Source organism: Bufo gargarizans, chromosome 2 (assembly GCF_014858855.1).
Source record: "Bufo gargarizans isolate SCDJY-AF-19 chromosome 2, ASM1485885v1, whole genome shotgun sequence".
Classification (NCBI taxonomy): domain Eukaryota; kingdom Metazoa; phylum Chordata; class Amphibia; order Anura; family Bufonidae; genus Bufo; species Bufo gargarizans.
Genome location: NC_058081.1, coordinates 227,524,046 through 227,584,993, shown reverse-complemented (window position 1 = coordinate 227,584,993; position 60,948 = coordinate 227,524,046). Strand labels below are relative to the sequence as shown.

Here is a 60,948-nt window from a genome sequence, read left to right as displayed (position 1 = left end):
TCTATGTTGTACTAATCCTCTATTTCTACTAGAAGTTATGAATGAATTGCTATTAGCCTTCAGTAAGGGTACAGAGGGGGTAACCAGGTTGGGGGGGGGGGGGGGGTTCCTGCACAGACTGACCCTATCCAATCAGTGCTGCCATTGTCAGACTGTGCAGGGACACCCCCCCCCCCCAACTGGTTACCTCCCCCCTGTACCCTTACTGAAGGCTACAGTAGAAATAATAGAGGAATGGCACAACAGTCATAAGGATAGATGCTCCAGAATTGTTACACGGGGAATGCATGAAGGTATTAAAACAGACATGTCAGGAATGGTGAAAGGTCCGCTTTAAATAAATATTTGCATGCTGCACCACGCCCTCTACTGCTCATTTAAATGAATCTGAATGTTAGAGCAAGGTTAAAATGAAAATTCGAAAGGGCTTTCTTTTTCATTTGACTTTTGGCAGGGAAAATGCCTACAAGAGATGAAATTGAAATCTCAATCTACCATTTTCAGCTTCTACATGGTGTTTTCATTTGATTTATAATTCTGACACGAAAAACCCACTATAGGAAGAGGAGAATTAATTGACAAAGTGAAAATTTTAAGTGAAAAAGGCCATTTATTTGTACATAAATTTTTTGGCACTAATGACCCACACTGGAGTTGGAAAAGAAAATTCAAAAATGGAAAAATTTTATTTTCTTTTAATTTTGGCATGCATTTTGCAGACACTAGATGAAATTAAAATGTTAAAACGTTATTTTAATTCAAATTTTCAATTTCATTTTGGCAGGTTTTACCTCCCATACTGTATGTAGCAGACAGAGTTACCTACAGTAGAAATAGTAAGTTGTCCAGCTCACCCAATTTCATCCTGTGACTCTGTGCACGGAGCAGACCCAAGCCAGTCCAGACATCATGAAGTGTAGAAAAATAGAGGCTCCAGCACTCGTGGTAAAGTTGTGTAGGTCCCGGTCTTTATTACACCAAAATTGTATAAGCATATACAGTGGCACCCCTCTTCACTTTCCCAGATTTACGCGTTTCGAACTATACAGTTCTTAGTCTTCTAAGAACTGTATAGTTCGAAACGCGTAAATCTGGGAGAATGAAGAGGGGTGCCACTGTATATGCTTATACAATTTTGGTCTAATAAAGACCGGGACCTACAAAACTTTACCACGAGTGCTGGAGCCTCTATTTTTCTACACTTCAGAGTTACTTACACTAGAGCTTTAGCAAACTCAGCTGAGAGAATAAGGGCTTTGCAATCCAAAAAACACGGATCTGCAAAAAATACGGATGACATCCGTGTGCATTATGCATTTAGAGGAACGGAACAGCTTTCCCATAATAGAACAGTCCTATCCTTGTCCGTTACATGGACAATAATAGGACATTTCCTATTTTTGTGCTGAACGGACATGCGGACATACGGAAACGGAATGCACACTGAGTAATTTCTGTATGAATGGTTCCGCATACTGGCCACAAAAAAAATGGAATGGACATGGAAACAAAATAGGTTCACGTGCATGAGCCCTAACGGTGCTGATGGAAGTAGCAGCGCTATACCAAATGATGAAATAGTGGCACACAGCCAAGCTCTGGGTATGATGTGCCAGGAGGTGCAGGATTGCCAAAAGGTCCCTATTGGAAGCAGAGATCTTTAAACTGGTGAACTTAAACACAAAGTATGCTACATAAGGCTGCAAAACGTAACGAATCAACAATGATTTAGCGGCATTTACACAAAACCCGCTGAGGAACTGTAAATGATTTGTTTCCAACCCTAGCTTGAGGATACATCAACACAAGACGTATTTTGGTATGGATTTTGCGTCAGACTTTGCAAAGGGTAAAAATCTGCTGTATATATCTGGAATATAAATTGACATGCTGGGGAAAATTATCTGCGGTTTTCTTTGCAGAAAATTTTCGCAGTATATGGTAGGTGATTTAAAAAAACAAACAAACACATCCACTCTGTTGCTTCTGCAGACTTGCCATGTATAATTCAGAAAATATCTGACCTGTGTGGCTATACCTTTAGATTACAAACTGCCATCTGTTCATCAATGAATTCTGTCTTATTGGCTGAAACAAGTCATGGTTTTATTCCAATTTCTAGTTAGGTACCAGATTTACTCAAATTCCTATCGTTGCAATGTCAATGATATGTAAGACTTTGGTGGAAGTTTTTTATTTTGTGCACTGCCAGCAGTCTATCTATATGCAGACCGCTGAACAAAAACTGGTGCATGCAAAAACCTGGTGCTCATGCCGGGAACCAGCCAAATCCTCAGTGAGTACTATTACAGTCAAAGGAGTCTGGCAGTAAACCACAGTATCTGGCACGGATATGGTCAACTCTGGCAGACAACTTTAGTGCAGGTGTTAAAACTAGCCTTACTTTTAAAATAATATGAAGTGAAAACCAACCTCCATGAAGATGTAATAGTACTGAAGATACAGAATTTCTGCAGTATGTATATTGTAATAGGCTGAACACATAGCAGTGACAAGCATCACGGTTAGGGCTCTTTCACACTTGCGTTCTTTTCTTCCAGCATAGAGTTCCGTCGTCGGTGCTCTATGCCGGAAGAATCCTGATCAGGATTATCCCCATGCATTCTGAATGGAGTGAAATCCGTTCAGGATGCATCAGGAGGTCTTCAGTTCAGGACCGGAACGTTTTTTGGCTGGAGAAAATACAGCAGCTCCGGCCAAAAATCCAGAACACTTGCCACAAGGCCGGATCCGGAATTAATGCCCATTGAAAGGCATTAATCCGGATCCGGCCTTAAGCTAAACGTTGTTTCGGCGCATTACCGGATCCGACGTTTAGCTTTTTCTGAATGGTTACCATGGCTGCCAAGTCCTGTTTGCCATGGTAAAGTGTAGTGGGGAGCAGTATACTTACCGTCCGTGTGGCTCCCAGGGCGCTTCATTCAGAGTGATGTCAGAGCGCCCCACGCGCATGGATCACGTGATCGCATGGCACGTCATCCATGCGCATGGGGCGCTCTGACGTCACTCTGGAGCGCCCCGGGAGCCGCACGGACTGTAAGTATACCGCTCCCCCGCTCCCCACTACTACTATGGCAACCAGGACTTTAATAGCGTCCTGGCTGCCACAGTAACACTGAACGAATTTTGAAGACTGATCCGTCTTCAAATGCTTTCAGTTCACTTGCGTTTTTCCGGATCCGGCGTGTAATTCCGGCAAATGGAGTACACGCCGGATCCGGACAACGCAAGTGTGAAAGAGCCCTTAGGTAGATTTGAAAGTGCAAAATTTGCATAAGATTATAAAACTGGAATTTACCTAACTATTTTTACACATATCCAACCATCAAAAGCAAATATTATCTTAGCATTGAAATGCCAAAACAATCAGCAGGTACTTTAGTAGCATGCCAGCAGCGTTTCATCATTCACCACCTGAAAGAGTGGTGGTAGATTATCCCTACATCAAGCCACCCTGCCAGAATAAATAGACATAATAGGAGCCATTTGGCACATTACCATTATAAGCAAAGACACAGCAAAGCACAGGATCACTAGCAACGTGATTATACAGAAGCTAAAAGCTAAACTTGACCGATTTCAATACTTGTGAAACATGCTCAAATGTGAGCAATTAACATCTCATTTCTTCAACGTAACGTGGAAAAGTGAAGAGGTTCCAATCTTATCTCAAGATATTACACAGTTTATGTAAAGCTCTGTTTACATTGGAAATAAAAGACATACTTGTTTTATGGAAATAAAACATATCAGGTTCCGTTTTACTACTATGTAGGTCATACACCAGTTCACTTTATTTCTGTCTTTACTCTGTGAGTTTTCTGATGAGAAATAAGATTGGAGTTCTGATTGAAATTCCGTCCACAAACGGGACACGTAAATGGTTTCTCTCCAGTGTGCGTTATTTGATGTCTAACAAGATTTGAACTGTTCGAGAAGCTTTTTCCACACTCGAAACATATAAATGGTTTCTCTCCCGTGTGTATGCTCTGGTGTCTAACCAGACTGGAGTTCTTTGTAAAACACTGCCCACATTCGGAGCATATATAAGACTCTCCTCCTGTATGAATCTTCTGGTGTTCAGCGAGACTTGAACTCCTGGAGAAGCCTTTTCCGCATTCAGAACACACAAATGACTTCTCTCCTGTATGTATTTTCTGGTGCTCCACTAAGTTTGAGCTTCGGGCAAAACTTTTTCCACATGTTGTGCAGCCAAAAGGTTTCTCTCCTGTGTGAGTCCTCTGATGGTCAATGAGATTGGAGTTCTTTGTGAAACTTTTTCCACAATCTGAGCAGACAAAAGGCTTCTCTCCTCTGTGAATTCGTTGATGGTCAACAAGAGTTGAGTTGCTGGTGAAGCGCTTTCCACAATCATGACAGGCATATGGTTTCTCTCCAGTGTGAACTCGACGATGTGTTACAAGATGTGACTTTTTTGTAAAGTTCTTCCCACAAAGGAGACATACATACGGCTTCCCTTGTGTAGGACTTGTGCAAAGTTCCGATTGTCTAATTTCACCATCTTCAGGGAAGCCTCTTATGTCCTCTTCTTTTACAATGGCTTTCATTACATCTTTTGTCTGTTTACTCTCATGAGATGAAAGGTCTGATAAAACATTGATGCATTTGTAGGAGTTATCAAAGTCAGTTGAACTTAAGTTTACGTCACTATCTTTCTGCATGCTACAGCCTATTTGCTTATCGTCATTGAGAAGAGATGGTTCATAACAAGGCTCCTGTTTTTTGCATGTATGAAAATGAACATTTTTCTCTTTCCGAGCATTAAATTCTGTATATAAAAGTCTCACAGGCTTACTCTTTCTCTTGCTTATTTTAGCTTGTGTTGGGAAATTAGCGTTAAGGTCAGATCTGATAGATGTGCTTTCTTCTTTAATACAATCTACACCTGTGGATTCGATGTGAAGTTCATCAAGACTGTTTTTGATGTTCGACTTATCTGTTTAAAATAACAAGAAAACAAACCACTAAAAACTAAAATCCACTGCAGTAACAACAGTAACTGTGGCATTTCACAGCTTTTAAATATACAAATTGTTCACTAATTTGAGTAAAATGTCTGTAATGAACACATCAATGTATCTCTAAAGAATAAAGATATCTTGTGGCTCAGGTTAAAGAGTGCTGTCCAGTGCACTTACAGATTATATATACATATATACAGTACAGACCAAAAGTTTGGACACACCTTCTCATTCAAAGAGTTTTCTTTATTTTCATGACTATGAAAATTGTAGATTCACACTGAAGGCATCAAAACTATGAATTAACACATGTGGAATTATATACATAACAAAAAAGTGTGAAACAACTGAAAATATGTCATATTCTAGGTTCTTCAAAGTAGCCACCTTTTGCTTTGATTACTGCTTTGCACACTCTTGGCATTCTCTTGATGAGCTTCAAGAGGTAGTCACCTGAAATGGTTTTGACTTCACAGGTGTGCCCTGTCAGGTTTAATAAGTGGGATTTCTTGCCTTATAAATGGGGTTGGGACCATCAGTTGCGTTGGGGAGAAGTCAGGTGGATACACAGCTGATAGTCCTACTAAATAGACTGTTAGAATTTGTATTATGGCAAGAGAAAAGCAGCTAAGTAAAGAAAAACGAGTGGCCATCATTACTTTAAGAAATGAAGGTCAGTCAGTCCGAAAAATTGGGAAAACTTTGAAAGTGTCCCCAAGTGCAGTCACAAAATCCATCAAGCACTACAAAGAAACTGGCTCACATGCGGACCGCCCCAGGAAAGGAAGACCAAGAGTCACCTCTGCTGCAGGGGATAAGTTCATCCGAGTCACCAGCCTCAGAAATCGCAGATTAACAGCAGCTCAGATTAGAGACCAGGTCAATACCACACAGAGTTCTAGCAGCAGACACATCTCTAGAACAACTGTTAAGAGGAGACTGTGTGAATCAGGTCCTTCATGGTAGAATATCTGCTAGGAAACCACTGCTAAGGACAGGCAACAAGCAGAAGAGACTTGTTTGGGCTAAAGAACACAAGGAATGGACATTAGACCAGTGGAAATCTGTGCTTTGGTCTGATGAGTCCAAATTTGAGATCTTTGGTTCCAACCACCGTGTCTTTGTGCGACGCAGAAAAGGTGAACGGATGGACTCTACATGCCTGGTTCCCACCGTGAAGCATGGAGGAGGAGGTGTGATGGTGTGGAGGTGCTTTGCTGGTGACACTGTTGGGGATTTTTTTCAAAATTGAAGGCATACTGAACCAGCATGGCTACCACAGCATCTTGCAGTGGCATGCTATTCCATCCAGTTTGTGTTTAGTTGGACCATCATTTATTTTTCAACAGGACAATGACCCCAAACACACCTCCAGGCTGTGTAAGGGCTATTTGACCATGAAGGAGAGTGATGTGGTGCTGCGCCAGATGACCTGGCCTCCACAGTCACCGGACCTGAACCCAATCGAGATGGTTTGGGGTGAGCTGGACCGCAGAGTGAAGGCAAAAGGGCCAACAAGTGGTAAGCATCTCTGGAAACTCCTTCAAGACTGTTGGAAGACCATTTCAGGTGACTACCTCTTAAAGCTCATCAAGAGAATGCCAAGAGTGTGCAAAGCAGTAATCAAAGCAAAAGGTGGCTACTTTGAAGAACCTAGACTATGACATATTTTCAGTTGTTTCACACTTTTTTTTTATGTATATAATTCCACATGTGTTAATTAATAGTTTTGATGCCTTCAGTGTGAATCATAAGAAGTCCTGTTTGCACAAGCCAAGTAGGGGACACAGCAAACATGTGGAAGAAGGTGCTCTGGTCAGATAAGAGCAAACAATTTTTTTGGTCTAAATGCAAAACGCTATGTGTGGCAGAAAACTAACACTGCACATAATCCTGAACACACCATCCCCACCGTGAAACATGGTGGTGGTAGCATCATGCTGTGGGGATGCTTTTCTTCAGCAGGGACAGGGAAACTGCTCACAGTAGATGCAAAGATGGATGAAGCTAAATACAGGGCAATCCTGGAGGAAAACCTATTAGAGGCTGCAAAAGACTTGAGAGAGGAGCAGGCCTCTACATAAGTTTGGCACTTCCTCCAGCAGGCTGCGAGACAGACTTAAATCTACACCAGCTCCCTTGCTGGCATAGATTTAAGACATTTTCCACGCCAAAAACTGGTGTGGAAAATGATAAGTGAGCTGGGCTTGCTGGCTGGCATGCTTCCCCACCCATGCCACATCCCCTTTTCTCAGGATCTGGAAAAGTGGTGTGAGGAGGAAAAAGTTGCACATTTTGCAACAAAAATGCTGTGCATTAAAATCTGCGACTTTAATATGGCAAAAAGTGGCATATAAGTTAATATGTTTTCTAGGCATGTTATGTTTTCTTTTCTGGTAGCACCCCATGTTCTTCATTCTTCTGGCCTACCTTCTGCATCAAAATCCAGCCCTATGATCCCATAGAGAGGCAGGTGAAGCGGCTCAGACATCTTTTGTTCATTCATTCATTCCTACTACTAAATCCAAATTGATATATAGCTATCTCTCTCTCGCTAGACAGTGGAGAAGGAAATTGTGGGGGCATAACATAACATATGTATCTCTGAGGATACATAGGAGGGACAATTTGTATGGGGAGGGGAGGAAGGGGTTTCTAACAGCTAACTGCAATGCATCCTGGGAGATGCAGGAGCTTGATGAGTTTCTGCTCACCCGTAGAAGCTCAAGCAAGCCCACCAGATAAGTGAGTAAAAGAGTTTTAAAAATTTGTTTTACATTTGTGGGAATAACTCTTTAACCTACACGTGCTTGAGGCAGCTGAGATAAAATGTCCTCTTACCAGGTGCCTGTGGGCTTTGATCATTGTCCAATATCACATCTTCAATAAACTCTCTATAGCCTTTTAAATACTCCTTCACGGTAGAATATACTTCAATATCTTCATGTTTTATAGGTATCTAAATGAAAAAAAATAAAAATATCATGAGATAAAAAAAAAAAAAGCAATTTGTCTGTAGGCAAATACTATTTGAATACAAATGTATGTTTTAAAATTATCTAAACATTTATGGAATTGCTTTCTTTAATGACTATGTACAATTTGGGGGGCAATCTTTTCTTTATTATTGCATTGTACTTATTTCAAGCTAAAAATCTTTTTTTCAATTGTTCTTTATTAAAAAATATGGAATCCTTTTTTGTGTACAGAGCTGACATGCTGTAGTAGCACCCTTTGGATTTTTTTGTCTTTTCCGTCATCTGAGGAGTAGACAGACTTCTTATCTCTGCTCTCTGACACTAATAAACACTCATTATAGTTCACTTGAATGGAGCGATTACTTGTAATTACACTATGCCAATGTTACAAGGCAGACGATACGCAGTGTAATGTAGAGGAAGCAGCACTCGCATGTAGTGCTACCTCCTCTTCACATTGGGGGTGCCAGGTTTTGGACCCCTGTTGATCAGATATTGATGACTTATCCTGAGGATAGGTAATCAATATAGACTGCCTGCACCACTCCTTTAATAACAGATCAGCTGTTCTGCCTAGCTCCAGTATCGGAACCAGGCACTGAGACTACATAGATTTGTCTACTGTGTAGTGGCCATGCCTGACTGCTGCTGCAATTAACTTATTCACCTGAATGGAAACAGCTTGGATACAGACAAATCTCCATACTTCTGTGCAACACAAGACTCCTACCTGCTCAGCTAGAATTTGTATTATCTTATTGGCGAGTACTAAGACCTTCTTTGCTTTGCTTCTTTCGCAGATCTTAGGATCTTCTTCAGACACAGTGGATGAACTTTTATCAGTTGAGGTATCATTATACTTTTTTACAACAATATACTCCTAAACAGGGGAGAAAAGTAATAACTCACTGGTATGAAAGAAAAAGTCACATAACAGCAGGAAGCATTTAATGGTTAGAGGCTATCCCTTTCTTTATGGGCTATAAAGCTCCCCAGCTAAGGACCCCCTAATACATGAACAGGTACATGAAATCACAGCGAATGATACATTTATGGCCTGATAGTTAACATACGGCTGTGGCTTTTCTTTCTTAGTAAGAGTATGAAAGTGTATGAAAACTTGAGGCAACCCTTGGCTTTTTTACTATTATAACATAAGACACTATAATAACTTCAAGCCATGTCCACTATACACATCACTAGAGGCACAACACGTTTGAAATTACATCGTCAGATCTGCAGCATTTTCTTGCATGACGTGGTCTGCAGTAGTACATACCTTCTTTCCCTATCTGCTCACCTCTCCAATCAGAAGGTAGATAAGTTCCAGAGTATGATTTGAGATCTTTCCAATCACCTGACTCTTGTCTTTGGTCATCTTGTTCACCAGATTTACTAAATTAGTCAAATGCTCTGAGATCTGACTGCTATCCTCTTGAAGGTTATTGCCTGCAGTAAAGAAACATAAGAGTATAGTGGTATTGAGTGTACGCCAGGAACCTTAGCTTCAAACATAGTATTCTGTGGCATAACACTCACCCTCACGGCCACCTTCTAAGAATCCTGAAGTTCCACAGAACTATTGAGAGAAAGAACAATTCCAGCCTCAAGAAACTCCCAGGAGTAAAAGACACACATGCAGAAATACATATACAAAAAATAAGAGTAAGGTTCCCTGCCCTTTTTCTTTTATTAAGGCTAGTTGCACACAAGCATTAAAACTATCCAGCAGGTTGTCCGGAGTAGTGCCAGACCCCATTGACTATAACCCCTGAATGCATAAAGCCGTACATGTACAGCATTATGCACCCACAATTGTATGGAGTGGGCTTCTGAGGTGAGCCCTCTCCATATGCGTCAGGTGCTGGCTGTATCATACAGCAGACACCCGGCTGCAATGACAGGGAACGGGCATTGTGCCGATCCCTGCCATTTAACCCCTTAGATGCTGATGAACACCAATTGCAGCAACTGTAAGGTAGAAGATTGTAGCTCGCGATTTCACTGAGAGGGCTCCGATCGGTTACCATGGCAGCCTGAACGCTGTTGAAGCGACACACAGCAGGGACAGTGTCAGAATCCTATTCACCCTAATAGATCTCTATTAGGGTGAATAGGACAAGGGATTAAAAGATCCCCGGTTTTAGCCTCCTAAAAAATAAAATAAAAACTATACAAGTTTGGTATTACCGTAATTGTATCGAGCTGGATATCATGTCATTTTTAGCACACAGTAAAACGCTGTGATGTTAAAACCCCAAAAACCTTGGCAGAATTGTGTTGTTGTTTTTTTTTTCAATTTTACCCCACAAATTTTTTTTCCCCATTTTCTAGTACAAAACATGGTAAAATAAATGGTGGCATTAAAAAAAATGCATCTTGCCCCGCAAAAAAATAAAAAAGTTATGGCTACTAGAATGTAAGGAGGAAAAATGAAAATAGGCCTGTTCTTTAAGGGATAATGGGACCCAGGGGGAATCTGGTCTGTTTCATGCATTCATGGAAGGATTTGGCTGGAAAAAAATGGTGCTTACTCCAGGGTATGTCCGGCAGAATCCCGGCACTCATGTTGGAAACATCTGGTCCCATTATAGTCAATGGGGAAAGGCAGTATCTGACTGTGCTGGAACGGTCGGCAGGATAGTTTTAACACTAGTGTAAAACTAGCCTTATGTGCACCAGTTACACACAAGTCAGCTTCAGCATACAGTAGTTCAGAAACACATACACAAAAAATTAACTGAAACCCAGTTTTTTTTTTATTACGTATGTGAAATTTTTTCATGCGATAACAAAATGATTATAGGTGGCCATACACATTGGAGGATTTATCAAAGGACCGACCAGTCATCTAAAGTACATGGAAGTGTCCTTACTTTTCCTGAAAGCAGTTAGGGCAAAGAAGGGTCAGGAAAGTCGGACTTCAACATGCCCAGTCCTTTGTTCTGATGGAAGAGAAGCTTGAGAACACATGGACACTCGGCCAAGCCAGGAGGGCATGTGTATGCGAAAGGTGGCAGGAAGAGCTGCCGGAAAAACTTGTACTCTAAAGTGTATGGCCACCTTGGCTATAAGTTGTGAAGGTATATAGCAACTTTTGTAAATATAGTAACGTCCTCACCTCTTCTTTAACTACTTGGATTATTTTGTTGGCTAAATGTAACATATTCTTCATCATCTGGTGGTCAAGGTTTATTTCTGGTATTACCACACTGGTAGAAGACATTTCTGATGCAGGAGGGTCACCTCCGGTAACTGAATCTCCATTTTTCTTCACAATTGTATAATCCTAAATGAAAAAGAAGCAATCACAAAAAAAAAACATTGAACCAAACTAGCAGAGTTCATGAACAATGACAGCTAAGTCACAAAAAACTGTCAGAAATACCGGCCTTGTAAGCTGGTCATGCACACAAGGTGTATGCTGGCCAAACACGACAATTTCTGTCAACAATCTATTGTGTATGGGGGCAGCTTAATGGCAGTTTTTAGGAGCGAGAAGGATTGAGCATGTTGGATTTCAACATATCCAATCCTTTAGTTCTCAAGTTGATAAGCCACACACAGTAGCTTTCTCCCCTCTCCCATTCACAACAAATACTTGCTAGGCAAAGCTGAGCCTGCATAAGTATGGGAGTAACTCAAGGGAGATAGTTTTTATGTGTTTGGCCAGTTTTAGTTGATAAATCAATTTGAATGACCCACTTATCACCATAAAGACTCACCTCTCCTGTAAGTAGACAGATAATCTCCAGGCTATAGGTTAAGAGCTCTCCATTCACTTGCACCAGGTCCTTGTTCATCGCACCTGCAATCAATTTGCTGGCCTGACAATAAGAACACAAAAAATCTCATTCAGATTTAAAGGGTGCAGTACTTCTACAATGTAATAATTCTGGAGCATCTATTCTTATGGCTCTATGTTGTGCCATCCCTTTATTATTTATACTAGAAGTTATGAATTAATTTCCAGCAGTCTGCAGTAAGGGTACAGAGGGGGTAACCAGTTGGGGTGTTACCTACACAGCGTGACAATGGCAGCACTGATTGGATAGAGTGAGTCGGTGCAGGTACACCCCCCCCCCCCAACTGGTTACCTCTCCTCTGTACCCTTACTGCAGACTGCTAGCAATTCATTCATAACTTCTAGTAGAAATAATAGAGGAATGGCACAACATAGAGCCATAAGAATAGATGCTCCAGAATTATTACACAGGGAATGCATGAAGCTTGTTGTGCCTTTTCATAGGTAAATACATCGATAGCCAATTCATTCTAGTCAAGATGAATGTGCATTGCCTTTAAGAGCCATGCTAGACTATAGTTACAATTTTGTATGTCTTGAGTAGGCCAAAGTAAGGTCGTACAAAGGTTTCTACTCTTCAGTGTTATTCTTCTCATGAATGTACCAGTCTGAGAAGAATCCTCCTTGTCTACTTTTAAATTTATGACGGGAGATAAAGATAAGCTCTATGCAGCTGGTGATAATTACCTATACAATTAGGCATTTATTAATGAAGAAAAATATATAATATGTATGTATTCATTTAATGAGCCTTAGTCCTTAGCATAAGTCTCTAATTGCTACAAGTGTCAGAATTAATCCCTATAGATTTGAATTAAAGCCTTTAAAGGTCAAAATGTATATAATACGATTATTCAGACTTACATAAGTTAACCCTTTATACTATGATGCAAATAGCTTACACGGCAGTGCCACCTAGGTATGAGTAGGTGACATTACAACAATAGCAAAAGTGCATTCTGGGTAAGGTTACGATGTCACATTTTTTATCAATGGTCACGCCCATCCGACTATGATTGGAAAGTTCCAAACTAGGAAGGTGTGTCTAACTGATAAGTTTGTGATCATAAACCATACACAGGGGGAAACAGAGACACACAAGAAAGAGGAGGAGAAAGAGAGGAAAGAGAAGTTAAGCTGTTTAGAGGGGTCTATCAAGATGAAAGCCATGGTGAGATGTGCTATGATGGACCACCCAACTTTCCTAGGAGCAGAAGTGAGATTTCTACTAGGACTTGGTAAGAGACACAGAAAATGATATTTCATTTCATTAAGACTAATTTAATAGTGTGGGTTAATTTATACCATCTAGATTGGCAAATAAATAAATAAATAATTAAATTAATTGATCATCTCCATATTAAGATGTAGTTTTAGGATATTGTGAGGCTTCATTCTACCTGCAGAAGAATCAAGACTCATAATCTAGCAAAGCATTAAATAATTGCATATATATATATATATATATATATATATATATATATATTTATTGATAGAACATTCTTCACCAAGCTAAATGATGGATTCCCACAGGAAAGACTTGTTTCAAGTCCTTCCCATTTAAGATATGAGCAAAGATCCTAGATCCCTGTTATTTGTCTTAATGGTCTTACCAAAGTTATATGTGTGAAAATAGTCCAGGATGGGGTGGAAGGATACAGTTATCTCTATTAAGTTATATCCTTGAATAGATTTGCCCATTCTGGGAGTCATGTGATGTGTAGTTGGTTAGAGGGGGGGCTGAATGTATTTAGCATTCTGTATTGATGTCTAGGATTAGACATGCCCGTCCTGATATCATGAGGTTTTCCCTGAACAGCAGTAATGTATATAGCTTATGTTCCTACTTTGATATCCGAACCTAATAATAGCTTAGTTATAAAGTGACAAGTTTTTTCCACTCACATGTATTGTTAAGCTTGTAATGCTTTATATCAATGCTATATATATTCATTTGCATGTATCATTGTGTTTATTTACTTATATGTTTATAACATTGTAACCAATAAATCTGCATATTTTTATAATACGTGTGTATTATTGTATAATACAAAACTACATGTTTTATCATTAACGTCATCTTACGTGAAAAATAACTTATTTATCTGAGGAAATAGTCGGACTCAGATGTGAATTGTATCAATTAAGTTGTCTACAATTCACCAGGTCATAATTTTAAGAATTTATGACAAATTTTATACATTTTATTTTTTTATGGTTAATTTTTTTTATGACCATAATTAATAATTCTTAATTGAATTATTACCCCCCGACAAGCTAATAAAACAGGCATATCAGGAGCAGTGACAGGTCCTCTTTAACTCAATGAATTCCATCTGATACTGACAATTACAAGTACTTCACATTGAAGATTTCCTTACATACAGGCCCAATGGACTGGCATTGTACTGGTTAGACAGTACAATCTTTGATTAGGGCCTGCACTGGCTAAAAGAAGATCTTCAATAAGTAGGCATCCTCCACTGTCTATACATGATCCAGAAGATGAACTAGCACTTTATCAATATCCACAGATGACAGAAAGCTATGATGTGTTATAGATACAGTACAGAATGTCCAGTCCCTAGTATAAAATGGCCAAAGTGTCAGAAAAAAGCAAATCAGGTTCATTGTTAATAAAGGTACAGTTATACATTTTGGGGTAAATGCCCACTTATATTTGAATGGGTCGCTACAGAGTATACAGTGGAGAAGTATTTGGGTGCAGATATTGATAATAAATCTAATTGAGCATGCAATTCCAGTCTGCTGCATCAAAACCAGGGGAGGATATGGCCAATTATTGACGAGGTCTGCACCTAGTCATAAATGAAGAGGATTCCCCAGCATAAAATACCCCCCCCCCCCTTGTATAATAACCCCTATTGTCTTGTATTAGGATAGGCATGACTTATAGAGAAGTAAGTAAAATGTAACCCCTTCATAAAACATTGGCGTTGCTCCAAACTGAATATGCAGTCCACTTTTGGGTACCGATCCATAAAAAAGGATATCAGAAATTTAAAGGAGTTGTCTAAAATGTTGATATGGATGACCTGTCCTCAGTACAGGGAGATCAATATCTGATCAGTGGGGTCTGACTACTGGCACCCCCTCCAAATAGCGGTTTGAAGAGGTCACAGCACTCCACTCAGCACTGCAGCCTCCTCACAGTTTACCCAGAACAGTGCTGTACATTGGATAGTGGCTGTGTTTGGTATTGCAGCCCAGACCCATTCACTTGAATAAGACTGAGCTGCACCTAAGCCATGTGACCATTGAATGTGACATCATTGGCCTATGAAGAGGTCGCAGCGCTGACCAGAGAGCAGCATCTTCTTCAAACTGCTGGCCAGCAGGGAGCTTGGACCCTCCCCAATAAAATACTGGTGATTTCCTCTGGGTGGGCTAGAATGTTGGATCAGCAATGTGGATTTTAAGAAATCTCATCCACACACTGAAGAAATATCTGCGGTGTAATTCGACTTGCGGTGGGGATTATAGATCTGCAGCATGTCAATTTATGTGCCACATTTCCTCTGCAATGTATAGGCTGAAATCTGCAAGTAAATATGCAGCAAAATCCAAAGCAGAATTTCTGCTGATAAATTCCCCCCCATGTAGCCATACCTATAGAATCCATGTGCGGTGGAATCTCCTCTAGGACACTGGTATAGCCATAATATGGGCTTGTCCAGATAGAACAATTGCTTAAAGGCTAGGTACACCTTTGGGGGGGAAAAAATGATGACTGCATATTACTCATTTTGGGCTAAAAATCTATTTTTCGATTGGTCTTTATTAAAAAATATTGAGCTGTTTTGTCACAAAGAGTTAACTGTTTTTCTAGCTGTGTGACTGGTACGTTCACTTTTCACCTGACATCTAATAACCCTTATCTCTAAGAATTGAGCTTTAATGAGCGTTTATAAGGTCAGAGAGCAAAGATAAGGAGCGGACAGAAAAGAGAGAAAATATAAATCCTGCAAGTAGATAAACTCAAAGCTGTGCAGGGAAAACGGCTCATCATTTTTAATAAAAAAACAATTGGAAAAATTATTTTTAGCTCAAAATAAGCACAATTCAATAATAAAAAAGCCACCAAAGTTGTACATAGCCTTTAAATGGGCATCAGTCATGACGATTATACTGAACTATCTGAGGACAGCATATAGGACTGATAGTGACCCTGATTATGGTTGTGGGGTGTAACTCACTTGTCCTATGTAGTTTTCATAGAACCAGTTTATCAGGCACAGAGTGAGCTGAATGCTGTATAAGGCCTCATGCACATGACTGTATCTGTTTGTGGTTCGCAAACCGCGGATCTGCATAACACAGATACCGGTCTTGTGCGCCCTGCACTATTATAAAAATACCTATTCTTGTCTGGAAAATGGAGAATAGGACATGTTCTACTTTTTTTTGTGCACGGACATACGGCTGCATAGATGCAGACAGCACACGGAAGACATCCATGCTCTGTCCGCATTTTTTTTAGGCCCCATAGAAATGAATGGGTCATGAGTCCTTGGTATTTGATGAACTGTGCGCTCACCCGCAGCTCATTGATAGCTTTCTCCTTATCAACACTAACGCTGGGTTCACACCTGAGCGTTTTACAGCGCGTTCCTACGCGCTGTAAAACGCACAACAGGCAAGAACCAATGATTCCCTATGGGAAGGGTTCACACCTGGGCGTTTTACAGCGCGTACGATCGCGCTGTAAAACGCCCGACGCTCAAACAAGTACAGGAGCTTTTTTTGGCGCGTTTGACGCGCGTTTGGGCCATAGACTCTTTGGACAACACTGCTGTCAATCACCCAAACGCGCGTCAAACGCGCGTTCACTATTAAAAAAACGTGCATAAAACGCGCGTTTGAGAAACGCCTAGGTGTGAACCCAGCGTAAAGGGGAGAAAGCTGACAATCAGCAGCACGGATATACTGAGGACCCCTGAGTTATACAGCTCTTGGCTCACACTGTCCATGATGTCAGCTGCATACTGCCATGTAAGTGCCATACTTCTATAATGGTTCCTTTATGCTGTCCCCAGATACGGCAGCTAAACCCGGTGATGGGTTCTCTATAAAAGATGATCTGTGAACGCTAGACTGACAACCAGAAGTGGGCACAGTTTATTGACCGCATATGAATACTTTCCAACATTCCGCAATTTAAGGCTGGGGCTCTAAGGAGATTGTGTTAGTGCCACGCGTTTGGCTGATCGGCTCTTTTATAGTGGCCCTAAAAATTCATGTTGTCGGTAGCACATCTCCCATGTAAACAGGAAATGTGCTGCTGGCAATAAAGTAAAGCAGGGACCAGCAACGTCCGGCACAACAACTCTCAGAATCCTCCTTCCACTTCAATGGGAGTTACAAGAACGGCTAAGCAAGTGTGGATGCTGGGAGTTGTAGTTTCACAGCAGTTGGAGTTCTAAGGGTTGCTAACCTCTGATGTAAAGGAATGGCAGCAAAAACAATACAATTGTTCATGTGGCTGTTGCGACGATTGACTTTCTCATAACTGGACAGAAATCTGCCCATTAAAAGGACCCTAAAACAGACCATACACATTAGAGCTACACTGGTCAAACATCTAACGTGTATAGCCTGTATTACACCTGACAATTTTTTGGCAGATGATTGCTCGTATGAACGCTCGTTAGCGATCATCTTGCAATGTAATACTGCTGCCGACTGCCCAAGGAACGTGCATTGAACAATCCAAATCTTTTGACATGTTAAAAAAACACTAGACAGCATGGGGACAAATGATGACATAGCGATCGCTCCTCCCCATGCTGTGCAGGAGACCGCTGTATGTAATAGCAGCGGTCTCCTCCGCTAGCGAGCAGGTGATTGCCGGGGAGGGAACACTTCCCTCCCGACAATCGTCTGCCACATCGGGCTATGTAATACAGCCCTAGGGCTCATGCACACAAACCTGTGCTGGCCGGGCCTGTGAAACTGCGGGTCCGCAATATATGGGTACCGGACGTTTTTGCACTGCAATCCGAACATATTCTATTTTTTGCGGTGCGGACAGATCATGGACTCATACCAGCCGAATGCCAGGGCACTGGGGACGGCAAATTGCCCTATTGATACTCCCCCTGAAGGCTGATGCTAGAATTGATGTTAACATTTCCAATGTCTGATTCTTTTGTTTTCAGGGAGATAGGCCACTACCAGAGATGTCTGGAGGTGGCTTTTACCGCTTCACGACATATGCATACTCGGCCGAGCCAGGCATGCATATGTATGGGAGGACTGAGAGATGCAGCAATGTGTAATTTTCCAGGAGGCTGCCATACTTCTAGATTTACTAGAGGTGCTGTACTGCAGAAGGACTACTACACCCAGAGAGGGGAAGGGCTGTCATTGTAGATTCTTTCCTTAGAATGAATAGTAAACACTCTGCCCCCTACTGGCGGGTCACCTAATGTGGATCGGTAATAAGTTGATATAGACACATGCAGAGTTTCTTACATGGCAGCCACTATGCGCTTATGTACTGCATGTGCGCCGGACAGAACGGGTCACTTCCCACGTACCTGGCTGCAGACCGGCTGTGAGCACAGATGACGCAGCTACGAGCCTCTAACTGGACACACTAACGCATTTCACCATGGAGAAGATACACAGCATAGCTGGAAGTGATGGGGAAAAACAAAGGCTACACAGGATGCAGAATACAGGGTTAAAGGACCTGGGATGAGGTCATGGTCATGTGATCAGTCACATGCATGTAGAAGGCAAGACAGATTCTAATGAGGCGTAGGACCTTGTATGACGTCACGACCATGTGACCAGTCACGTGCCCGGCAGACGTCAGGGTAATGAAAAGAGGGCTAAAGGACCTTTGGTGATATCATGACGATGTGGGAGGAGCCAATAAGAGGGCCTGGTTGCTTCTGTAGGAATTGTTTAGAAAAGCGTGCCCAACAGTTTACTGTGTGTGCACCTAAAGTGGCTGCAGCGTGTGTCTGTGTGTGTAGCAGAGCTGGGCCTGTGTGTAATGTGCATGCAGTAGAGATGTGTGTGCAGCAGAGCTGTGCCTGTGTGTAATGTGCATGCAGCAGAGCTGGGCCTGTGTGTAATGTGCATGCAGCAGAACTGTGCCTGTGTGTAATGTGCATGCAGCAGAGCTGGGCCTGTGTGTGATGTGCATGCAGCAGAGCTGTGCCTGTGTGTAATGTGCATGCAGCAGAGCTGTGCCTGTGTGTAATGTGCATGCAGCAGAACTGTGCCTGTGTGTAATGTGCATGCAGCAGAGCTGTGCCTGTGTGTAATGTGCATGCAGCAGAGCTGGGCCTGTGTGTAATGTGCATGCAGCAGAGCTGGGCCTGTGTGTAATGTGCATGCAGCAGAGCTGGGCCTGTGTGTGATGTGCATGCAGCAGAGCTGGGCCTGTGTGTAATGTGCATGCAGCAGAGCTGTGCCTGTGTGTAATGTGCATGCAGCAGAGCTGGGCCTGTGTGTAATGGGCGTGCAGCAGAGCTGGGCCTGTGTGTAATGTGCATGCAGCAGAGCTGGGCCTGTGTGTAATGTGCATGCAGCAGAGCTGGGCCTGTGTGTAATGTGCATGCAGCAGAGCTGGGCCTGTGTGTAATGTGCATGCAGCAGAGCTGGGCCTGTGTGTAATGTGCATGCAGCAGAGCTGGGCCTGTGTGTAATGTGCATGCAGCAGAGCTGGGCCTGTGTGTGATGTGCATGCAGCAGAGCTGGGCCTGTGTGTAATGTGCATGCAGCAGAGCTGGGCCTGTGTGTAATGTGCATGCAGCAGAGCTGGGCCTGTGTGTAATGTGCATGCAGCAGAGCTGGGCCTGTGTGTAATGTGCATGCAGCAGAGCTGGGCCTGTGTGTAATGTGCATGCAGCAGAGCTGGGCCTGTGTGTAATGTGCATGCAGCAGAGCTGGGCCTGTGTGTAATGTGCATGCAGCAGAGCTGGGCCTGTGTGTAATGTGCATGCAGCAGAGCTGGGCCTGTGTGTAATGTGCATGCAGTAGAGATGTGTGTGCAGCAGAGCTGTGCCTGTGTGAGATGTGCGTGCAGCAGAGCTGTGCCTGTGTGTAATGTGCATGCAGCAGAGCTGTGCCTGTGTGTAATGTGCATGCAGCAGAGCTGTGCCTGTGTGTAATGGGCATGCAGCAGAGCTGTGCCTGTGTGTAATGGGCATGCAGCAGAGCTGTGCCTGTGTGTAATGGGCATGCAGCAGAGCTGTGCCTGTGTGTAATGGGCATGCAGCAGAGCTGTGCCTGTGTGTAATGGGCATGCAGCAGAGCTGTGCCTGTGTGTAATGGGCATGCAGCAGAGCTGGGCCTGTGTGTAATGTGCATGCAGCAGAGCTGGGCCTGTGTGTAATGTGCCATTGCAGCAGAGCTGGGCCTGTGTGTAATGTGCATGCAGCAGAGCTGGGCCTGTGTGTAATGTGCGTGCAGCAGAGCTGGGCCTGTGTGTAATGTGCATGCAGCAGAGCTGGGCCTGTGTGTAATGTGCATGCAGCAGAGCTGTGGCCTGTGTGTAATGTGCATGCAGTAGAGATGTGTGGCGCAAGCTGTGCCTGTGTGTAATGTGCATGCAGCAGAGCTGGGCCTGTGTGTAATGTGTACATGCAGCAGAGCTGGGCCCTGTGTGTAATGTGCATGCAGCAGAGCTGGGCCTGTGTGTAATGGGCATGCAGCAGAGCTGGGCCTGTGTGTAATGTGCATGCAGCAGAGCTGGGCCTGTGTGTAATGTGCATGCAGCAGAGCTGGGCCTGTGTGTAATGTGCATGCAGCAGAGCTGGGCCTGTGTGTAATGTGCATGCAGCAGAGCTGGGCCTGTGTGTAAGTGCATGCAGTAGATGTGTGCAGCAGAGCTGTGCCTGTGTGTAATGTGCATGCAGCAGAGCTGTGCCTGTGTGTAATGTGTACATGCAGCAGAGCTGGGCCTGTGTGTAATGTGCATGCAGCAGAGCTGGGCCTGTGTGTAATGTGCATGCAGCAGAGCTGGGCCTGTGTGTAATGTGCATGCAGCAGAGCTGGGCCTGTGTGTAATGTGCATGCAGCAGAGCTGTGCCTGTGTGTAATGGGCATGCAGCAGAGCTGTGCCTGTGTGTAATGGGCATGCAGCAGAGCTGTGCCTGTGTGTAATGGGCATGCAGCAGAGCTGTGCCTGTGTGTAATGGGCATGCAGTAGAGATGTGTGTGCAGCAGAGCTGTGCCTGTGTGTAATGTGCATGCAGCAGAGCTGTGCCTGTGTGTAATGTGCATGCAGCAGAGCTGTGCCTGTGTGTAATGTGCATGCAGCAGAGCTGGGCCTGTGTGTAATGTGCATGCAGCAGAGCTGGGCCTGTGTGTAATGTGCATGCAGCAGAGCTGGGCCTGTGTGTAATGTGCATGCAGCAGAGCTGGGCCTGTGTGTAATGTGCATGCAGCAGAGCTGGGCCTGTGTGTAATGTGCATGCAGTAGAGATGTGTGTGCAGCAGAGCTGTGCCTGTGTGTAATGTGCATGCAGCAGAGCTGTGCCTGTGTGTAATGTGCATGCAGCAGAGCTGTGCCTGTGTGTAATGTGCATGCAGCAGAGCTGGGCCTGTGTGTAATGTGCATGCAGCAGAGCTGGGCCTGTGTGTAATGTGCATGCAGCAGAGCTGGGCCTGTGTGTAATGTGCATGCAGCAGAGCTGGGCCTGTGTGTAATGTGCATGCAGCAGAACTGGGCCTGTGTGTAATGTGCATGCAGCAGAGCTGGGCCTGTGTGTAATGTGCATGCAGCAGAGCTGGGCCTGTGTGTAATGTGCATGCAGCAGAGCTGGGCCTGTGTGTAATGTGCATGCAGCAGAGCTGGGCCTGTGTGTAATGTGCATGCAGCAGAGCTGTGCCTGTGTGTAATGTGCATGCAGCAGAGCTGGGCCTGTGTGTAATGGGCATGCAGCAGAACTGTGCCTGTGTGTAATGGGCATGCAGTAGAGCTGTGCCTGTGTGTAATGTGCATGCAGCAGAGCTGGGCCTGTGTGTAATGTGCATGCAGCAGAGCTGGGCCTGTGTGTAATGTGCATGCAGCAGAGCTGGGCCTGTGTGTAATGTGCATGCAGCAGAGCTGGGCCTGTGTGTAATGTGCATGCAGCAGAGCTGGGCCTGTGTGTAATGTGCATGCAGCAGAGCTGGGCCTGTGTGTAATGGGCATGCAGCAGAGCTGGGCCTGTGTGTAATGGGCATGCAGTAGAGCTGTGCCTGTGTGTAATGTGCATGCAGCAGAGCTGGGCCTGTGTGTAATGTGCATGCAGTAGAGATGTGTGTGCAGCAGAGCTGGGCCTGTGTGTAATGTGCATGCAGCAGAGATGTTTGCGCAGCAGAGCTGGGCCTGTGTGTAATGTGCATGCAGTAGAGGTGTGTGTGCAGCAGAGCTGGGCCTGTGTGTAATGGGCATGCAGTAGAGGGGTGTGTGCGGCAGAGCTGGCCTGTGTGTAATATGCATGCAGCAGTGCTGTGTAGTGTGTGTGCAGCAAAGTTGTGTGTAATGTGCATGGAGTAGAGCTGTACTTTTGTGTAATGTGCATGTGTGTGTGTACTGCAGGGCTGTGCCTGTGTGTAATGTGCCTGCAGCAGAGCTGTGCGTGTGTGCATCAAAGCTGTGTGTAATCTGTATGCACCACAGCTGCATAAAAAACTCAGTGTGATGGATCCAATATGTCAAATTTTAATTACCACCTTCAAGACCATGCAATATTTTTATTTAGACTTTTTAGTTTTTTATTTCCTGCATTCCTGAAGTCAAGTTTTTTTTTTTAGTTTGATTATTTTTATTTTGGGGAAGGGGGTGTGATTTAGATTTAATTTTTATTTATTTTTTTCAACTTTTTTTTAAAAACTTTTTTTTTTTAGGCCTCCAAGGGCCTAACACCATGCAATTGTCAGATTGTCATTTCTATTTAGCAATGGGATTTAAGACATTTCTCAATAGAAAAATCTGTATATTGTAATGTAGTGCTTCCATCTGAAGACCTACATTGGAATATAGCTGTGAAAGGCCTGGTAGACTTCAGCAGGCTCAGGCCTTTCACAGCAAACAAACGGCTCCCACAATCGGCACATGAGAGAGCCGTTCCAGGCCTGGAGGCACAGCACTTCCAGATTTTCAGCTCTCAAATATTGTAATCACAGCATCAGAGGGGTTAAATGTCTGCGAACTGTGTTATCATTGACATTAGCCCTGGGTGCCTGCTGTTTAACACCTTGAGGACCCGGCTCATTTTCTGCAAATCTGACCAGTGTCACTTTAAGTGGTGATAACTTTAAAACGCTTTAACTTATCCAGGCCATTCTGAGATAGTTTTTTCGGCACATATTGTACTTCATGACACTGGTAAAATGAAGTAAAAAATAAATAAATGTTTATTTATAAAAAAAAATACAAAATTTACCCAAAATTTGTAAAAAATTACAAATTTCCAAGTTTCAATTTCTCTACTTCTATAATACATAGTAATACCTCCAAACATATTTATTACTTTACATTCCCCATATGTCTACTTCATGTTAGCATCATTTTGGGAATGATATTTTATATTTTGGGGATGTTACAAGGCTTAGAAGTTTGGAAGTGGTGTGCCTTTTCATAGGTAAATGCATTGATATCCAATTATTTTAGTCAAGATGAATGTGCATTACCTTTAAGAGCCATGCTCGACTATAGTTACAATGCTGTATGTCTTGAGTAAGGTCGCACAAAGGTTTCTACTCTTCAATGTTATTCTTCTCATGAGTGTACCAGTCTGAGAAGAATCTTCCTTATCTACTTTTAAATTTATGACGGAAGATAAACTCTATGCAGCTGGTGATAATTACCTATACAATTAGGCATTTATCAATGAAGCAAAATATATAATATTCATGTATTCATTTAATGAGCCTTAGTCCTTAGCATAAGACAATCAGTAGGATATATATATATATATATATATATATATATATATATATATATATATATATTATATTGTTAGATGTTATGAAGACAACATGTATCCAGTATATTATATATATTTCTCATTAGGAGAATCTTTGTCTCTAAAAGAGTATCTGTGAAGATGTATGTTTTGTAACAATTATTCACCTTTTTGGTATGACAGGAGGTACTGATATCTCTGTGAGAAAACAAGGAGATTCAAGTTATTTATGATGCACAAATAAACAGTGTGAGAAACATTCAGAGAGACGCCTAGAGGGCTGTCTCTAATTGCTACAAGTGTCAGAATTAATCCCTATAGCTTTGAATTAAAGCTTTTAAGGTCAAAATGTATATTATACCTTTATTCAGACTTATAGAAGTTAACCCTTTATACTATGATGTAAATAGCTTACACGGCAGTGCCACCTAGGTATGAGTAGGTGACATTACAACAGTAGCAAAAGTGCATTCTGGGTAAGGTTATGATGTCATATTTCGTATCAATAGTCACACCCATCCAGCAATGATTGGAAACTTCCAAATTAGGAAGGTGTGTCTAGCTGATAAGTTTGTGATCATAAACCATACACAGGGGGGAGAAAACACAGAGACACACCAGAAAGAGAGGAAAGAGAAGTTAAGCTCTTTAGAGGGGTCTATCAAGATGAAAGCCATGGTGAGATGCGCTATGATGGACCACCCAGCTTTCCTAGGAGCAGAAGTGAGATTTCTACTAGGACTTGGTAAGAGACACAGAAAATGATATTTCATTTTATTAAGACTAGAGTTAAGCGAACACCTGGATGTTCGGGTTCGAGAAGTTCGGCCGAACTTCCCGGAAATGTTCGGGTTTGGGATCCGAACCCGATCCGAACTTTGTCCCGAACCCGAACCCCATTGAAGTCAATGGGGACCCGAACTTTTCGGTACTAAAAAGGCTGTAAAACAGCCCAGGAAAGGGCTAGAGGGCTGCAAAAGGCAGCAACATGTAGGTAAATCCCCTGCAAACAAATGTGGATAGGGAAATGAATTAAAATAAAAATTAAATAAATAAAAATTAACCAAAATCAATTGGAGAGAGGTCCCATAGCAGAGAATCTGGCTTCACGTCACCCACCACTGGAACAGTCCATTCTCAGATATTTAGGCCCCGGCACCCAGGCAGAGGAGAGAGGTCCCGTAACAGAGAATCTGTCTTCATGTCAGCAGAGAATCAGTCTTCATATCATAGCAGAGAATCAGGCTTCACGTCATCCACCACTGCAACAGTCCATTGTCATAAATTTAGGCCAAGCAACCAGGCAGAGGAGAGAGGTCCCGTAACAGACAATCTGGCTTCATGTCAGCAGAGAATCAGTCTTCATATCATAGCAGAGAATCAGGCTTCACGTCAGCCACCAATGCAACAGTCCATTGTCAGATATTTAGGCCCAGCACCCAGGCAGAGGAGAGAGGTCCCGTAACAGACAATCTGGCTTCATGTCAGCAGAGAATCAGTCTTCATGTCATAGCAGAGAATCAGGCTTCACGTCAGCCACCACTGCAACAGTCCATTGTCATAAATTTAGGCCAAGCACCCAGGCAGAGGAGAGAGGTCCCGTAACAGACAATCTGGCTTCATGTCAGCAGAGAATCAGTCTTCATATCATAGCAGAGAATCAGGCTTCACGTCACCCACCACTGTAAGAGTCCATTTTCATAAATTTAGGCCCAGCACCCAGGCAGAGGAGAGAGGTCCCGTAACAGACAATCTGGCTTCATGTCAGCAGAGAATCAGTCTTCATGTCATAGCAGAGAATCAGGCTTCACGTCAGCCACCACTGCAACAGTCCATTGTCATAAATTTAGGCCCAGCACCCAGGCAGAGGAGAGAGGTCCCGTAACAGACAATCTGGCTTCATGTCAGCAGAGAATCAGTCTTCATATCATAGCAGAGAATCAGGCTTCACGTCAGCCACCAATGCAACAGTCCATTGTCAGATATTTAGGCCCAGCACCCAGGCAGAGGAGAGAGGTCCCGTAACAGACAATCAGGCTTCACGTCAGCCACCAGTGCAACAGTCCATTGGCATATATGTAGGCCCAGCACCCAGGCAGAGGAGAGAGGTCCCGTAACAGAGAATCTGGCTTCATGTCAGCAGAGAATTAGTCTGCATGTCATAGCAGAGAATCAGGCTTCACGTCACCCACCACTGTAACAGTCCATTTTCATAAATTTAGGCCCAGCACCCAGGCAGAGGAGAGAGGTCCCGTAACAGACAATCAGGCTTCACGTCAGCCACCAGTGCAACAGTCCATTGGCATATATTTAGGCCCAGCACCCAGGCAGAGGAGAGAGGTCCCGTAACAGAGAATCTGTCTTCATGTCAGCAGAGAATCAGTCTGCATGTCATAGCAGAGAATCAGGCTTCACGTCAGCCACCACTGCAACAGTCCATTGTCATAAATTTAGGCCAAGCACCCAGGCAGAGGAGAGAGGTCCCGTAACAGACAATCTGGCTTCATGTCAGCAGAGAATCAGTCTTCATATTATAGCAGAGAATCAGGCTTCACGTCACCCACCACTGTAAGAGTCCATTTTCATAAATTTAGGCCCAGCACCCAGGCAGAGGAGAGAGGTCCCGTAACAGACAATCTGGCTTCATGTCAGCAGAGAATCAGTCTTCATGTCATAGCAGAGAATCAGGCTTCACGTCAGCCACCACTGCAACAGTCCATTGTCATAAATTTAGGCCCAGCACCCAGGCAGAGGAGAGAGGTCCCGTAACAGACAATCAGGCTTCACGTCAGCCACCAGTGCAACAGTCCATTGGCATATATTTAGGCCCAGCACCCAGGCAGAGGAGAGAGGTCCCGTAACAGACAATCTGTCTTCATGTCAGCAGAGAATCAGTCTGCATGTCATAGCAGAGAATCAGGCTTCACGTCAGCCACCACTGCAACAGTCCATTGTCATAAATTTAGGCCAAGCACCCAGGCAGAGGAGAGAGGTCCCGTAACAGACAATCTGGCTTCATGTCAGCAGAGAATCAGTCTGCATGTCATAGCAGAGAATCAGGCTTCACGTCACCCACCACTGTAACAGTCCATTTTCATAAATTTAGGCCCAGCACCCAGGCAGAGGAGAGAGGTCCCGTAACAGACAATCAGGCTTCACGTCAGCCACCAGTGCAACAGTCCATTGGCATATATTTAGGCCCAGCACCCAGGCAGAGGAGAGAGGTCCCGTAACAGAGAATCTGGCTTCATGTCAGCAGAGAATTAGTCTGCATGTCATAGCAGAGAATCAGGCTTCACGTCACCCAACATTGGAACAGTCCATTGGCATATATTTAGGCCCCGGCACCCAGACAGAGGAGAGGTTCATTCAAATTCGGGTAGCCTCGCAATATAATGGTAAAATGAAAATAAAATAGGATTGAATTTGGAAGTGCCCTGGAGTACAATAATATATGGTTAAGGGGAGGTAGTTAATGTCTAATCTGGACAAGGGACGGACAGGTCCTGTGGGATCCATGCCTGGTTCATTTTTATGAACGTCAGCTTGTCCACATTGGCTGTAGACAGGCGGCTGCGTTTGTCTGTAATGACACCCCCTGCCGTGCTGAATACACGTTCAGACAAAACGCTGGCCGCCGGGCAGGCCAGCACCTCCAAGGCATAAAAGGCTAGCTCTGGCCACGTGGACAATTTAGAGACCCAGTAGTTGAATGGGGCCGAACCATCAGTCAGTACGTGGAGGGGTGTGCACACGTACTGTTCCACCATGTTAGTGAAATGTTGCCTCCTGCTAACACGTTGCGTATCAGGTGGTGGTGCAGTTAGCTGTGGCGTGTTGACAAAACTTTTCCACATCTCTGCCATGCTAACCCTGCCCTCATAGGAACTGGCCATGACACAGCTGCCTTGGCGACCTCTTGCTCCTCCTCTGCCTTGGCCTTGGGCTTCCACTTTTTCCCCTGTGACATTTGGGAATTCTCTCAGTAGCGCGTCTACCAACGTGCGCTTGTACTCGCGCATCTTCCTATCACGCTCCAGTGCAGGAAGTAAGGTGGGCACATTGTCTTTGTAGCGTGGATCCAGCAGGGTGGCAACCCAGTAGTCCGCACAGGTTAAAATGTGGGCAACTCTGCTGTCGTTGCGCAGGCACTGCAGCATGTAGTCGCTCATGTGTGCCAGGCTGCCCAGGGGTAAGGACAAGCTGTCCTCTGTGGGAGGCGTATCGTCATCGTCCTGCTTTTCCCCCCAGCCACGCACCAGTGATGGACCCGAGCTGCGTTGGGTGCCACCCCGCTGTGACCATGCTTCATCCTCATCCTCCTCCACCTTCTCCTCGTCCTCCAGTAGTGGGCCCTGGCTGGCCACATTTGTACCTGGCCTCTGCTGTTGCCAAAAACCTCCCTCTGAGTCACTTCGAAGAGACTGGCCTGAAAGTGCTAAAAATGACCCCTCTTCCTCCTCCTCCTCCTCCTCCTCCTGGGCCACCTCCTCTTCCATCATCGCCCTAAGTGTTTTCTCAAGGAGACATAGAAGTGGTATTGTAACGCTGATAACGGCGTCATCGCCACTGGCCATGTTGGTGGAGTACTCGAAACAGGGCACACAGGGCTCGCATGGAGGCCCAGTCATTGGTGGTGAAGTGGTGCTGTTCTGTAGTGCGACTGACCCGTGCGTGCTGCAGCTGAAACTCCACTATGGCCTGCTGCTGCTCGCACAGTCTGTCCAGCATGTGCAAGGTGGAGTTCCACCTGGTGGGCACGTCGCATATGAGGCAGTGAGCGGGAAGGCCGAAGTTACGCTGTAGCGCAGACAGGCGAGCAGCAGCAGGATGTGAACGCCGGAAGCGCGAACAGACGGCCCGCACTTTATGCAGCAGCTCTGACATGTCGGGGTAGTTGTGAATGAACTTCTGCACCACCAAATTCAGCACATGCGCCAAGCAAGGGATGTGTGTCAAACTGGCTAGTCCCAGAGCTGCAACGAGAGTTCGCCCATTATCACACACCACCAGGCCGGGCTTGAGGCTCACCGGCAGCAACCACTCGTCGTTCTGTTGTTCTATACCCTGCCACAACTCCTGTGCGGTGTGGGGCCTGTCCCCCAAACATATGAGTTTCAGAATGGCCTGCTGACGTTTACCCCGGGCTGTGCTGAAGTTGGTGGTGAAGGTGTGTGGCTGACTAGATGAGCAGGTAGAAGAAGAGGAGGAGGAAGTCGAGTAGGAGGAGGTGGCAACAGGAGGCAAAGAATGTTGCCCTGCGATCCTTGGCGGCGGAAGGACGTGCGCCAAACAGCTCTCCGCCTGGGGCCCAGCTGCCACTACATTTACCCAGTGTGCAGTTAGGGAGATATAGCGTCCCTGGCCATGCTTACTGGTCCACGTATCTGTGGTTAGGTGGACCTTGCCACAGATGGCGTTGCGCAGTGTACACTTGATTTTATCGGATACTTGGTTGTGCAGGGAAGGCACGGCTCTCTTGGAGAAGTAGTGCCGGCTGGGAACAACATACTGTGGGACAGCAAGCGACATGAGCTGTTTGAAGCTGTGTCCACCAGCCTAAGTGACAGCATTTCATAGGCCAGTAGTTTAGAAATGCTGGCATTCAGGGCCAGGGATCGAGGGTGGCTAGGTGGGAATTTACGCTTTCTCTCAAATGTTTGTGAGATGGAGAGCTGAACGCTGCCGTGTGACATGGTTGAGATGCTTGGTGACGGAGGTGGTGGTGGTGTTGGTGGTACATCCCCTGTTTGCTGGGCGGCAGGTGCCAACGTTCCTCCAGAGGCGGAGGAAGAGGCCGAGGCGGCAGCAGCAGAAGAGGCCGAGGCGGCAGCAGCAGAAGAGGTAGCAGGGGGAGCCTGAGTGACTTCCTTGGTTTTAAGGTGTTTACTCCACTGCAGTTCATGCTTTGCATGCAGGTGCCTGGTCATGCAGGTTGTGCTCAGGTTCAGAACGTTAATGCCTCGCTTCAGGCTCTGATGGCACAGCGTGCAAACCACTCGGGTCTTGTCGTCAGCACATTGTTTGAAGAAGTGCCATGCCAGGGAACTCCTTGAAGCTGCCTTTGGGGTGCTCGGTCCCAGATGGCGGCGGTCAGTAGCAGGCGGAGTCTCTTGGCGGCGGGTGTTCTGCTTTTGCCCACTGCTCCCTCTTTTGCTACGCTGTTGGCTCGGTCTCACCACTGCCTCTTCCTCCGAACTGTGAAAGTCAGTGGCACGACCTTCATTCCATGTGGGGTCTAGGACCTCATTGTCCCCTGCATCGTCTTCCACCCAGTCTTGATCCCTGACCTCCTGTTCAGTCTGCACACTGCAGAAAGACGCAGCAGTTGGCACCTGTGTTTCGTCATCATCAGAGACATGCTGAGGTGGTATTCCCATGTCCTCATCATCAGGAAACATAAGTGGTTGTGCGTCAGTGCATTCTATGTCTTTCACCGCTGGGGAAGGGCTAGGTGGATGCCCTTGGGAAACCCTGCCAGCGGATTCTTCAAACAGCATAAGAGACTGCTGCATAACTTGAGGCTCAGACAGTTTCCCTGGTATGCATGGGGGTGATGTGACAGACTGATGGGGTTGGTTTTCAGGCGCCATCTGTGCGCTTTCTGCAGAAGACTGGGTGGGAGATAATGTGAACGTGCTGGATCCACTGTCGGCCACCCAATTGACTAATGCCTGTACCTGCTCAGGCCTTACCATCCTTAGAACGGCATTGGGCCCCACCATATATCGCTGTAAATTCTGGCGGCTACTGGGACCTGAGGTAGTTGGTACACTAGGACGTGTGGATGTGGCAGAACGGCCACGTCCTCTCCCAGCACCGGAGGGTCCACTAACACCACCACGACCATGTCCGCGTCCTTTACTAGATGTTTTCCTCATTGTTATCGTTCACCACAACAACAAAAATATTATTTGGCCCAATGTATTGTATTCAAATTCAGCTGAATATAAATTTGAGGCCTAGTATTTAGGCGCTGGGTGACCGGTATAGATTTACTGACAGAATTAGACTTGGAAATGCACAGTAGCGTGTGTGTTATTCTGAATGACCCTATGTGCACCTTGAATATTATATACCCTTTTAGGGATAGATTTCAAATAGCTCTGATACAGCAGAAACCACTAAATTAGGAAATTGCTAAATTGGGAATTGTTTTTCAACCCAGAACAAAAAATGTGCTTTGACGGACACTAAATAACTTGCCCAGCCAGAACAGTACAGCGGTAACGACAGATTTAGCGGGATATAAATTTGAGGCCTAGTATTTAGGCGCTGGGTGACCGGTATGGATTTACTGACAGAATTAGACTTGGAAATGCACAGTAGCGTGTGTGTGAAGTTATTCTGAATGACCCTATGTGCACCTTGAATATTATATACCCTTTTAGGGATAGATTTCAAATAGCTCTGATACAGCAGAAACCACTAAATTATGAAATTGCTAAATTGGGAATTGTATTTCAACCCAGAACAAAAAATGTGCTTTAACGGACACTAAATAACTTGCCCAGCCAGAACAGTACAGCGGTAAAGACAGATTTAGCGGGATATAAATTTGAGGCCTAGTATTTAGGCGCTGGGTGACCGGTATGGATTTACTGACAGAATTAGACTTGGAAATGCACAGTAGCGTGTGTGTGAAGTTTTTCTGAATGACCCTATGTGCACCTTGAATATTATATACCCTTTTAGGGATAGATTTCAAATAGCTCTGATACAGCAGAAACCAATAAATTAGGAAATTGCTAAATTGGGAATTGTTTTTCAACCCAGAACAAAAAATGTGCTTTGACGGACACTAAATAACTTGCCCAGCCAGAACAGTACAGCGGTAACGACAGATTTAGCGGGATATAAATTTGAGGCCTAGTATTTAGGCGCTGGGTGACCGGTATGGATTTACTGACAGAATTAGACTGGGATATGGCCAAAAAATAACCACACTATTGCTGGTTAAATGCACTTGGTGTGACAGCTTGACCAACCACACTACTGAGGGTTAAATGCACTTGGTGACGGGCGCAGCTTGCCCCTGATGTAGTATATGGCCAAAAAATGAACAGACTATTGCTGGTTAAATGCACTTGCTGTGACAGCTTGACCAACCACACTACTGAGGGTTAAATGCACTTGGTGACGGGCGCAGCTTGCCCCTGATGTAGTATATGGCCAAAAAATGAACAGACTATTGCTGGTTAAATGCACTTGGTGTGACAGCTTGACCAACCACACTACTGAGGGTTAAATGCACTTGGTGACGGGCGCAGCTTGCCCCTGATGTAGTATATGGCCAAAAAATAAACAGACTATTGCTGGTTAAATGCACTTGGTGTGACAGCTTCACCCTGATGTAGGCTTTAGCCAAAAAACAACCACACCATTGAGGGTTAAATGCACTTGGTGACAAGCGCAGCTTGCCCCTGATGTAGTATATGGCCAAAAAATAAACAGACTATTGCTGGTTAAATGCACTTGGTGTGACAGCTTCACCCTGATGTAGGCTTTAGCCAAAAAACAACCACACCATTGAGGGTTAAATGCACTTGGTCGAAGCTTGTGCTGGCGCACCACAAGACACAAAATGGCCGCCGATCACCCCAGAAAAAAGTGACTGACAAACGGTCTGGGCAGCCTAAAAACAGTGAGCAATTGAATTTCAGCAGCTCAATGATGCACAGCTGCAGATCGATCGATTAATCAAGTCCTTTGGAGGAGTTAATCTGCCTAATCTCGCCCTACTGTCGCAGCCGCAACCTCTCCCTACGCTAATCAGAGCAGAGTGACGGGCGGCGCTATGTGACTCCAGCTTAAATAGAGGCTGGGTCACATGGTGCTCTGGCCAATCACAGCCATGCCAATAGTAGGCATGGCTGTGACGGCCTCTTGGGGTAAGTAGTATGACGCTTGTTGATTGGCTGCTTTGCAGCCTTTCAAAAAGCGCCAAGAAAGCGTCACAAAAGCGCCAAGAAAGCGACGAACCCCGAACCCGGACTTTTACAAAAATGTCCGGGTTCGGGTCCGTGTCACGGACACCCCAAAATTCGGTACGAACCCGAACTATACAGTTCGAGTTCGCTCATCCCTAATTAAGACTAATTTGATAGTGTGGGTGAAATTATACCATCTAGATTGGCGAATAAATACATTAATTAATTGATCATCTCTATATTGAGATGTAGTCTTAGGATATTGTGAGACTTCATTCTACCTGCAGAAGAATCAAGACTCATAATCTAGCAAAGCATTAAATGATTGCTTTTATATATATATATATATATATATATATATTGATAGAACATTCTTTGCCAAGCTAAGTGATGGATTCCCACAGGAAAGACATATTTCAAAGTCCTTCCCATTTAAGATATGGTCTAGCAATGATCCTAGATCCCTGTTATCTGTCTTAATGGTCTTACCAAAGTCATATGTGTGAAAATAGTCCAGGATGGGGTGGAAGGATACAGTTATCTCTTCTAAGCTATATCCTTGAATGGATTTGCCCATGCCTGAAGTCATGTGATGTGTAGTTGGTTAGAGGGGGTGAAGAATGTATTTAGCATTCCATATTGATGTTTAGGATTAGACATGCCCATCCTGATATCATGAGGTTTTCTCTGAACAGAAGCAATGTATATAAATTATGTTTATATTTTGATATCCTAACCTAATAATGGCTTGGTTATAATGTGATAAGTTATTTCCACTCACATGTATTGTTAAGCTTGTAATGCTTTATATTAACGCTATATATATTCATTTGCATGTATCATTGTGTTTATTTATAACCTTGTAACCAATAAATCTGCATATTTTTATAAAACCTGTGTATTATTGTATAATGCAGAACTACATGTTTTATCATTAACGTCATCTCACGTCAAAAAGAACTTATTTATCTGAGGAAATAGTCAGACTCAGATGTGAATTGTATCAATTAGGTTGTCTACAATTCACCAGGTCATGAGTTTAAGAATTTATGACAAATTTTATAAATTTAATTTTTTTATGGTTAATTATTTTTATGACCATAATTAATAATTCTTAATTGAATTATTACAACCCGACAGAAGCAAATCTTGAAATTGTTCTGAACTTTTCAAAAACCCAATTTTTAAGGACCAGTTCAGGTCTGAAGTCACTTTGCGAGGCTTACGTAATAGAAACCACCCAAAAATGACACCATTCTAGAAACTACACCCCTCAAGGTATTCAAAACTGATTTTACAAACTTTTTTAACCCTTTAGGTGTTCCACAAGAATTAATGGAAAATACAGTTACAATTTCAAAATTTCACTTTTTTGGCATATTTTCCATTTTAATAAAAAAAATTCCAGCTACAAAACAAGGGTTAACAGCCAAACAAAACTCATTATTTATGGCCCTGATTCTGCAGTTTACAGAAACACCCCATATGTGGTCGTAAACCACTGTACGGGCACACGGTAGGACACAGAAGGAAAGAAATGCCATACGGTTTTGGAAAGGCAGATTTTGCTAGACAGTTTTTTTTGGACACCATGTCCCATTTGAAGCCCCCCGATGCACCCCTAGAGTAGAAACTCCAAAAAAGTGACTCCATCTAAGAAACTACACCCCTCAAGGTATTCAAAACTGATTTTACAAACGTTGTTAACCCTTTAGGTGTTCTACAAGAGTTATTGGCAAATAGAGATGACATTTCAGAATTTGAATTTTTGGGCAAATTTTCCATTTTACTATTTTTTTTCTAGTTACAAAGCAAGGATTAACAGCCAAACAAAACTCATTATTTATGGCCCTGATTCTGTAGTTTACAGAAACACCCCATATGTGGTCGTAAACCGCTGTACAGGCACACGGCAGGGCGCAGAAGGAAAGGAATGCCATACGGTTTTTGGAAGGCAGATTTTGCTAGACAGTTTTGTTGGACACCATGTCCCATTTGAAGCCCCCCTGATGCACCCCTAGAGTAAAAACTCCAAAAAAGTGACCCCATTTTACAAACTACGGGATAGGGTGGAAGTTTTGTTGGTACTAGTTTAGGGTACATATGATTTTTTGTTGCTCTATATTACACTTTTTGTGAGGCAAGGTAACAAGAAATAGCTTTTTTGGCACCGTTTTTTTTTTGTTATTTACAACATTCATCTGACAGGTTAGATCATGTGGTATTTTTATAGAGCAGGTTGTCACGGACGCGGCGATACCGCGTATCCAATTTATTTTTATTTATGTAAGTTTTACACAATGATTTCATTTTTGAAACAAAAAAATTATGTTTTAGTGTCTCCATAGTCTGAGAGCCATAGTTTTTTCAGTTTTTGGGCGAATATCTAAAGTAGGGTCTCATTTTTTGTGGGATGAGATGACTGTTTTATTGGCACTATTTTGGGGTGCATATGACTTTTTGATCGCTTGCTATTACATTTTTTCCAAACACCCCCCCCAGCGACACGACAGGAGGATACCCCGCCTCCCCAGGGACAGGAAACAATGTGGAGATCTTTAAATACTCCCCTCCCCTTACCTGCTCCAGTTGTTTCCTGTCCCTCTGGGAGCTAACGTGGAGTTCACCGGTGGGAATTCGTTATATTCCCTTCAGAAAGATCGCCGGCAGGTCGAATAGGAGGAGCAGGATCGCGGGACTGCGGTGTGGTTCTCCCTGTCTCCCAGGCACAAGTCCTCCAGTGGAGGCAGCCCCGGGCAGCGCTTCCTGGCTGAGTATCGCGAGAGGAAGCCGCGGGATCGCGGGTCACGTGAGCGCAAGCTCACAGGCGCTGGAAAGAAACGTCATTTCCCCTAAGATTTAAAAAAAGCGTCTGGAATCGGCGGCGTCCTGATAGTCAGCCTGCAACATGTTGGCATCAGGAGAAGACGCAATGCGCAGACCCACGGATCCATCCAAGACCGGCAGTCCGGTAAGCTACCCTCCTCTGGGGGGAAATGAGAAATGCCTATGGTAGCCTGTGATCACTGAGGGGTTAAAATTCTTACCTTTTTTACACTGGATAAGGGACTGTACCTCTCCCCTTTTTTTAAACAGACTAGACAGCCCCCCTTTTTATTTAAACAAGTTTTCTGACTTATATCTATAAGTCAGGGAAGCTCAGAAGTCCACAGAATCTCAGAGAGTCAAAGAATGCTCCATTTGCAAAAAAGCCTTACCGTCAGGTTATAAGAAACCCCTTTGTTCAAAATGTTTGGAAAAAATTGTCTCGGAAGAGTCCCCCTCCTTATTGGACAATATTAGAAATATTATTAAAGAGGAAGTAAGCAGCGCTGTGGATCAAAGACTAGCTACCACGTCCCAGAAGCCTTCTACTTCCATGACTGAGATGTCCGCTACTCTAGAGTCGGAATATCAGGAAGAGGATTTTGATGAAGGGGAGCTCCCCTCGGAGTCTGAGCCTCTTTCCTCTGAAGACGAATCCAGGGAAGCCTCTCTGTTCCATTGAGGACACCGAAGCATTATTGAAGACCATTAGAGCAACCCTAAACCTAGAGGAGTCTAAACAATCCAAAATTATACAGGATTTAATGTTTAAGGGCTTAGGAGAAAAGAGGAAGAGGGTGTTTCTCCTCCACTCTAATATTATGTTTCAAAAGGCATTTATTGGGTTTTAGCATAGATAGATATGCATAGACATGAGCAAATAGAAGGATATGTTATACAAGAACAATAAGAATTCTTGGAGGAATGTATGGCATATTGCATATTGTTACATCATACTATTGAATACAGTAGTATTTCTGCATAGACATGAGCAAATAAAAGGATATGATATACAAAAACAATAACAATTCTTGGAGGAATGTATGTCATATTGCATATTGTTACATCATACTATTGAATACAGTAGTATTTCTGACATGAGGAAAGAGCAACGAAAGTCAGAGACATGGCACTGGAGTGTATAGTTAGTAGAATCACAGAGAGATAGTATATTGCAAGTCTGGAGCATAGGAGGAAGCTAGCCAAGGTTCCCATACCTTCTCAAATATTGGGAATGTATCTGTGCGTATAGCTGATAATTTTTCAAAGACCATTATTTTATTAACCCTTTCAATAACACTCTGGTAAGAGAGTGAATCAGTTCGCCATTTAAAAGCTATGTGAATTCTCGCAGCCAACAGTATATATTGGGAAAGTTTAAATCTGGCAAAGGGTAGCCAATGAGGTTTATCTCCCAGAATGCATAGAGGCAGTGTAAGATAGTTACAATCTAAAAGAGAAGATATCAAGTCTGTTATTCGGGTCCAAAACCCTTCGGCCACAGGGCATGACCACCATGTATGAAGCAAGGTTCCTTCCTCTTTACATCCTCCATAGGGGAGAAACCTCGGGGTAGATGGTATGAAGCCTCGTTGGTACCATATAGGTTCTATGTAGCACTTTAATGGAAGTTTCCGCCAGGGTAACCTGCCACAAACTCTTTGTAAGAGTTAGTGAGCGTTGAGACGATTTAGAAGTAGAGAATTCCTGTTGCAGGTCTCTCTCCCATGCTCTCATATAATCAAATTTATGACCTTCGGGAATGGAGTTCAGGGCTGCATACATTCTTGAGAGGAGGCCCTGCCTGTATAGCGAATAATTAATAGAGCGCTCAAAGGGAGAAAATTCTACACTACGGTTTGGTATCAGGTTAGACCTAAGATAAGAGAAGACCTGGTTCATGATGAGATAGTCTCCTACAGGGGGCGCGTATTTCTCTTTAAAGTCTGAGATGGATATTAATTTACCTCTAACCAGAAGTTTGTGGAGGGTACATAGCTGATTAGATGACCACCAACTAAGGTTATTACCTTCTAGGCCTGGAAGAAAAGCCGGGTTACCTACAATGCTCAGTAAGGGCGAAGGCCTAGATTGCAGGGAAAATTTAAACCTAACTGACCTCCAAAGAATCAGCGAATAATAAGTCAAGAGGGAATTTTTACGAACTGCTGGAGGAATGGGTGCGGTATTCCAGACCAGGGCTTTCCATGTGTAGGGGAGAAGGATAGTGCGTTCAAGTGGGATCCATAGGGGGTGGTCCTGTGGATTTAAATGGGTCAGAAACATTTGAGCCAATCTAGCTGCTTGATAATATTTTATAAGTCCGGTACTGATAGTCCACCATGTGACCTATGTCTACACATTACGGCTTTGGATATACGAGGACGTTTATTAGCCCATATAAATCTCAATACATCTCTCTGAACTGCCATCAGATCCCTTACTTGAGCTGGGATTGGTAAAGCCCTGAATAAATAGAGGAGTCTCGGGAGGACTACCATTCTGAAGATATTTATCTTACCCACCCAAGACACATGGAGGGATTGCCAATTCCCCAAGTCCTGACGTATTTTTTTATATATGGGTAGATAATTAATCCTATATGTTGTGTCTAGCGTTTTCGGTAGCATAACTCCCAAATATGGGATATATTGAGATCTAAACTGGAAAGGGAAATTTTGAGTGAGCAATGTTTTAGTAGAAGTGGGGGTGTTACATAGAAGTAAGTCAGACTTGGCGTGATTTATGGAGAGGCCCGAAGCTTTGGAGAATGAGTCCAATAATTTCAGCAGTGAGGGGAAGGAGATAATGGGGTTGGTGATGGTTAACATAAGGTTTATATTCTGTCCCCCCAATTGTCAAACCTTTAATATCCGGATGGGATCTTATGTGGGCTGCTAGGGGTTCAATGGCTAGAGCAAATAGGGCCGGGGATAGGGGGCAGCCCTGCCTAGTTCCCCTTCTAATGGGGATGTTGGAAGTCCTAGTGGAGGGTAATTTAAGTTGAGCTTCTGGTTTGGAGTATAGGGCTTGAATAGCGGCCAAGAAGGGACCTTTGATTCCCATTGTCGAGAGAACACCATAAAGATACGACCATGTAACAGAATCAAAGGCCTTCTCAATATCTAGGGCCAATAAGGCTAGTGGGGTTTTGGATCCATTGGAGTATTGGATGATGTTAAGTATTTTTCTGATGTTATCAGGGGCTTCCCTGCCGGGTATGAAACCCACTTGGTCCTTATGAATAAGACTTGGAAGAAATCTGTTGAGTCTTCCAGCCAAAATAGCAGTTTGTTGTCAATGTTTAATAAGGAAATCGGCCTATAGTTGGAAGTGAGTAGGGGGTCTTTGTTGGGCTTAGGTATGACTGTGATGGAAGCTTTTAAGAATTCTTCTGGAGGGGTAGATCCTTGCATCAAATAGTTGCAGTAATTGGTTATATGTGGGATAAGTAGCGGGGCAAACTTTTTATAGTATAAGGCTGAGTAGCCATCGGGGCCTGGGGCTTTCCCTAATTTTAAGGAATTGATGGCATATTGTACTTCATCTGCTGAGACTGGTTTATTAAGTTCTGATTGGGACTCCGAGGACAGGACAGGGAGATGGACCGATGATAGAAACTCGTTTATCTTTGTTCTAGGGTCTCCTAGGGGAGCTGAATAAAGATGCGTATAGAATTCCTGGAACATAGTGTAGATTGTGTCAGGGTTAGAAGTGGTTTGACCTGATCTTGTACTTATTTTAAATACCTGATTGATCTTCTGTTTCCACTCTAATATTATAAAATTAATTAATAAGGAATCGACCGATCTGGAAAAGAGACCGAGCGTATCTAGGGTCTTAAAAAGAAAATATCCCTTTTCAGAGGAAGACACGTCCTTTTGGGACAAATGTCCTAGAGTGGATGCCCCCGTAGCAAAAATTACAAAACAATCGGCTTTACCCTTTGAGGATTTGGGTCTCCTAAAGGACCCGATGGATAAGAGAAGCGAGGCCCTACTAAAAAAGTCATGGGAGGCTTCCATGTCCATCCTTAGACCTAGCGTAGCCTCAACCTATACGGCCAGGTCCATGTCTATCTGGTTAAACCAACTAGAGGAACACCTAGTAACAGGAACCCCTAGAGAGGATATTTTAGCATCTCTAGCAGTTCTTAAACAGGCGGCCAAATTTTTGGCCGACGCTTCGGTCGACTCTATAAAACTAGCAGCCAGATCTGCGGCCCTCTCAAACTCCACCAGAAGGGCGGTGTGGCTTAGGTCCTGGTCAGGTTATGCGGCATCCAAGAACAAGCTCTACGGCATCCCCTGCGAAGGTGATAGGGTGTTCGGGTCAGTCCTGGACGACATCCTAGAAAAGGCCACAGACAAAAAGAAGGGATTTCCCTCTGAGCAAAGGAATTTTCGTCAAAGACGATTTTTTCCTACATCTAGGGGCAGACAAGACCAGAAAAGAAAATATTTTTCTCCTCGGTGGCGTTCGGGAAGAGGAAGAGTTCGAGATTTTTTATTCAACCCCTCAGACACCTCCCAAAAGTCATCAAAACAATGACGCCAGATGCAGGGTAGGAGGAAGGCTGAAATACTTCCTCCCAGCTTGGGAGAATATTTCCAACTCCCCTTGGGTGTTGGATGTAGTCTCATCAGGCCTAAAGTTGGAATTTTCCTCTCTTCCCCAGGAGGTCTTCCACATCACCAAAAAAAACGATCCAGTCCAAGCGTTAATTCTAGATCAGATAAAGATCCTTTTACAAAAGGAAGCTATAGTGTCAGTTCCCCCAGCAGAACAGGGAACAGGTTATTATTCTCCTATATTTCTAGTCAAAAAAACTAACGGCTCATACAGAGCCATTATAAACTTAAAAGGACTGAACCAACATCTACTTTACAAACGATTCAAGATGGAGAGCATAAAATCCACTATAAGTCTATTACAGAGAAACATCTTTATGGTAACCCTAGACCTCACCGACGCATACTACCATATTCCAATCTGCAGAGAACATCAGAAATTTCTCAGGTTTGCAGTACAACAAAATTCGGTGGTACACCATTATCAATTCCAAGTCCTTCCTTTCGGCATTACGTCAGCACCAAGAGTCTTCTCCAAAGTGATGGCAGAGGTGATAGCAGACCTTCATCTAAAAGGCATATTAGTGGTGCCTTACTTAGACGACTTCCTAATAGCGGCAGCATCAGAGAGTCTTCTATTAGAACAAATAGAATTAGTGAAGCAAAGCCTAACAAATCTGGGGTGGCTGATAAATATAGAAAAAGACCTCCGGCCCAAAAAAAGAAAGATCTTTTTAGGAATGCTGCTGGACTCGGGTCTCATGAGGACCTTCCTCCCACAGGAAAAAATTCAGACTATCAAGCAGGAATTTACTCTATTCCGCAACAAATCAAGAGTGACAATCAGGTCAATAATGAAGATCTTGGGTCTGATGTCCTCAACTATCCCTGCAGTAAAGTGGGCTCAGGCTCACTCACAAACCCTTCAGTCCTTCATGCTCAGAAAGTGGGACAAGAGCAGAGCTTCACTAGAGCTGAGGGTAAAAGTCCCTCAATATGTAAGGGATTCCTTAAATTGGTGGTTGATCAGCCAAAATCTAAACGCAGGCGTTCCGTGGCAACAAACAAATGTAGTCACTATTACTACAGATGCCAGCAAGAACGGCTGGGGAGCCTTTACAGACAGGTCCGTAGTACAAGGGGGCTGGCAAGGACATCTAAACCTAGCATCTTCCAACCTGAAGGAGTTAAGTGCAGTCTGGGAAGCCCTGAAGGCCCTTTACTCAGAAATCTGCGTGAAAGAAGTGAAAATACTCTCAGACAACACTACAGCGGTGGCCTATCTAAACAGGCAGGGAGGCACAAGAAGCCCATCCTTAGCGAGGGTCACAAGAGAAATTTTCCAGTGGGCAGAAAGGAGCATACTGTCAATATCGGCAGTTCACATAAGGGGAGAAGACAACACAGTCGTGGATTTTCTCAGCAGAGATGTCTTAAAGGAAGGGGAATGGTTCTTAAACCCAAGGATATTCCATCAGATAACGCAAAGATGGTTCCTTCCAGAAATAGATCTGTTCGCCACGCGTCAAAACAGACAAATAGAGAAGTTCGGCTCTCTAGCTTATACAGATCACCCACTCATAGTGGACTCTCTCTCCCACCCGTGGCCAAAAGTAAACTTGTATGCATTCCCTCCCTTTGCGTTAATCCCCAAAGTGCTGCAAAAGGTACTACAGGAGAACTACAGGCTGATCCTGATTGCACCTTACTGGCCCAAGAGATCGTGGTTCCCTCTTCTAGTGAGGATGTCAGCAGGAGACGTGTGGCTACTACCAAACATCCCGGATCTCCTTCATCAAGGCCCAGTATGGCATCCCAGGACAACACAACTTCAGTTGGCAGCATGGAGACTGAGCGGGAGATATTAAAAGGAAAGGGCCTCTCGGACGCGGTAATTTCCACAATTCTTTATAGTCGCAAGAAGGTGACATCTAAGATTTATGACAGAATCTGGCAGTCTTTCAGAAAATTTACAGGGGGTGATACCAGAGGTCCCCTTGTAATCACTAAGGTTCTAGAGTTCCTCCAGTCAGGTCTACAGAAGGGGCTAAGGGTCAGCACTATAAAGGTCCACATATCAGCTTTGAGTGCCTTACTTGATATAAAATTAGCAGAGGTAGACCTTGTTAAGAGATTTGTGAGAGGAGCTCGGAGAAAACAACCAATAGTGAGGTCCACGGGGGGCGTGGCCAACTGTCGACATGGCCGGACGTGTCTGAGAGCGGCTCCGGCTCCGTAACTCCATCCTGAACCATCCTGAGCTGGCAATACGGCGATTTTCAGTTTAGCCTGAGCTGTGGAGTATCCGGAGAAAGCAGAACCTGGCCATGGGTCCCAGTAAAGCACAACAAGCGGCGGACCGCTTGAAAGAATTTGCCCGCCAAGATCCACAACATGGCGCCGCCACCTCCTCTCCTCGCGCACCGCTAACCAGGGGGCAGGCTGGACAAGCCCCGGCGGCAGAGTCAGAGGAAGAACCTGAGATCACCCTGCAATCCTCTCACAGCCAGCTGATGGCGGCTATTATGGGCTGTCAGTCGTCACTTACGGGCAAGATAGAGGAGGTCAGAGTGGACCTGGGCCTCTTGCGCCATGACGTCCAGCAATTGAGAGAGCGGGTTCGGCTCACTGAGGAACGGGTGTCTGAGCTGGAAGATACTACCAGACCCTTGGCGGCTAGGATGTCTGCTGTGGAAGGAGCGGTCGAAATGTGGCGTCAGAAATGCGACGACCTGGAGAACCGCTCCAGAAGAAATAACATACGTATTCTGGGTATGCCTGAGCGGTCTGAGGGATCCGACCCTGCCACGTTTATAGAAGGATGGTTCAAGGCGACGTTCCCGGACGCATCATTCTCAGCGGCTTTTGCGGTGGAGAGAGCCCACCGGGTCCCTGCCCGGATGCCTCCACCTGGGGCTCCTGCAAGACCACTCCTCGCCCGCATGCTCAACTGGCGGGATCGTGATCTCATCCTCTCCAAAGCGAGAATCAAACAAACCATCACCTTTGGATCTGCCAATATATCCTTGTATCCAGACTTCTCAGCAGAGCTACAAAAGAAAAGGGCTACATTTACCTCGATAAAGAAACGTCTGAGGGACCTGGATCTGCAATATTCCATGGCCTACCCGGCCCGTTTGAGGGTCCTGGATGGCGGGAAATCTCATTTCTTTAATAACCCTAGGGAGGCCGAGGACTGGCTCCTAGTGAGGCCCCGGAATGCGCCTCAAAGATAAGGTGTTGCTGCTTTGGAGCGGTGGTATTTGTTTTATCCGATTCCGTCTAGGACTGGATTTCCATCCGTTTTTCCCCCACTTTGAGCGGTGGGGACTCCATTGGACTACCTCATAAGCATTATACAGGACGGCCAACGAGGGTGTGAGACTCGTGGGTATGTCTAACATGGGTCTTAGGTTAAGTCTGCACTGTGATAATGTATTGCCATGCTTGTAATTGATATTGGGAGCTTGCTGTTTTACCTGCACTTGTATATACCATCTCTACACTGTGTGGGTCCCCCACTATCATGGTCACAAATGTTCTATGCTTTAGAATTGTTTACTGCCCGGTTCGCTGGGATTTGATGTTTGTGTTACGGTTTAACTGTTTTTATGTCAGTTGGTGCTCTATGTATTACTACGATATACACTGCTATGCTGGGTTTATTGCATATGATCATGGGATTCCTGGTACATTCTACTTATTGATCTCTATTCAGAACAGATGGCATCTGTGACATGCATGTCCTGGAATGTGCGTGGTCTGGGTGGCCCTAGAAAGCGTATGGCGGTATTTGCACATGTTCGTACATTTTCTCCGCATATACTGTGCTTCCAGGAGACCCATGTCACAGCGGAAACGGAGGGTAGGTTGAAGAAACCATGGGTGCAATGGGCTAGAAGCGCATTTGGCACGTCGTACTCCAGGGGGGTGTCCTTACTGGTCCACCGGTCGGTTAGGTGGGAGGTACACAGGGAAGTGATAGATCCTGAAGGCCGGTATGTTTTTGTGTTTGCGCATTTGAACGGGGTGCCCTATGTCGTGCTTGGTGTTTATATACCTCCCCCCGCAGGTCTCACTGTTCTGCAAGCTGCGGCGGGTTTTGCAGCTCAATTCCCATCAGCCGGGGTGCTATGTATGGGGGATCTTAACCTGGTGGGTGATGAGACACTAGATAGGTTCCGGAATAGCCCTCATGTAGAAGGGGTACGGGTGGGTGACTCAAGACTTAAACGCTTCATATCAGAATTGGGGTGGCTGGATGTGTGGAGGGAGAGGAACCCGTCTGCTAGAGAGTTTTCCTGTTTTACGCCATCCAGGGGGGCGCTGTCCCGCATAGATTACATGCTCTGTGATGCGCAAGCTTGCCTCGCTATTTCAGATGTCAGATATGTGCCTCAGGGACCGTCTGATCATGCGCCCATTGTGGGGACATTGTCCTCTTCAGCTGGGGAGCCCCGTCGCCACAGTCTTCGCATACACCCGTTTTGGTTGTCCCTGATGGGCATAAATGACCGTATACCTGACCAGTTGAGGGTGTTCTTGGATCTTAACTCAGAGGGGGATAGCGATGCCCTTATATTATGGGATACCCTGAAAGCCTTCTTGAGGGGGTGTATCAAGTCATCCATTTCATATATCAAGAAGACTGGGAGACTTAAGGAGGAGGAGCTGGGTGCGCTATGCAAGGAAGCTGAGTCTGCATACATATCTGATCCCTCGGAGGCGAATAGACTGGACTGGATGCAGAAAGGTAGGAAGTATATGATGTATCTACAAGAGAAGAGTGACCGCAGGCTTTTCTTTATTAAGCAACAAGCCTTTGAGCAGGGTAGTAAGACGGGGAAGCTCCTAGCACAGGTAGTTAGACGTAACACTATGGCTCCTCCGATCATTCGCATTCAGACTGAGGGTGGGAATGTGGCGGAGGATCCGGAGGGTATATTAACCAGATTCAGGGAATTTTACAGCGATCTGTATGAATCGAGATACCAGTACACTTTGTCGGATATACGATCATACCTAGGCGAGGTGACTCATCCTCAATTATCCCCCTTGGATAGGGGGCTACTTGACGAAGAGATTACTTTAGAGGAGGTTTCTGCTGCAATTAAAGGCTTGAATTTGGGAAAGTCACCAGGCCCGGACGGCATCCCCCTGGAGGTATATGCCAAGTATGAAGACATCTTGGGGCCTCAATTGCGCAAGATGTATGTAGCTTCCCTGGGAAGGGGCCAATTACCAAGCACGTTATACGACGCTTCTATTGTGGTCCTCCTAAAGCCAGATAAAAATCCCCTAGAGTGCGGGTCTTATCGCCCGATATCATTGCTGAATCTAGATTATAAAATTTTGACTAAGATATTTGCAAATAGGTTAAACAAGGTGATTGCCTCAATTGTTCATGAGGATCAATCTGGATTTATACCGGGTCGTTCTACATCAAGCAACATCAGACGTGCCCAGGTGGTGGCGCAGGTGGGATGCCTGGAAGGTAGACAGTGGGCCTTGGCTTCTCTAGACACGGCCAAGGCATTCGATTCAATTGAGTGGGAGTTTCTATTGAATGCCCTGGAATGTTTTGGCTTTGGACCCACCTTTGTTAAATGGATGAGGGTGCTATATCACCGACCTACTGCAAACATTATGGTCAATGGCTCCCTGTCGTCTACTTTTCCTTTGCACAGGGGTACCCGGCAGGGATGCCCCCTATCCCCGTTGCTCTTTGCAGTAGCTATCGAACATTTGGCCATTAGAATACGTCAGGATAACATTTTTAGAGGGGTGTCAATGGGAGGCAGGGAGGATAGACTGGGGCTGTACGCGGATGATCTTATTCTGTTTATGGATTCAGTGGATGTGTCCTTGCCACGGGCGATTGACCTGATCAATAGATTTGGGGATTTTTCTGGCCTGCGCATTAATTGGTCCAAATCGGCTCTAATGCCCTTGTGGTCCCCGGGTTGGCCCCCTGTACATCACAATCTTATGGTGGTGGAGCATTTTAAGTACCTGGGAGTCATTATCACCAGGGAAACAGCGATGTCACACCAACTTAATATTGTCCCTATTGAGTCTTATGCTGTAGACAAATTCAGGTCCTGGAGCATGTTGCCTTTATCTATAATGGGCAGAGTGAATCTTGTCAAGATGATTCTCTTACCCAAGGCGTTATATCTCCTAGGACATGCCTGCACCCCAGTTCCAAAGAGCTTCTTCATGAAGTTGCATTCTGTTATAACGAAGTTTGTTTGGGGGAAGGAGAGAAAGAAGCTAGCCCTTGATACCTTGCAGAGGGGGTGGCAACAAGGAGGTGCGGCTCTGCCGGATTTCTTTCTTTATTTTTTGGCAGGACAGCTTAGATTCTTGACCACTTGGGTTTCGCAGACTCCTTTGCCAAATTCTGAATACTACCTGAAGTGTCATTTGGGTCTGTCTACCTTGTGGCCGATCTTGGAGAACCCACAGGTAATAGAGGGTCGACTGTTGCCCATACATAGGTTAGCTCACCAGGTTTGGGGGGCTGCGAAGCTCCAGCAATACCGAGACCTTCCAGACGAGATAGTGTTATGGAATAACCCCATGTTCCCACACCTACAGCACTGTGAAGGGAGAAGTATTTGGGGGAACTATGGTGTACTTACGCTGAGGGATTTGTATGAGAAGGGTGTTTTATACTCCTTTTCTCAGCTACAGGAGAAGTTTGGAGTTATGCGGCTTCACTTCTACAGGTTTCTGCAGTTACGACATGCTGTTCAGGCCCAGTTTCGTGGTAGTACAAGAAGTATTTCCAAATACCCACTAATAGGCATTTTCAAGACACAGGGTCCTGGGGGGTTGGTCTCGAACCTATACACACACCTCCTTGATCTTAAAGTGAGATCCAAACCCTTGCTGGCGGAGACTAGGTGGAAGGAGAGGGTGACGCAGATGACTGATGAGGAATGGGCTGTAGCCATGAGTGCGCCATCTACTGTGTCGCCTGCCCTTAACAATAGACTTATCCAATTGTTCATTCTCCATAGGAGCTATTTGACTCCTACCAGGTTACACAAGATGGGTAGACTAGACCACACGAGATGCCACAGATGCGCCCAAATTAATGCGGATTTTTGGCATCTTATCTGGGACTGTCGCTACGTACAAGCGTTCTGGAAGAAGGTGGTGGATATTATATCTACACTAGTTGCAGAGGTGATTCCATGCTGCCCCAAGCTCTGTCTTTTGGGAGTAGTGGATGGTGATGCACACCCCTTGTATGTCTGCATCTTCTTACGGGAGTCCCTGTTCTTTGCCAGGAAGGCCATAGCTTTGCGTTGGATGGCGGACAGACCGCCGACCGTAAGCCAATGGAAGACACTGGTAAATCAGATATTGCCGTTTGAGAAAATAATGTATGGTAATAGAAAATGCCCCCAGAAATTTGATAAGATTTGGGGCTCCTGGTGCTCTTCGCCGGTTACTGCATTGCCCTCCCATATGCTGTCGGCGTGAAATGCATTGTAATATACACCTTAGTTCTTCATTATGTGTGTGAGGGAACGGGGGTGGGAAAAGACTGGATCTCATTTTTGGTGGATGGCTATTGTATATCTCTTGTTTCTGATGCTGTCATGAACTGTAGTTAGAGATTTGTTCTCATCAAATGTGTATCGGAGGATCTCACTGACAAATATGTGTATACGTATATGTGTAATGTGATATGGCCAAATATGTACTGTACCAATTTTCATTTGTTATTCTCAATAAAACGAGTTTAAAAAAAAAAAAAATAGTGAGGTCCACTGTCCCCCCCTTGGGACTTGAATTTAGTCTTAGCTGCCTTATCAGACAGTCCTTTTGAACCCTTATCTGAAATATCTCTAAAATTACTTACCTTTAAAACAGTTTTCTTAGTAGCTATCACCTCGGCTAGGAGGGTGGGGGAAATCCAGGCCTTCTCGTGCAGGCCCCCGTACCTGTCCATTAAGGATGATAGGATAGTACTGAGACATTCTCCCTCTTTTTTACCTAAGGTGGTCTCTAAGTTCCACTGTCTACAGGAAGTGTCCCTTCCTTCCTTTGGATCCCCATCAGGCAGTCAGGAGCAAAGACGGTTCCATAACCTGGATGTAAGAAGAGCAGTTCTTGCCTACCTAAAGTCTACGGAAGATCTCAGGAAAACGGACAGACTGTTTATTCAATTTGCAGGTCCAAATAAGGGAAACGCAGCAAGCAAAACATCTGTTAGTCGATGGATCAGATCGATAATATTGACTTGTTATGACTTAAGGGAAGTTCCTCCTCCGGCGGGCTTGAAGGCCCATTCAACCCGATCTGTAGCAGCCTCTTGGGCTGAATCAGCGGAGGTTCCGTTAGAACAAATTTGCCAGGCAGCCACCTGGTCGTCACCTTCTACTTTCTTTAGACATTATCAGTTAGACGTGTTGAAGAACAGGGAGTTATCATTTGCTCGCAGAGTATTATCTGCTGTTGTCCCCCCCTGATATGGGATTCCTCTGTTATTCCTCCTGTCGTGCCGCTGGGGGGGCGTTTGGAAAGATTTCAATTACTTACCGGTAATTGGTTTTTGCTCTATCCCCCACAGTGGCACGGGGAATTCCCCTCCCAGTAATTATTCAAACTTTTATTTAAAAAAAAAAAGGAGAAGGGAAAAAAGTTTTTTTGTCTTTTCTTGGAGAGTATCCTTGTCTAATTTCAATGACACATAAAGATTAATTTTGTTGCATCCATTCCAGAGTTTCTTGGTTATTTGCTGGAGCAGGTAAGGGGAGGGGAGTATTTAAAGATCTCCACGTTGTTTCCTGTCCCTGGGGAGGCGGGGTATCCTCCTGTCGTGCCGCTGTGGGGGCTAGAGGAAAAACCAATTACCGGTAAGTAATTGAAATCTTTGTGACATAAGATGACAAAAAATAGCTTTTTTTACACCGTTTTTTATTTTTTTTACGGTGTTCACCTGAGGGGTTAGGTCATGTGATAAACTTTTTATAGAGCCGGTCGATACGGACGCGGCGATACCTAATATGTATACTTTTCTTTTATTTATGTACGTTTTACACAATGATTTCATTTTTGAAACAAAAAAAATCATGTTTTAGTGTTTCCATAGTCTAAGAGCCATAGTTTTTTCAGTTTTTGGGACATTATCTTGGGTAGGGTATGATTTTTGTGGCATGAGATGACGGTTTGATTGGCGCTATTTTGGGGTGCATATGACTTTTTGATCGCTTGCTATTACACTTTTTGTGATGTAAGGTGACAAAAAATTGTTTATTTAGCACAGTTTTTTTTTTTTTTTTTTTACGGTGTTCATCTGAAGGGTTAACTCATGTGATATTATTATAGAGCTGGTCGATACGGACGCGGCGATACCTAATATGTATACTTTTTTTATTTATGTAAGTTTTACACAATAATATCATTTTTGAAACAAAAAAAAAATCATGTTATAGTGTCCCCATAGTTTTTTTATGGGCCATTTTTTGTGGGATGAGGTGACGGTTTGAATGGTACTATTTCGGCGTACATGCGACTCTTTTGATCACTTTTATTACCTTTTTTGGGAAGTAAGGTGGGCAAAATTTCAATTTCCGGACGCGGCGATACCTAATATGTGTAGTGTATTTTATTTTTGTAATTTTTATTCAGTGATAAATGTGTTTTTATTATCTTATTGTCTTATTTTTTGGACCCAGACCCACTTGGTTCTTGAAGATCCAGTGGGTCTGATGTCTGTATAATACAGTACAGTACAATATATATTGTACTGTACTGTATTTTACTTACACTGAACAGATCTATGCTTTTAGCATAGATCTGTTCAGCACCATGGACAGCAGGACGCCTGAGAAGGCGTCCTGTTGCCATGGGAACCTTCCCCGTCTGCCACAACTGAGCAGACGGGGAAGGGGAAGGAGGGGAGCTCCCTCCCTCTGTCCCCCCATCCATCTGGGGGCTGCAAAGGCACAGCAGCCCCCCGATGGCAGAGGGGGGGAGCTCACTGACTTAACCCTTTCCATACCGCGGTCCGTATGGATGTCAGGAGCGATGTCAGCTGTTTATACCAGAGTGTCAGCAATGTGCTGACACTCTGGTACCATTGACCACCAATGAAAATTTAGCGGGAGGTGGGCGGCGGCAACTGTCAGCCGCAGCCCGCACCGCCCACAAACCTCCCCCCTGCACCCCGCCGACATAAATGCATTCAGGGGTGCAGGGGGGGTTAAAAAAATTAGACACTGGCCATTTTTATGTTTCTGATCCCTGCGGTCAGGGACCGCAGGGATCAGAAACTACATAAAGCGCTGCAAACCGCAGGTCTGAATTGACCTGCGGTTTGCAGCGATCGCCGATATGGGGGGGGATCACAGGACCCCCCTCGGCATTGACCCTGGGTGCCTGGCTGTGTGTAACAGCCGGCACTCAGCGCTGTCACCATGTCTGCAGACATGGTGACAGTTTAACGCCAGGACGAGTATACTCGTCCTGGAGCGCTAAGTACCGTTGCTCCAGGACGAGTATACTCGTCCAAGGTCCTGAAGGGGTTAAAGGGGTTCTGCACTTTGTTTAAACTGATGATCTATCCTCTGGATAGATCATCAGCTTCTGAACAGCGGGGGTCCGACACCCGGGACCCCCGCCGATCAGCTGTTTGAGAAGGCAGCGTTTTGGTGTCCGCCTCCAGAGCGGAATGGTGACTGAACGGAGGCAAACTGATGCATTCTGAGCGGATCCTTTTCCATTAAGAATGCATTAGGGCAAAACTGATCCATTTTAAACCGCTTGTGAGAGCCCTGAACGGATCTCACAAATGGAAAGCCAAAACGCCAGCGTGAAAGTAGCCTAACTCTGAAATTCTAACTATTGTTACTTTTGTTCCATTGTACCGTCTCACGTGTTCACTGGACTTGAACTGTGTAACTGTCAATAATAGCAGTCAATATTGATGTGTGCTAAAACCTTTGACCAGTAGTGGTATGCTGTTCATGCCATGTGTTATCACAGGGAAGTCCACAAATACCTGTGTCCAAACTGAATACAGTGGGATGCGAAAGTTTGGGCAACCTTGTTAATCATCATGATTTTCCTGTATAAATCGTTGGTTGTTACGATAAAAAATGTCAGTTAAATATATCATATAGGAGACACACACAGTGATATTTGAGAAGTGAAATGAAGTTTATTGGATTTACAGAAAGTGTGCTATAATTGTGTGCAAAATTAGGCAGGTGCATAAATTTGGGCACTGTTGTCATTTTATTGATTCCAAAACCTTAGAACTAATTATTGGAACTCAAATTGGCTTGGTAAGCTCAGTGACCCCTGACCTACATACACAGGTGAATCCAATTATGAGAAAGAGTATTTAAGGGGGTCAATTGTAAGTTTCCCTCCTCTTTTAATTTTCTCTGAAGAGTAGCAACATGGGGGGGGGGGGTCGCAAAACAACTCTCAAATTACCTGAAGACAAAGATTGTTCACCATCATGGTTTAGGGGAAGGATACAGAAAGCTGTCTGTTTAGACACTTAGGAACATATTGAGGAAATGGAAGACCACAGGCTCAGTTCAAGTTAAGGCTCGAAGTGGCAGACCAAGAAAAATCTCGGATAGACAGAAGCGACGAATGGTGAGAACAGTCAGAGTCAACCCACAGACCAGCACCAAAGACCTACAACATCATCTTGCTGAAGATGGAGTCACTGTGCATCGTTCAACCATTCGGCACACTTTACACAAGGAGATGCTGTATGCGAGACTAATGCAGAGGAAGCCTTTTCTCCGCCCACAGCACAAAAAGTGCCGCTTGAGGTGGGCTAAAGCACACTGGGACAAGCCAGCTTCATTTTGGAATAAGGTGCTGTAGACTGATGAAACTAAAATTGAGTTATTTGGCCATAACAAGGGGCGTTATGCATGGAGGAAAAAGAACACAGCATTCCAAGAAAAACACCTGCTACCTACAGTAAAATATGGTGGTGGTTCCATCATGCTGTGGGGCTGTGTGGCCAGTGCAGGGACTGGGAATCTTGTCAAAGTTGAGGGACGCATGGATTCCACTCAGTATCAGCAGATTCTGGAGACCAATGTCCAGGAATCAGTGACAAAGCTGAAGCTGCGCCGGGGCTGGATCTTTAAACAAGACAACGACCCTAAACACTGCTCAAAATCCACTAAGGCATTTATGCAGAGGAACCAGTACAATGTTCTGGAATGGCCATCTCAGTCCCCAGACCTGAATATAATAGAAAATCTGTGGTGTGACTTAAAGAGAGCTGTCCATGCTCGGAAGCCATCAAACCTGAATGAACTAAAGATGTTTTGTAAAGAGGAAAGGTCCAAAATACCTTCAACCAGAATCCAGACTCTCATTGGAACCTACAGGAAGCGTTTAGAGGCTGTAATTTCTGCAAAAAGAGGATCTACTAAATATTTCATTTCTTTTTTGTGGTGCCCAAATTTATGCACCTGCCTAATTTTGTTTAAACAATTATAGCACACTTTCTGTAAATCCAATAAACCTAATTTCACTTCTCAAATATCACTGTGTGTCTCCTATATGATATATTTAACTGACATTTTTTATCGTAACAACCAACGATTTATACAGGAAAATCATGACGATTAACAAGGTTGCCCAAACTTTCGCATCCCACTGTATATAGCCCATTCAGTCCATGACTAATATACATAGGGAATCCAAATCACGTATTTATATGAAATTTGTGTACATACCATGTCTAAGATGCATAGGAAATTCAGTTACCATCTGTTTCTAGGAAATGTGTTCATTCCACTGAAAACTTAATGATTTTCCTATTTCATGACGTAAAGTCATAGTTTTATTAAAGACACGGAGGCGAGTATTGCTTTCTCCTTCTTTACTGAACCACCAATAGCAGCAAAGAGAAAAAAAAATTACATACAGGGAACCATAGCAACCAATGTCCCTCCCCTATGGCCCCTATAATAGGCCGCTCCTCCTATGGCTCTTCCTCTTTCTTTGGGATCCTGGTGCCAAAATCCCGAACCATCCAACGAACTCTGAACTTCAACCGGAACGAAGAACTCCACACTGTACGAAGCAGGAACCAGCAGTCGCCAACCTGGTCAACCACCGAAGAACTTTAAACTGGAACACGGCATACCATCCTCGAAGAAGCTTCAACCTGAAAAAGAGAACAGACCATGGGCCCAGGTGAAACCGGCATGTCAGGACAAGAGCATCTGAAAACCATCTGTCCAAACAGAGCCAATAGGGGTTGAAAGACCAACGGCAATAAAGTGCATTAAACAAACACTACAATGGCAATGAAATAACCAACAGGACAATAAATACAATTGCACTAATAAATAACAGGACAATAAACACCGCAAAGACATAAACATAAGCGAGCCCTGAAAGAAAACAACCCACCAAAAGACCCAAGGGAGGGAAGCCAGGGTGGGCAATACTCGCCTCCGTGTCTTTAATAAAACTATGACTTTACGTCATGAAATAGGAAAATCATTAAGTTTTACATCAAGACACGGAGGCTCATATTGCAAGTTCAAAGCCTGTCAATAATTGAAGAAAACAAATTAGCCGGAGGACGGAAATAGAACTCCCTGAACGTGGTAACATTAGACCAGTCGGCCAGGCGCATCACGTCCTCCAATCTGGCCCCCGAAACCGGCAGCGCGGTGGCAGAGGCCCCCCGCGCAGAATGGGCCGTGAAGACAGAAGTGTCAACACCCGCCAATGACATAACCCATTTAAGCCAACGTGCTAACGTAGGGCTAGCCACCGGCCCAAACGGATGCCGAATAGACACAAACAGCTGTGGCCTGGAAGGAGACCTGTGTGCCAGAGTCCTGGACTCGTACTCCCGAAGGCACGCCACGGGGCATAAGATCGGAGACGTAGGAAAACTAGGGTAGGACACGAACCGGATGCTAGTCTTGGTGCGACGCGAGATGTTAAAGGTAACCCCCTCCGGGGTAAACAAACGCGCGTCGTAATCAAGGGCCCTCACATCAGATACTCTCTTACATGAAATGAGGCAAAACAATGCCAACAATTTAGCGGACAATTGCCTAATGGAAAGAGCAGAATTCTCGGGCCAAGAGGCCAAAAAGCCCAAAACCAGGGAGACATCCCAAGTAGTGGAAAAACGAGGCCGAGGGGGACGAGACAACCGAGCCCCCCCGAAGGAGGCGAGACACAGAAGGATGTTGACCAGCCGCGACACCCGTGTAGCCCTCGTGGGTAGAAGAAATAGCGGACCTGAAAAGGTTAATGGTCCGATAAGCCTTCCCCGCCTCAAAGAGAGAGGTGAGGAAAAGCAGCAGGTCAGCTACAGGTGCCGAAACGGGATCCAAGTCCCGCTCCATGCACCAATTAGCCCAAGTTCTCCAGGCTGCCCGGTAAGACTTTCGGGTGCCGGGAGCCCACGCGCTGTCCAATAGTCGTCGAGTCGCAGCCGAAATTCCCTCGAAAGATCCAGGTGTCTTGAGATCCGGCACGCCAGCAGCCGCAGGGATCCGTCGAGGAGGAGGGGATGGTGTAGACCCTGAGGGTTGCGTAGGAGATCCAACTGGCTCGGGAGAAGAACAGGAACCTCCACCAGAATCTTCAACAATGAAGGGAACCAAACCTGGGATCCCCAGAACGGGACCACCAGAACCAGATCCGCCCAATGGCAGAGAACCTGCAGGAGAGTCCTCGGGATCATTGAGAACAGAGGAAACGCGTACAGGCGAGACACCGACCAGTCCTGGAGGAAAGCATCCACCGCCATCGCTTCCGGGTCCGGACGCCAGCTGAAGAACCGGGTTAGCTGCCTGTTGAGCCGAGAGGCGAAGAGATCGACGGACATTGGACCCCATAAATCCGAAATCGCCGCGAACACCAGCGGATCCAACTGCCAATCGCTGCCGTCCGACAGGTAGCGAGAGTTCCAATCCGCCTGAACGTTGCTCAACCCTGGCAAATACTCCGCCTGCACCATGATGTCCCTGGACAGGCAGAACGACCAAAAATCTTTGGCCAAACGCGCCAAAGTGGCCGAGCGAGTACCCCCCAGACGGTTGACATACCGGACCGCCGACACGTTGTCCATCCGCAGCCGGATACACGCGTTGGCGATCCCGTTGGAGAAACTCTTCACAGCGAAGGACCCCGCCAAGAGCTCCAACGCATTGATGTGCAGGAGGGATTCCTCCGCCGACCAGGGACCCCCAGTGGAGACCCCGTTGCAATGGGCCCCCCAGCCCTGGAGGCTCGCGTCCGATTCGATCGTCAACTCCGGCAGGGATCCAAAGATCGCTCTCCCGTTCCACGCTTCCAGGTTGGCTATCCACCAACTCAATTCCTCCCGGGCTTCCGAGTCCAGAACCACCGCGTCCGCAAAAGAGGCACCGGTCCGAAGATGGGCGATCTTCAGTCGCTAGAGCGCCCGGTAATGCAGCGGGGCTGGGAACACCGCCTGAATGGATGAGGCCAACAGGCCGATAATGCGGGCCAGGTGACGCAACGAGAGATGGGGAGCGAGGAGAGCGTGTCTCAACTCCTTGCGGATCGCCAGCAACTTCGCCGTCGGCAGGCTGAGGGACTCCGAGAGTGAATCCACCGTGAATCCTAGGAACTCCATCCTCTGGGCCGGAGTAAGGCAGGATTTCTCCCGGTTGAGGAGGAACCCGAGACCCGAAAGCAGATGCGCCGTCCAGCGTAGATGTTCCAGCAATCCCGCTCTGGACTCGTGCATCAACAGGATGTCGTCCAGATAGACGATGAGGCGCACACCCCGAGTCCTCAACCACGACACGACCGGACGCAGCAACTTGGTGAAACACCAGGGAGCTGAAGACAGCCCGAACGGCAGACAGGTGAACCTCCAGACCTCTCCCTGCCACCTGAACTGAAGCAGGTCCCTGGAACGAGCGGATACCGGGACCGTCAGGTAGGCATCCTTCAGGTCCAGTTTCACCATCCAGTTCCCAGGGATTAACAAGTCCCGAAGGAGATGGATCCCTTCCATTTTGAAATGACGGTAACGTACTACCGCATTCAACGAGCGAAGGTTGATGACCGGTCTCATCTGCCCGAGAAAGATATTGCTGATCACACCCACCGATGCCGGGGGCGCAGGTTCTATTGCCAACTTTTGCCTGAGGGACTGCAATTCCGCGTCCACTAACGCACGGTCCGTGCGCGATAGGGGAACGAGCGGAGGGAAAGGAATCAGATAGGGAGACCCCGTGAGCTCTATGTGAAATCCCCTGACCGTGGCAAGCACCCATGGATCCGCGGTAATGAGGCTCCAAGCATGGGAAAAAAACAGGAGTCTGCCCCCTACACAAGGTACCATAGAATCCCCAATCAGGGGAGCACTTACCCAAGGGTCTGCGGTGACTCGGGTTGCCCCGGAAAGAGCGAGAACGCCATTGCTGTCCTCTCGTGGTGAAGAACGGAGACGCGTTGCGTTGTTCCTGGAACTGAGGACGATGTCCACCGGAACCTCTGTTCACTCCACGGGCCTGGAAATTTGCACGGCCGGACAGGCGGCCCCTACCACTGCCGGCCCGATGAGAGACCCGTCCCTGGAAGACCCTGCGCATAGAGGACTGGGCCTTGTCCAGCGCAGTAAAAGTGCCCACGAACCGGCTCATGTCCTTAATGAAGGACTCGCCGAAGAGGAGGCCCTGGGCATCCTTCCCTGCCTCAGTGAGCGCCAAATTGGCCAATTTGGGGTCAATCTTAAACAAGATCGCCTTGCGTCTCAATCGCCACGGCAGTATTGGCGTTTCCGGTCAGGCATATGGCCCTCTGGGCCCAGCCCCTCAATTCCACCGGGTCAATCGGGGTACCCTCAACTCTAGCCGCTTCGGCCAACTCGAAGTTCCTAGTCAAAGGACCAAACACGTCTAGAATCTTGTCCTGGCAACTGCGGAGCGCTGAATCCAGGCCCTTTTTCGCGTTCCAACCCGTTTTGGCCAAGAACTGCGACATCTTGGGGTCCACCAACGGGGTGTCACAGACCTTATTGGGGACCACCGGCCGGGGACACTCGGCCCTAAGCTTATTGCGCGACTCGCGGCTAAGCGAGTGACGCACCCAGTGCTCCAAATATGCCCCCACATGAGGGGAGGGAAGCCATTCCGCCGAACGAGGGTGATGTAATGACTCGGGATCGAACATCGGTTCGCCCGAATCATCCAACACAACCTCAGAACGGGAAGCGGTGGAAGTCGTCACCGCTTCCTTGGCAGAGGAGGCCGCCGCAGCGGAGGTAGAGGGGCCCTGAACGGGGGGGGGTGAGATCCTCCTCTGTGCCGTAATCGAAGTCCGCCATTGCCTCCTCGTCTGAAGCTCTATCCGAGTCAGACAGGTCCGGTGATTGCGCTCTAGCGCATTTCCATGTCCGCGCCCTTTCTGCCTGGCGGGAAGAGGCCCTTTTCCGTGAACTAAGCATGGTCTCCGGGGTGGCAAGATGCGCACCAGTCAAAGTCCCCTGTAATACAGGGGGATCAATAGAGGTAGGCTGCGGTGCGGCAATGGGGTCTTGCGAGGGAGCACTAGCGGGACGTGCGGACAGGGCCTGGGCAATAGTCTGTGATAACACTGACGACATGGAGCCCATGGCCGCCATAATTGCGTCAGACACTGAGCGCTGCAGAGCCAGCGCATGCGCATCAGTTTCAGTGGGGCTAAGTCCCTCAGGGGAGGAGGGGGGGCGACTGTTAGTAGGAGGTGGAGTAGGAGCAGACATGTTGAAGCCAATGCCTAAATGGGGGCAGTGCTGGGACCAAACGCCTAAAGCAGAGGACAGGGCCGAGGTCACCTGAGACGCTGGGAGCAGGGGAGCAGGAGCCGCCGACCGTGCCAGGAGCCGGAACGAGTGACCGGAAGCCGGAAGACGTGGGAAGACCGCCCCCAGAAGCCCGCGAAAAACGGCCGTACTCACAAAGATGGCCGCCGAGATCTCGCGACATCTCGCGAGATCTCGCAGCCGGCGATTACAGAGGGTATCCAAGATGGCCGCCGAGATCTCGCGAGATCTCGCGGCCACCCCGAACGGAGGAGCGCCGGGAAATGGCGCAGCGAAAACGAAGAGGGAGGACCCGCCCCTAAACACCCGGACAGCGCAGACGCAAGCGCAGGTAAAATAAGAGAGGGGCGGGAGACAAAGGCCAGCAACACAAGGCCAGAGCCCAGCAAGAAAATCGCCACAAGGGGAGTGGGGGGAGGAGCCCAGAGGGCGCCGCCGAGTATCCCACAAAGCGCAGGGATAAGCGCAGCAAAGCAAACCCCCACCAGCAGCGCCAACTGCAGGGGGGAAAAAGCGAGGGGAGCGCAGCACAGCGAACAGGGTTAGTCACCCCGTGTAAGCAGCGCAAAAAACTAAAAACAGACACCTAAAACACAGCTAAACACAGCAGAGAATAAAAGGTGTACTTAGCTTGGCAGCAGCAAAGAAACAGGGAGAGCCATAGGAGGAGCGGCCTATTATAGGGGCCATAGGGGAGGGACATTGGTTGCTATGGTTCCCTGTATGTTAATTTTTTTTCTCTTTGCTGCTATTGGTGGTTCAGTAAAGAAGGAGAAAGCAATATGAGCCTCCGTGTCTTGATGTAAAACTACACTTGTCTTCTTCATTCTGTGTCTAAAAAGCACCAGAAACTCTATAGACATTTGTATGTATGGAATATGTGTTCACTTCGTGTCTAGGAAGCATAAGGCCTGTTTCACATTTGTGGTAAACAGATCCGGCAGGCTGTCCGGTATGCAGCAGTTTTCGTTCGTCCACTTCAAGGCATTCTGCCAGATAGAGCTGTTCACCACAAATGTGAAACCGGCCTAAGGAATTGAATACACATCTGTTTATACAGAAGATATGTTCATTCCATGTGAAACACACACAGTGAACTTATTGTACAGCTGTATATGTGGAATATGGGCAGCATGGTGGCTCAGTGTGCTAGGTTTGAATCCGACCATGGTAAACATCTGCATAGAGTTTGTATGTTCTCCCTGTGTTTGCGTGGATTTCTTCCGAGTACTCCGGTTTTCTCCTACACTCCAAAGACATACTGGGATAAACACATGTCTATCCTAAGATAAAAAAATATATAAAGACCTAGGGGGGTCGTAGATTCCAATTCAGAGGATATCGTTACAATATACTCAGTCGGACGAAGGAGAGGAAGAAGATTATTTTACCATCTACATCCTATGACAAGCAGCGGAAATATTGCTTTTCATCAGATGATATGGATTCTCTTCTCACTGCCATTAGAGAAACTATGGACATAGAAGAACAACAAAAAAGATCCGTTCAGGATAAAATGTCTGCAGGCTTCAGAGCAAAAAAAGAGAAAATATTCCCAATAAATTCTAATCTAAAAGAAATGATTTTTAGAAGAATGGGAGGATGTGGAGAAAATACTTTTTATTCTTAGGAAATTTAAGAATCGTCTAGCCTTTGATAAGCAGGGGAAGAAATCCCAAAAATAGATATACCTGTGGCTAGGAAAACGGCCATTCCTTTTGAAGATTCATCTCAGCTAAAAGAACCGAATGACCGGAAAGCTGACTGTCTCTTAAGGAAAATGTGGCAGACATCTGCAGATTTAGTCAGTACAAACATTGCCACTACTTCGGTGGCAAGGTCTAAGCTTTTGTGGTTGTCCCAGTTGGAAAACCATTTAAAGATGGGGACTCCTAGGGAGGATATACTTGAAGCTATTTATCTCCTAAAAAGGGCTACTGGATTCGTAGCAGATTCATCGGCTGAATCAGGCTACTTTCACACTAGCGTCTTAGTTTTCCGGTATTGAGTTCCGTTATAGGAGCTCAATACCGGGAAAAAATGCTTCATTTTTCCCCCCATTCATTGTCAATGGGGACAAAACTGAACTGAACAGAACGGAATGCTCCAAAATGCATTCCGTTCAGTTTAGTTGCGTTCCCATACCGGAGAGCAAACCGCAACATGCTTTCCGTCCTGGGATGCGGAGCAAGACCCCCAATGCAAGTCAATGGGGACGGATCTGTTTTCTCTGACACAATCTGCCACATTAGAAAACTGATCCGTCCTCCATTGACTTTCAATGGAGTTCAGTACGGATCCGTCTTGGCTATGTTAAAGATAATACAACCGGATCCGTTCATAACGGATGCAGATGGATGTATTATCAGTAACAGGAGCATTTTTGCAGAACCCTGCCAGATACAGCAAAAACGCTAGTGTGAAAGTAGCCTCAGTCAGATTAGCAGCTAAAAATGGAGCCCTTTTGAACACGGTAAGAGCCTTATGGCTAAAAAATTGGTCGGGCTATCTGGTGTCTAAAAATAAATTGTGTGCGATTTCCTTCTCTGGGGCTTATGTTTTTGGTCTGGTATTAGATAATATCTTTGAAAAAGCTTCAGACAAAAAAGGACAAAAAGAAAGGCTTCCCGGAAGAAAAGCCAAGACACACAAAAAAAAAAAAATTCCCCCCAAAAAATCTAACGTTTAGAGACGAGGGAAAATCGGGACAATGGTTTTAGCCAAAAGGAGGAAAAGAGAGTTTTTTTTTACTTAGGCTACTTTCACACTTGCGTTCGGGGCTCCGCTTGTGAGTTCCGTTTGAAGGCTCTCACAAGCGGCCCCGAACTGATCCGTCCAGCCCTAATGCATTCTGAGTGGATACGGATCCGCTCAGAATGCATCAGTCTGGCACCGTTTGTCCTCCGCTCCGCTCAGCAGGCGGACACCTGAACGCTGCTTGCAGCGTTCGGGTGTCCGCCTGGCCGTGCGGAGGCAAACGGATCCGTCCAGACTTACAATGTAAGTCAATGGGGACGGATCCGTTTGAAGTTGACACAGTATGGCTCAATTTTCAAACGGATCCGTCCCCCATTGACTTTCAATGTAAAGTCA

The 60,948-nt window shown here is 45.5% G+C and overlaps 1 protein-coding gene across 1 annotated transcript; it reads right to left on the bottom strand.

Annotated features, from left to right (window-relative positions):
• Positions 1-3,175: 3,175 nt before the first annotated feature.
• Positions 3,176-18,521, bottom strand: LOC122925387 (zinc finger protein 572-like). The gene is made up of 8 exons (XM_044276746.1): positions 18,347-18,521; positions 11,707-11,808; positions 11,103-11,270; positions 9,521-9,560; positions 9,282-9,430; positions 8,712-8,861; positions 7,845-7,962; positions 3,176-4,978 (listed from the first exon to the last, which is right to left on the bottom strand). Exons 2-8 carry the CDS (start codon positions 11,782-11,784, stop codon positions 3,810-3,812), a joined length of 1,872 nt encoding a protein of 623 aa, XP_044132681.1. The 5' UTR covers positions 11,785-11,808; positions 18,347-18,521; the 3' UTR covers positions 3,176-3,809.
• Positions 18,522-60,948: the final 42,427 nt, after the last annotated feature.

Coding starts and splice junctions, on each gene's coding strand:
- LOC122925387 (XM_044276746.1), bottom strand. CDS start 11,784: ATGAACAAGGACCTGGTGCAAGTGAATGGAGAGCTCTTAACCTATAGC. Junction 9,431..9,520: donor CTTAGAAGGTGGCCGTGAGG/GTGAGTGTTATG, acceptor TCTTTACTGCAG/GCAATAACCTTCAAGAGGAT. Junction 7,963..8,711: donor TACAAATTCTAGCTGAGCAG/GTAGGAGTCTTG, acceptor TTTTTCATTTAG/ATACCTATAAAACATGAAGA.